Below are 72,089 nucleotides of genomic sequence, written 5' to 3' on the forward strand. Positions count from 1 at the left end.
ATACAATAAACAAATGTTTGTGATTTTTTTTATGCATTTGAAATTTAAAATGGGTCGGTGCTGACCCTAACACGAGAGGAAGGTTAAGTAATTGTAAATGTGCTTTTGGCATAATTTTTCCTAAAGTTACAGTTTGATTTCTAACAACACAGGAAACAGAGACGTGCAAGAAGGTACAGTATACAAGGAATTTTTGAAGGGCACAAGTGTACACGGCTTTTCATTTTTAAAAAGTTTACAAACTTCCACCTTTTGGACTATATTATGTGGTGATATTGCAGTATGCAAGCACCACAGATATGTATAAAAGACAAGATCATAAATTCTTAACAATCAAAGATATGTTTGTGAGTAAAAAAGTTTTACTTGTGCTTTCGTTTAAGACTGGTCTGGGTTTCTGCTTCGGACTGAAGGTCAGATGTATCACAGTGTTCACGTAGAGATCTCTGAAGACTGCGTTCTGTAGTGATGTGTGGATCGATCCTGAAATATCGATTCCTCCGATACCAATCATTTATGTTCTAGAATCGATTCTCACATTAAAATATCGATATTTTAGTAATTTAGGGTAAATTTGTAGTTTATCATTAACAGGAACACAGTGGAAAGAAACTATAACATTCGGATTGTCTACATTCGAAGGAACTACTTCCTCTTCCGCCTTTCATAGTCATGTGCGAAATACGGCTGTATAAATGTCTCGCAGCCCCTTGGCGTGCGCACTCACAACAATGGCTGAGCGTAATTGTGCGGACGTATTTTACCTCCACAAACAGCTGAGACGTGGTTTGCGATACATGTGGCAAAAAAGTGAGGTGTTGCTGCAACATCACTAACCTTGTCAAACACCTCAGAGTAAATCATATCACAGAATATGACGAGGGTATGTTGAGGCGAACTAAAGAGGAGGAGCGGGACAGGTGCTGCTAGGGCGAGACAGACGTCTCTCACTGAGTCCTTTAGTGCTGCAGGCAGGCAACGTGTTCAAATAGCGCAACTTCAGATTTTTTATTTCTGTATGATGAACTCTGCATTATTAAGTGATAAGAACAAGTAATGTGATGTCCTGTAATCATTATGACGCTATAATTTGAGATACAACAAATAAAATAAGTTTTTGTACAAAGTATCGGTATCGGATCAGTATCGTCGATACCACCCTGAATATTACTTGGTATCGGATCGGAAAGGAAATCAGTGGTATCACACATCACTAGCGTTCTGCTTCGTGAAATGTGCCTGGAAATTCCTCTTCTTATTATTATTATTCAAGAAGAGCTGAAAGCAAGTTTGTTAAGGAAATTTATGATAAAACGCACTTGGTGGGAGTCTAGATCAGGGGTCCCCGATCCCAGTCCACAAGGGCTGGTGTCCCTGCAGGTTTTAGATCTCACCCTGGGTCAACACACCTGAATCACACAATTAGTTCATTCCCAGGCCTCTGGAGAACTTCAAGACATGTTGAGGAGGTAATGTATCCATTTAAATCAGCTGTGATGGATCAAGGACACATCCAAAACCTGCAGGGACACCGGCCCTCGTGGACTGGGATTGGGGACCCCTGGTCTAGATGAACTATTGTCAAATCGAATAGGTGCATGGAGCCATTGTAGTTTGGCTCCAAGAACACAGTTTAAAGATTTATTGTATCATAACCATTCAAATCTTGGGAGACTCATCAGATTTTCGGCTGCAGTGTTGGTTTGACTGTGTTTCTTGGTTCCCTGAACTACAAAGAAGTTTCTTTTCTTGTAGAACTGGTGATTCTAAAAGATGTTGATGATTCCTTTCAGTTCATTGAGGTGATTTTTAAAACAGTCTCTTGTTAGATCATATGTATTAATCCGGTGTCTGCAGAGACAGCTGTCAGGAGCATGGTTGTTGTTTCTTTAATATTCTAGGGATGCACAGCATGCATTTGTGTCACACAGTACTTACTTATTTTGCACCTGCTTGTGCAGAATACTTAGAGAAAACATTCTGTACAAACAACTTGAACAGCATCATCATCATATTTCCTACACCACGGACTCTGCAAATGTCTGCGTTGCTCAACCAGTCCCTGAGTGTGACTCCACAGGGCATATGTGTAAATGTGTGATGATAATAAATCCCGATGAACACAATGCGTTTTCTTGTCTTTCTGAACTAAAAGTGAGAAATCCTTTTGCTGCTCTGCCATGCAAAAAATTGTGAGTGGTCAATGTGAAAGCATGCAAAGAACACAACCTTCAACCGACCTTTCTGTGTGTCCATAGCATGTGTCCATTTGTTTTGGCAGCTGGTATTTGTGTGGAATGCAGCATATAGCAATGAAAACAATGTCATTACTAGTTAGTAAGATCTACCATACACCGACTCCACACACACACACACACACGTTTCCCCTCTCTTAGTCTGTAAAGACATGTTTATGTGAAACATTATATAAAGTTAGCCAGTAGCTGTACACATGAGTCAATCTCTACATTCATACAACACAGAATTCTTTCACATTTGAAATGTACACTTATATATATATATGTTACAAGTATTCAGATCTTCTTTAATTGGCTTGTTTCTCCCATGCACATAGAAGGTGGGCCTCAATATCCCTCTCAACATTTCTGTGCTTTATCTTTTAGATTTTTTTGGGAGAGTGGAATGCCAAGTTATTTGGTAGGGCTAGCAGGCTTGGTTAGCAAACTGCATTCATATACTGTATGGATCCTTCGTAACAGACTAATAAATTACTGAAAAAACCAAGTACACACTTCTTAAATGGGGTGTACAACACAGCAGACCATATTGCTTGTCATGAATTTCCTTTAAAATGTTTCTAAAATGCAGCAACACACAGTCAGAGTTAAGAGTTTCTATCTACTCATCATGGGTGAATGTCATTGAGCTTTTTATGATTTCTTTGAACTGTTCTGTTTACATGATGGAATGATGGTACAACAAACATTTTTATCTTAATTAGCTGCAGAAGTTTAATACCATTTTATGCCACTGGAAAGTGTCTCTCTCACTGGCAGAGCAATTCTTGTTATCATAGGATTCATTTAGATGAGATTCTGCAACCAGTGGCAATTCCATATCTCCACAATCTGCAACCAAACTCTGTCCTCCAAGATGACAATGCTAGCCCCCGCAGAGCTAGCATAATGAAAAACTACCTCCAGCATTTGGGAGTAGAAAGGATGGAATGATCTGCCTACAGTGCTGACCTCAATCCCATTCACCTCCTGTGAGATCGGCTTGGGCGTTACCAACACAACCACAATGGCAGACTTGTGACAAATGCTGGTTGAAGGGATGCCCTCCAACAGCCATGTGTGACCAATCTAGTGACCACTATAAGGACCCCCATGGGTGGCTGTAGCTTAGGAGGTAGAGCAGGTCTTCTGCTAAATATATATGTATATTTTTGCTAATAAATATACATATATTTATATATATGATATATTTCACCTGCTAATTGGAAAGTATGAAGGTACGAAGGTGTCTATGTTAGAAATCACTTACATATCTTTACATTGATTGCCAAGAAGCACTGTAAGAACAAAGAAATAGTTGAACAAACACAAATGTCCTTAATTTCTGTGCGAAGTACAGAGAAGTACAAAGCCCACAAATCATCTTGACCATCATAAGTTGGTGGAAATTTCCACCATACTATTCATCCATTCATGAATTAATCCATCCATCCATTCAGTGTGGTCTGTGAAAGCTCACAGCCTTCATGGAGTCGGTGTCTTCAGCAGCTTCTGAAACTGGTTAAAGTTTTGTCAGACAGCGACAGAGAGCATGATTCTGTGATTTTTATTTAGAAATCTCAGTTGCAAGAATAAAACAATAGTGGTGTGAGCAGCTTCTTAACTGAAACTGTAAAGAACAATGTCCAGTATACATCTGTCCCAAGCCTTATAAATCATGTCTGTAAAAATGTCTAAATGCTTTGTCCCCTCCAACTTCTGGGAAATCGATCTCACCATTTTCACTGATGGTTGAAAAATTTGCAAATACTAAATACAGTTTTAATAAGAGGCTACAAGATTCCACATTAAGCGTTCATTTGCAATGGTTTGTATTACACCAGTTTATCTGATCCACAATATGGGCCTGTACATTTTTTATATTGTTTACAGTACAATGCATTATATTATCTTTGTCAGTGAGAGATAAATCTGCTGTGCCAGTGTGCCCACACCCAGCCTTTTTGCATGGAGACACACTCATGAATGAAGCTTAGTCATGGTGACAAGTATGTTCAAAAGTTATGTGACTGCCGACTCACTGATCCTGAGGGATGACTTACAATGTTAGAGCTGTTTCATTTGGCTATTTTGTACATATGTTGCTACAGAGAGGTGACAAATGAAAGAAAAATAGGATTAGATATGTTCTATGTGCTGCTAGAAGAGTTTGCATTTGTTTCGATTTTTTGAGAGTTTGAGAGTTTTTCCTCAGTTAATGTTTTGATGAAGTTGCTTTTTGCTGGCTTGAAATCTTTGCTCTGAGAAGATGTAATGTTCAACAAACATGAAATGTTTGATAAGAGGATAAAGAGCATTTTTGTGCTTTTGTACAGCAGACCCAAACCGTGTCAGCTCAAGAGGCCCACTAGGTTGTCGCCTCTTTTTCTTAACTTTGTCTACTTCTGTGAATTCATCAGTAATATCTGGTCTCAGAATGTTTTTTTTATTTTTTTGCCAAAATGTGTCATAGAAAAACAACCCCAAAACGCCCGAGTATAATCATTTGAAAAAGGCTTCTCTTGGTGCTTTGTGACATACTGCTGACAAAGGCTTTCAGGCAAAACCACAGGAGACACACCCCTGCCCCAAAAAACAAAATCCTACATTGTGTCATCTAATGATGACACTTCCTCAAATGACAGCCAGTAAATAGCTAAACGTGGGCTTTCCAGTGATGGCAAGGTCAGTATGGTTGACAGGCGCTGCTATTAACCATACAGACGACTCGAAATAAAGGCTGTGACAATATAATGAATGACAATAAGTGAAGGACATTGTTCCATCTTTTTCTTGAGGTTCTCTGGCGACTTAGTGGCAGGTTAAATTTTGGTAGACTGTCATGTTTGGACTTGTCCACAGCTGACTGAACCTTTTCTTTCTGGCATCAGTTTGAGAACCGCTGAACTAACAGAACAAATCCTCTGCACTGTAAAAAATATCCCCAACAAAAGCTTTGTTTCTTTCTGTTTACATGAAAGCTAAAGCTGGGAAAGTGGCACTGGCAGTAGTGCAGAAGTAGATGTTATGTTTTACATCATTTAAATCTCACTTAACTACAGGTCAATGTACTAATGCTAAAATAATTTTAAAAAAGTACAAAGTATGCTTAGCGTATTAGTTAACATTGTGTTCATGAATAATACATTTCAAACAGCAGACAGTTGAAAAGGATGGAGATGCAGCTGTGTTATGTCTTAAATTAGATCTCTCATTAATGACTAATAATATGTTTTGGAATGTTCAATCAATAAATTGTTCATTATAATTACAGTTACAGTTATAGTTGCAATTATAATTAGATTACAACTTGGTTTATGACAATAAATCGGTGAAATGACAGATTTAAGGAGCAGCCAGTGTGTCCATCTGCATCCCCGACTCCTATACGGGAAGTGTGGATTCGGCTCTCTGATAAGAACTTCCTAACCTCTGATCCTATCAGTCTTATCCAGGAGGCAATGCAGGGCTGGGTGAGGGGACTCTCCCACTACTCGTCCAGGTGTCTCCCCTGCTCACTCTGATCAGATAAGCAAACACCTGAGTCGCCTTGCAGGTCAAATCCTATTAGTCCCACGTGTTAACGGTAGCTCCTCCAATGATTGTGATACTTCTAATGCCTGGGCTTAACTCTAGTGGCCTGCAAAATAGGCCCCAAGGGAAGGTCATAATTACAGCGCTAGAGTAACCTGTAAGAGCTATTTGCTCTCACAGGTTAGAGAAAGGATGAGCACAACCAGACCTTTGGATGCATTTATGCTGTGTTCCAAGTTGATGATAATCACCCAGTGGAAGTATGATGTATCCTGAATGAACCATCTAACACAGCTAAACTGGAAAGTCAAAAATATACAACCAGTTTGCAGGTTCACAGGTTCTGGTGTCACTTTCAGCTGTGGATGTCTTAGATCCTTATCTTGCAGAAGAACCCTTTTTGTCCCCTCTCTTATTGGACGTCACTTTATTAAGGTCTACTCACCTAATGTCCATCCAGTCTCTGTCTATCAGACTGACATGATTTAACACAAAGTTTAAACTTTAAAATCACTTTATTTTCTTTGTCAATCTTAACACAGACATTGGGTCATTCATATATATAATTCACTTCATGTTTCATTCAGTTTATTTAACTGTACTTTGACACATTCATTGTAACATAATCCCTTTTTTTAACAGATGAATTATTTCTTTTACTTTTTAAAACTCTGTTTTTGTCAATCACAGTTTATTTAATGCAATTTATTTTTATTAAATCACACGGTTTACAAGTCAGACATTCAGAGACTGGTGTGTGTCTTTCAGCGTCATCCTGCACCGCAGACACACACCAATGTCAGACTCTGTACAGGCTCTCAGTGACTCCTCTTATCAGAATCCCTTCAAAATTTTTATTATCTTATTTATTGGATGTGGTAAAATTCCCATTCATTAAAAAACACTGTGTGATTTTCTGATCAACGTTAAGCATAATTTAGTAAAATTCACATATGAATTTCTTTCATGTAAAATCATGTATGATGGTCGTCTGGGTTCTTATCTTCTCACATTCCTACTGTCACTACTAATCTACCAAGGCCGAAGCCCGATCATGTACGCGCACAAAATTCAGACACGCAAGCAGTCATTGTTACTACTTGAACACATTTCTCTTTTATGTATTGATCAAACTTATATTTTGATTTATCTTTGAAACTGTGTTTTAGTTCTCTGATCATCTTTCATCACCTGCAGCTTTTACCCCTCTCAGCTCCTGACCTCGCAGCACCTGATAGGCGATAACTTTATGAAACCAGATATCAGAAAGAAGAACCATGCAGACAATACAATTTTCAAGCTTGGCAGAGAAAACAACATTTTGGTTCTGACCATTTTCTTGGAAACAGAGAAGCAGGATTGTTTCACAAGGCAGCAGAAGGAGAAGAGAAAGACGCAGAAAGCCTTTTTATTCCTGTGCCTTTGTTTTCTTACCAGATAATTTGATTAGCAGTGAAAACAATGATAGGCATGTTCAGTAGCTAACTTTGATTTTACAAAAAACAGAGCAGTGTTTCACCAGCCCTTACAGGGTTTCTAATACTTCCTTATTTTCTGTTCCCTTGAGTACCATGGTCACCTCGAAGTAAAGCAGTTTGTATAGCTCTTTGAAGTTGCTGCTGTCCCAGGAAAGCTGGTTTTACCTGCTCGCCTCGATTGAAATCATCCCAGGGCAGGTTACACACCTGTGTCGTCATGTTAATAAAAAGAGGAGGAAGTTGAATTACAAGAGGAAATTAGACAAAAGAGAAATTGGATAAGGAGTGGAGATAAGGAAACGGGTGAGTCTGTGTTGAAAAACAGGTCGCTGTGTCATGATTACCCAACAGAGCAACATCTCACTGACGTGAGCCAGGATTTACACAAGAGGGGCTGCAGGAAGGCAAACTCAGGGTGAGACAGCAGTGCAGAGAAGAAAGAAAGGAGAGAAAAGTTTGGTGATGTCAAAGGGTAGACAGCCGGGCAGGAAAGTGAGACGTAAGTGAGAGAGGGAGGGCAGAGTGGAGGTTGGTGGGTGGGAGGAGAGAGAGATAGAGAGAGCGGCCTGCCTGGCCTTTAGTCTTAACTCAGAGTTTTGTAACTTTCAGTCACAAAGACTGAGAGACCTAACCTCAGCCACACGGGGTGTCTGCAGTCACAGACAGAGCATTCATAAAGAGAAGAAGCGTGGTAGGCACTGTGTACAGAGATGACTGGAAGCTCTGCATCTGCTCACAGAGAAACTGCAGCAAATGGACACAAAGTTTCCTCAAACGGGACAGAACTCAAGCGTGAGGACAGGAAGGTAGAACTGGGGAAGAAGGTGACCCTGCTCCGAGGCATCTCCATCATCATCGGGACCATCATCGGAGCCGGGATCTTCATCTCACCAAAGGGAATCCTGAAGCACTCCGGCAGTGTGGGAGTGTCCCTGCTGGTGTGGATTGCCTGTGGCGTGCTGTCCCTCTTTGGTGAGTTGGAATATGAGCAGAGGAGTTCTGCTCTTGTAATATACTGGTGGAGGTTCAGAAAACTGTTTGTGGCTGTAGAGATTTAACAACAGACATAAAAAGAAGTCAGAAAAGTAACAAACAGAAGTCCATCATTTGTTTTCTGTATAAAGTAAGATTAAAAAAGAAGAGATGTAACCATCACTGCCAAAAACACTGTCAGTATTGAAACCGTCGAGTAAGCTTCTTCTGTGCTAAAGCTGCTATTTTACAGTTCACTAATGCAAATATCAGAAGTGTAGTGATGATTTTAATATAAAGGCTCATCTCACAGCCACAGAAATCTGCTTCAAACCATGAGCTGAATTTTTCAGAGTAACGTTTTATGGCAGCCATCAGGGCTGAACTCACTCACTTGGGTCTCAGTCAAACTTCAGTCTGCTTCACACCATCGCTGTAAACATGGCTACACATACACAGTGACCTGATAACTCACTGTTGGAGACTGTAAAAGTCACACAGCATCAACACTTATAAAACTTTTTCCTGCATGATTGCTGTGATGCTGCGATTCATTCTGAATATTCTCACACTTTGTGTCTCGCTCCAACAAATATGGACCTAACTATGTGTATTTGTAGCTTTGTGTTCAGCACCACAGTGGATTTCAAATCAAACAGTCAGGATGTGATTGAAATACAGAGTTTCAGTTTAATTGAAGGGTTTAACAAAAACATTGCACTGACTGTTTAGAAGTTACAGACATATTTATGCACAGTTTCTAGAAATGTAAATGGACAAACTCATTTTACACATGAACATAACTCATTTCCTGTCAATGATTATCTCAAGTATTGAAATCCAAGGACCTTTACAGCAGCACTTCTGCCTGTTATCTGCATGTTCAGCCATTCATGTCCATGCCAAAATGTGGTGTCTGTCATGTTACACAGAGGATGTGCTATGCCTACAGGCTGTTTAATCAGGTCAGCAGTCTAATCCTGAATTCAGTTCTGACTGGTCAGTCTTATTGGGAACAAAAAGACAAAAAAAAAAAAAAAACACTGGAGAAGAGCAGAATCTGTTGTTGAATATCCACAGCAGTGCAAGTCCAACAAAGGAGAGCTGAAGCTCCACTGCAGTCTTTACCTAACGCACATGCAGGCCAGAGGTCAACAGAGATGGACATGGGCGAACACAGACAAAACCTCTGCCCGGGGGCTCTCCTGGCTCCACCTTCAACAGTTGGGCAATCCTTCACTTCCTGGTTTTAATTGTGTTCAGCTTTAATTCTGTGCACTAATGATTTCTCAATTCATTTTCAAATCTTTGAAAGAAAATGACAGATGTGCTCGTGGGTTTGTTACCTTGTGCAATATGTGAATATACATAATTGCTTGGTTTCTTTGAGAAAGATAACACTTGAATTATGTAATTTTTCAGACTCTCAGTGAACTTAAAAACCACCAGAACTTACGAGATGTATCAATTCTGATTTGATCATTAACCACAGGACATATTAGCCAATCATCCTGACATGTAATCAGTGTTGGGAAGGTTACTTTAAAAATGTATTCCATTACAGATCACAGAATACATGCCCCAAAATGTATTCTGTAACGTATTCCGTTACGTTACTCAATGAGAGTAACGTATTCTGAATACTTTGGATTACTTAACATATTATCATGCATTTTACAACTACATGAATGTACTATTGCTGTGATTTATTACTGTTACTGAAGGTCCGCGGCTCCGAACCGTAGTAAAGGGACCTCTGGCTAATACGGGTTCCGTGTCGGGCTCGTAGCCGAAAACTAGCTTTACTTTGTTGTGTGGGTCAACTCTGCTTGCGAGAGACAGAGAGAGGTGTTGAAAGGCTGCTCCAACAGAACTTATTGTTTCAGAGGAAAACACAAACAAAGCGTACAGTCGAGTTTTAATAGCTTACTTACAACTGGGCTCGTCAGGCACTCTTCTTGGCTGCAGTGGTTATTATTATATTTACATGCTTCCAGCTCCCGTTTCTGCTCGATGACAGCTCGTACTTTTCCTTTTTCTCCCTCCCTCGCTCACAGACACATAATGTGTATGGCAGTCCATTCTCCCTGCAACACGGACTACACTGCCCATGAAGCTACATTCCGCATTCTGCCTATTAGCTAAGCACAACAACAACAAAAAGGTGCTCTCTCACCCAGGAAACATGCAGAGCGAGAGCATCACCCTGTAACCATGGCAACCATAACGCTGCCACCTGGAACAACAGAACGTAGCTGTCAAACAAAACCCAAACAGTCCTGACCCGCCACAATATGAAACAGGGAAGTACCGCCGTGTAATCCATTTATTTCAACAAAGTAACTGTATTCTAAATACCACCTTTTTAAACGGTAACTGTAACGGAATACAGTTACTCATATTTTGTATTTTAAATACGTAATGGCGGGACATGTATTCCGTTACTCCCCAACACTGCATGTAATAATGAACACCACAACTATTGCATGACCTTCTTTGAGCGAGTAGGAAGTAAAAACGTCTTTTTAACATGAAGAAAGCTCCGGCAGAACTGGAGGGGGCGGGGGTTGGGGGGGTATATATATATATTATATATATTTTTTAAGTGATTAAAATCGTGTCCAGAGTTTTTGTCAACACTGTCAGATTTTTTTAAAAGTACAAAAAAATCAGGAATTATTGTGGGCAGCTTACATTCTGAGGACCCCTTTACCACTTCCTGTTTGATACACATGCCATGAGGTCACTGCTGTGATAATTTGTTTGTTTTTATTTCATTTATTGCACACCTTTCTGATAAAACTCTGTGTCACAACCATAGTGTGTCAACACCAAAGTCGATATAATCCAAGATTTAATTATTTTTTGTTGTAAAAAGAGCTTCATTTAAGTAGATTGTAGAGGCCATAAGCAACTGATGAAAAACAAGATGGCTTCTGTCAGATAAACATGTGTTATGAGAGAAAGTCAGGTATTTTGTCAACACCATCAGATGTCAACACCATCAACACCATTTTGTCTGACGGTGTTGACCCTTTTTCTAATGGTGTTGACAAATGCCACAAAAGTGTGCTGTTCACCATTTATATTAAGTTATGTTTTACTAATATTTCAGATATATTACTTCCTGTGTATTTTACTGATATTTCTGCATTTCAGACGTGTCGAATATTATCAAATTTGCCTTATCTTGAATCTCATTGTTTATGTATACATTATTAATCCTGTAGGAAAATGCTTAGTCCTCTGCATTTAACCCATTCACTCAGTGATGCAGTGAGCAGGATAGGATAGGATCGGATCCAGGATAGCCTCTGTTCGTTGGATTTGAACGCCCAACCTTTCGATCATGTGGCATCTACTGAGCTAGCTGTGCCCCAAGAGCTGTTCTTTAAGTGATGATGTATGAATCCTGCTTCCGTGCCCAAACTGTTTATTAAGCCTGTTGTGCTGTTAAAATGGTTTAATGCTTTTTATCTTGTTCTATTTAATCTGGACAAGCCCCTAAAAACAGCCAGTGATCACTGTCAGCCTAACCATCAGGAACCCTCACGTTAACTTTTATCAAGTGGAAAAAAGTTAGCGTTCATCCTCCAGCTTCACTGTGTTTATGTTATGCTAACATAGCTGTGTCGCTAGCGATCACGTAGCACATCACTATTTACCAGCTAGCCCAACTTCAGTAACCTGACAAAAGTCACTGCTGTTTAGTTTTCTGTCTTCATTTATGTTGGAAGTGATAGAAGAGCTGGTGTATCATGTTCAGGTGGAAACAAGCAATCTAACTTCTAACTCTGTTAAATTTCATATATTCTGTCTTCATGGATGCCTGGATGTTACACCTGGTAGAGCCACACTGATCATTTTATTAAAGATGAAAGAATTTAGACAGTTTGTAACTCTCAGTGATGTCGCAGAGTTTCTTTGACTTTGGGATCTGCAGCGGAGTTTGGACCTGGAAATGGCTAATGACATCAAACTTAATGGCCGGATAGCATTTCTATTGCTTAATGCATAATTGTGTTGTGAATAAAAGCATAAGGTTCAGAAAAATTATAGTAATTACAAAATGGTACATTTCAGGCTAAAATAGCAAAGGGGAAGCTGTCAGTAGAGGAACGAAAGAGAAGGAACAGGGATGATCAAAAAAGAAGGAGAGAAAAAATTAACTGCCAGCCTGAGTGGAAGAAAAAGTTTCTCATAAAGGGAAAGATGGAGAAATAGAGTGAAAGAGGGAAAAATAAAGAACACCAGTGATCTGAAAGGAAGAGAAAAAAGTCAGAAGAGAAGGTTTTGGAAACAAGCACAGGGGGGCCACCGTAAATATACTTTTATTTATTCACTCCACATAGCAATGTTTGGTTTCTTCCTGAATACTGTCATTGTTTATATTTACTGCAGGAAGAAACGGTAAAAACAGTGTTTTATAAGGAAAATGCTCAAAAACGCTCTCCGTCTGTGAGCAAAAACAACACCAAAAAAAACCCAGCCTTTCCTATTGGTCGAAAAATGTACCATGTCGACCAATCAAAAAATGATATGGCAACATGGCATTTAGTTGTTTAGGAAGGGGGAAGTATTAGGAGTGACGGCGTGTTTGAGATGTGAGAGATTTGAGACGTTTAGCACAAATCTTGTGTAGTTAGTGTGTAGTTAGTGTGTAGTGTAGTCAATAGTTTTGTTGTGTGTGTCAGAACAATGAGGCGACTGCTGAATGTTACAGGTGTTACAGCAGTGATACATCTGCTGCTGTCAGGCCTGCAGGTATCAGGCTGTTGTTCTCCTTCATCTCATAGTGGACACAAATTATTTTTTGGAGTGGCACAAATAATTTGTGTGGCATCAGATTTGATGCAGAACAGCTGATTGTTCTGTAAATAGTTTGAAATGTTTATTTAAAAAAACGCCTTGGCTGCATTTTTAGGTAAACAGCTGCAAAAACGTTGTTGTTTGCATAACTCAGTTACTTTTTTGAAGAACTATATAATTAATTGCCCAACATTGGTCTTTATATACTGTATTTTGCAGACAGAGAGTTACAGACTCTCTCCCAGACCACAGACCACAGACTCATAATACAAGTCAGAGCTTTGTAGAAAAAAAAAGAAAGTTGTGTTTTCAAAATTGGAGTTCAAGTTATTTTTACTTCCAATAGTGTTAACATGCTACACAGGTCATGAACAAGATTTTTTTACATTTTCATTGTAAGTGGGCTAAAGCAGTTAGTTAAAAGTAGTCTAACATAAATGTAAATGCTGTAATCTGATTACTTTAATAAACATGTAACTTGGATGGATTCGATGCTGGCATGACCACAGCGCACACGTCTGCTGTTGCTCACAGTGGTCCAAGGGACGCTCAGGGAGTTTGTGTTCGCTCAGACACATGAAAAATAAGAGGGAACATTGGCTGTAACTAAGTTTAAGAATATAATCCACCCACTGTTATCATCGTCAATATCCTGTACCAACATAGAGCAGAGCAGCTATCTGAACACTACTCCAACAGAGGTCGATTATCTTGTTAATAATTTCACCTCCTCACTACATACGACTCTGGATACTGTAGCTCCAGTGAAAACTAAGGTCTCTAATCAGAAGTACCTGACTCCGTGGTATAATTCTCAAACACGTACCCTAAAGCAGATGACTCGTAATCTGGAGAGGAAATGGCGTGTCACAAATTTAGTGGATCATCATTTAGCCTGGAGAAATCATTTGTTGCTTTATAAGAAAGCCCTCCGCAAAGCCAGAACATCTTACTATTCGTCACTGATTGAAGAAAATAAGAACAACCCCAGGTTTCTCTTCAGCACTGTAGCCAGGCTGACAAACAGTCAGAGCTCTGTTGAGCCAACCATCCCTTTAACGTTAACTAGTAATGACTTCATGAACTTCTTCACAAATAAAATTTTTATCATTAGAGAAAAAATTACCAATAATCATCCCACAGATGTAATATTATCTACAGCTACTCTTAGTACCATTGATGTTAAGTTTGACTCTTTTTCTCCAATTGATCTTTCTGAGTTATCTTCAATAATTACTTCCTCCAAACCATCAACGTGTCTTTTAGACCCCATTCCTACAAAACTGCTCAAAGAAGTCCTGCCATTAATTAATTCTTCGATCTTAAATATGATCAACCTATCTCTAATAATCGGCTATGTACCACAGGCCTTCAAGCTGGGTGTAGTTAAACCTTTACTCAAAAAGCCATCTCTAGACCCAGCAGTCTTAGCTAATTATAGGCCAATCTTCAACCTTCCTTTCATATCAAACATCCTTGAAAGAGTAGTTGTCAAACAGCTAACAGATCATCTGCAGAGGAATGGCTTATTTGAAGAGTTTCAGTCAGGGGCGATTCTAGGATCAGAGCTTTGGGGGTGCTGAGCACCCAGAGAGCTGCCCATCCAGGCAAGGTAAACTTTACTCATCACAATAAGACTTCTTCCCCGTCTCTGTCAGTCCCTGCATCCATAAATGCCTCCAGTTGTCCCGAGTTCTGTCTGACTGCCTCCTTGGTGCATTTAAACCCCTGTTCCTCCCTGTCCTCATCATCTGTTGTCTTCATCTCCATTATCAGTCATCATAATTTTACCATCTCTGTGCAAGTCTGCAAATTTCTTTATTAAATCATAAGTTTCTTAAATTCATCAAGTCTCTCTGTGCCTGGGTCCTCGTCACAAAACATGACATCACTGTTTTGTACATTTTAACACAATTTAATCCCCACATTTTTGAAAGAATAGCAAAACACTTTTTTGAAAAGTCTGTAACAAAACCATCAAATCTGATCAAGGTTATTAAAATGCTGCCGAAGAAGAATGGATTGGAATTTAAAAAAAAAATACATATCCTAACCTTAATTACTGGGGAAAAATGATAAATGATGCTCATAGTGAGTAAAAAGTAAACTGTGTGCATTTTTTGGACAGAGATTCACTTCTAAAGTGTATGTATAATACAATACAGATACATAAAAAATACACTCCAAAAATAGAAGAGTCCTTGAAATATACAAAATATTATTAGAAAATGGAGACACTTGGCCTTTGGTACAATATATACAATGTATGAAAAGATCTTTACTGCAGATACTACTATGGCTCTGCAGATTTTTTCTTTTCTTTTAACCTATGTCGCCTCACCTTGAGGTTGGTAAATCTGTCTATCACATTTTGGTGGTCAAGTCTCTCACGCATCTCTTTCTCAACTGGCATCACAGCCAGGTGCTGGAGTCTGCTTTGACCCATGGTCCTTCTCAGCCAGGTATGGAGCTGACTCAAGACACTAAAAGACCTTTCACAGCTACAGCTGCTAACTGGGTTTGTTAGGGCAACCTGAATAACAGTTTTCAGTTTGGGGAAGATCTGATTATCCAGAAGATTGTACAATGTTAACATATCTGGGATGGCACCAGCCTCACTCTTGAGCTTTATAAAGTCTTTGGCAACCGTGACTTCCTCTGACTGAAGCTCAATATGGTAATGCAGTGCCAGGGCTGACAACCCAGTTTGTTTTGCAGATTCTGTATAGCAGCTTTAATATAGGGAGAACACAACTTCCAGATTGTATGAGTTGTTTGTATTAGTTGTTTGTCTTTCTTTTTCTTTGCCAGTTAAACAGTTACTGTTTTGCCTTTTAGTACTCCCTGTCTGTTTTCTTACCTGGTACTTCCTGATCTTGTACTTTGTCCTCATGTTCCCCTCTTTCCTCTCTCCCTCTTTGGACTGACAATCTGTACACACACACACACACACACACACACACACAACAGGAGTTATAAGGTTAATGGGCATCCAGTCAGTTAGTTAGTTAGTACCTTGGGTTCAATATCGGCACATGCACATATGGCAAAATAACCAGTTTCTCTTATTACATTTCAAACAGGACAGTGGTAACAACAGCAGGCTATGGACAATGTTAAGTTTTAGATTTTAAATAGGCTGTATACATTTCAATGAGATCAACAGGGCAGTCAAATATCGCTAATTTTACTACAGAGCAAACATCGTCAGAAAACACGTTTTCAACTAGGGCTGCCACAAACGATTATTTTGATAGTCGATTAGTCACCGATTATTTTTGCAATTAGTCGACTAATCAGATCATCATCCATTGGATGTACAGCGTACAGCTTATTGCACCAGCATGCATCTGCTCTCATATAACTATCACTAGCTTACAGCTCTAAGTGTTTAAGGTATGTGCTAACTAAAAATAAAGACAAGATGATAGTTTATTAAATTTGAATGAAATTTGCAGATTGTTTCGGTGAAGTTTAATAAACTCATTGTTATCTAAAATATAACGGGACACCGGATTCTCGAGCATCTCACACTTCTGATAATCAGCTGTCTGCTTGACGTTTATTCAGCTGTGTAAAAACTATAACTTTAATCTCAGCCTAACCGATTTACTCAGGAACAAATAAAATACTAAAAAAAGCCAAACAATAACATTTTTAAGTTATCTAAGTGACTTATATATGTTTAACCTGAGTAGCGAAAGACCGCAGTGGGTTTGAAAGCAACGGTGCTAAAACAAGTAGGAGAGAGCCGAGCTGGAACAAACCATTTTGGGAGGGGGGAGGGGTTATCTATACTTTTGTTGTTAAAATGTTCCATCTCAATTAAGTACTGTATCCTTTTTATACTTTTAGTAGTGTGTCCTACAAACAGCAAATATTTTCAAAAAAAGTAAGACATCTTTGGGGGTGCTTTGATTCATTTTGGGGGTGCTGAAGCACCTCCAAAACTGGGCTAAAATCGCCCCTGGTTTCAGTCAGGTTTCAGAGTTCATCACAGCACAGAAACAGCTTTAGTGAAGGTTACAAGTGATCTTCTTATGGCCTCTGACAGTGGACTCATCTCTGTGCTTGTCCTGCTAGACCTCAGTGCAGCGTTTGATACCGTCGACCATAATATCCTATTAGAGCGATTAGAACATGCTGTAGGTATTACAGGTACTGTGCTGCAGTGGTTTGTATCATATCTATCTAATAGACTCCAGTTTGTGCATGTAAATGGAGAGTCCTCTTCACACACTGAGGTTAATTATGGAGTTCCACAGGGTTCAGTGCTAGGACCAATTCTGTTTACATTATACATGCTTCCCCTAGGCAGCATCATTAGAAGACATAGCATACATTTACACTGCTATGCAGATGACACCCAGCTCTATCTGTCCATGAAGCCAGATAACACACACCAATTAGTTAAACTGCAGGAATGTGTTAAAGACATAAAGACCTGGATGGCCACTAACTTTCTGCTTCTTAATTCAGATCAAACTGAGGTTATTGTACTCGGCCCTGAAAAGCTTAGAAATATGGTATCTAACCAGATTCTTACTCTGGATGGCATTACCTTGGCCTCCAGTAACACTGTGAGGAACCTTGGAGTCATTTTTGACTCTTTTTAGAGAACTGGCTCTCACATATGCTTTCAATTGTGTAATTTAAGTGATCTAGTAGCTCTGTTTTGGAAGTTCAGTTAACGCTAGAAATGTGTTTTGGAGTTCGTACGTGTTTTGTCTCTAGGGGCCACCGCATATATTTATATATAAACATATATAAATAAAACCACTTTTTTTTTACATTAGTAATTCCTTTTTTGCACAATTTTATATTGTTGTCAATAATAAATTAATTAAAGCAACAAAACAACCTGAAGAGCCGGTTCGGAGCCAAAAGAGCCGGCTCTCTAAAAAGAGCCGGAAATCCCATCACTAGTGCTCAGTCGTCTAGTGCCCGAGCTCAGATCATACCAAAATTAGGGGGAATCTACGACGGTACGCTCTGTGCTTCATGTGTTGTTTTATACAGTTGTCAGGCAGGCATCTAACTAACAAATTACACTCCAAAAGAGTGTAAAAAATGAAAAAATGATCCGGGCTTAAGCCCGGTAAGCCACCACCCCCGCTCCGCTGATGGTTGATGTCACGGTCTGCGGAGACAGGCCGTGCGGTGGTGTGTGTGATGGACCCAGGTGCGTACACAAGTGAGTAGACGGGAGTGAACTTAACAGAAAGCGAGCCTTTATTATGGCTGAAGACAAAGTGTACAAACAAAGCAGGGATAGCGTGACTAAACTAGACTATAACTAAACTGGGAAAACTAATACTGTGACAAACTAAGAAGACTCAGAGACTATGATGATCACTGCAAAGACTGACCGTGAAAACATGGAGGTGAGAACACAGACGACGCGACACTGAACACAGCAAGACTGAGGACTAAATACACACATGAGGTGATCAGGGGAAGTGGAGACACATGAGGACACAGCTGACTAGAATGAAACATAATTACAGCACAGGGGAGAGTAAACCTAAATGCAGTGAACAAAGAACACCAGGTCTGAATTGCAGTCTGAGGTGCAACCCGATGGTGTCAGATGGACCGAAACATAACTTTCCAGAGGTGTTGTATGGATTTTTATTTCAGGCAAGCATGGGTCAGTCACGTCAGTGGTATCAATTCCTTTATTCTCCAGGAATTGCCTGCATGCTCCCGCCACATGAGGCCGGGTACTGTCATGCACCAGAAGGAACCCAGGACCCACTGCACCTGATACCTAATGGCTGTTGCCAAGCCTGTACTGAGATGGATAAATGTGATGCTTTTTTCCACTCAAAAATGTTGCTACAGAACTGAGGCAGCTTGCGCAATAATACATTGCTCTAATCATGGACACAAAGGGGAAAGAGTACACCTCTGAGACAGTTTAACAGTCCTGGGACTGGTATGTATCTAGCCTCTTGTTTCTGAGCAGGGATTAATATGTCACCTCTGTCACTGCAGGAGCCCTGTCCTATGCTGAACTGGGAACATGCATTAAGAAGTCTGGTGGGCATTACACATACATAATGGAAGCGTTTGGACCTCAGATGGCTTTTATAAGATTATGGGCTGATCTCATTGCTATAAGGTAATGCTTTTTGCCTTAAATTAAGTCTGAATCTTTAGCTCTACAAATCATTGTTTTTTGTCACAAAGTATAATATAAAGGATGTTGCTTGTGGTGGCAAGAGTCACTGGTTCCAGCAGTAAGCAGCTATTTTCTGTAACAGTGTAAAGCCTTAATACAATCCTAACTCGGCAGCAAACAGAGAGACAGATGCAGTCAGTGACAGGTCAGTAGTTGGTGGAGACCAAAAACAAAGCTAAACAAGAGCAAATATTGGACTTAAGTGAGTATTAACATGATTCAAAAAGGAAGCTGATGTTACTCATCAACCCTGATGGGACCTTTGCCATAACATCTTTATAAGTGTTATCTTTCAGTTTGATTTACAGATCTGTTGCTCATTAGTGACCACATAGTATAAATAAAACTAAACTGAATTGAAAGTTTAGACTCGGGGTGTCACATGTAACCACGTGTTGACAATAAATCTGATTATATAAATTGTCTAATTGTATGTGTTTGTACAGTTACAGGGACTTATTCAACACAAAATACAACAAGTTGTATGGAGGTGATGAAAAAGTTTAAGAAGAAAAGACAAGAAGCTATAGATGAATTTAAATGACAGTGTTATTTCTATTATATTAAATATATTATTGCATTTGGGTGCTCTAGTTTAGATTATACAACATCAACACAAAAATAATTTCTCTCAATCTCAGGCTTTTACATCATCACCATCACACAAGTCATCGCTGCTGTAATTGGTGGAGGAGCAGAAAACAACTCGTACACCTCTAGTCACCCAATGTGTTGCAAATATTGTGTAGTCTCTATTTTACAAAAAAAATGGTGTATACATAATCTCTCAGACTGTGTTTGGTGGGGAGCAAAGGCTGAATGGCTGCATGTGACACTAAGTTTACTTTGTACCACAGAGTTGAAAAAATGCTCTATGGAAGTGGATGTGTACACAGACAAGGTGAAGCAGTACAAACCAGTCTACTGGCTATTTGGAGCTGCACAATCTTATGCTACCCTCAGGCTACAAGGACTGAATGGAAACCATGGGAAATGAACAGAGAGGGAGGCAGAGAATGAAAACAAGAATGAGGGGGACAAAGAGCGATTTCCCCGGCTGCAGTGACTGCTGTGGGAAATGAAGAGAGAAATACAGATGAGCCAGAAGCTGAGCCTTTGGGACTAGCCAGTATTGTTTCATTCATATTGAAACCAAGCCCACTGCTGTGCACACATGAGGATGTGATTATGGAAATGTTATGTCTAGGAAGTTGCCCATCTGATATTACAAACAAACTCCCATCGTTATACCTGCTACAGCGGGACTTACAGCGGGATGTGAAAGCCGGCTTGGAAATCACCACGATCATATTTATTGGAGAAAGCTTTTAAATAGACCAGAGTCTGTGAAATGTGCTGTATAAGTAAACGTTGTTGTTTTTTTTTTACTTATTTATGATCTAACACATGTACCATCACCAAGTAATTTTTTTCTAAGAAGTCATGTCACATATTTCATAAATTTCTATGAGGTCATGTTGGATCTTTCAGCATCAGCTGTATTATGCTGGGTTAAAAACCCATCAAACTGAGATCCTTTGATTTCATTTTTGTGACTTTTGTGTTTCACTTGCTTTTAAAAATGTATATCGCAAAAACAAATATAACAATATAACAAATATGCTGCCATCTAACAGATGCTTGTTTTCCCATATCCACTACTGCATTTCTTTGTTTCATGTCCAGCTGCAATGAATCAAAGTCATGTATTTGCTTTGTATTAGCTTTGACTTTGGTCACCACCTTCAGTGCTAGCTCTAGAACCATGTCTTTTTTGCTGTAATGACTTGATGAGACACCAAAGGTGAAGATGCAGACAATGAAACAAAGCTGTAGTTGAAGGTGACTAAAATACTCTACAAGGCTGGAAACATAAGTGATAATCTTTTATGGACGTATGAATGTTACCTAAGGTTATATAAATTAATGTTAATGTAAAAACTGACATATTTGGTTGCATCTTGCAGGCCTGCAGCCATGGCAGTCATTTCTCTGGCCTTTGGTCAGTACATCCTGGAACCTCTGTTCATGCCATGTGGTATCCCCCCCCTGGCTGTCAAACTGGCCACAGCCATTGGCCTAAGTATATACCTTTGCTACTGTAATAAGGAGTGTTATAATATGCCCAGATGTTATCTTAGTGAATTGTTGTAAATAGCTCGGGTAAATAGCAGAAGACAGAAGTGTGCATGAGAAGGAAGAGGGGTTTGACAAAAAGACCCAGGACTATCCTCAGCTTATCAACCTTCTAAACACAATCATAGGGCACAACATACTAATACAATCTCCAGTATAGCAAATTCACATGAATGAGCATTTCAGAGCATTTTAAACTGGGCCACTGATTATACACACTGATAGTTGCTCAGTTTCTCATATTCCGCCAAACTTTCCCACGTTCAGCACTGTAAATAACTGAGTTTGAATTCTGTCAAAAGTAGGACATTTTGTTTATATCATAAATGTTTGAACATAAAGTATAATTTGTTTTGTCAACACAACAAATTATTGATGGAATAAATAATCACATCATGGTTTCCCAACTAAAGGATTAGCTGAGTGAATTAGTTGATCCTTCTCATTTATCTGAGGGAACATCAGGGCTTTGTCAGTCTAGCCGAGAGATGTAATGTCTCTAGCATGTCTTGGGTCTATCTTGAGGCCAGTCAGGGAGGGTGCTAGGCAGATGGTCGAGCCACCTTAACTGGTTCCTGTCATTGCAGAGGGGTATTGGCTCTATTTCTGATGAAGCCAGCAGAACTACTTTAGCCACTAAAAGCAGAGATGAGGCCACCAAAGTTGAAGCCTTCCATAATTTGGCTCCAACTAGAATTTCTGTCCATAGAAATTCTGAACATAATCGGTGACACAGAAATGCCTTAGTGCCGTCCAGCACCCAGTGCAAATTAGTCCAACTTATTTCCAACAAAGCGACCTTCCGAGCTCTCGCTGTAGTTGCACAATGGCTTGGAACAGTGGGTCAGGTACCCCATACTCCTGTAGCACCTGCCACAGGATACCTTGACGGATGCAGTCAGATACCTTCTCCAAACGAACAAAACATTTGTAGAATGGTTAGAAAAAATGCTGACGCACATTAAATATCCTCGAAAGGGGATATTTCTTAAAGATGGTAATTGTAACCACAGTTTGCCAATACAGAGACTCCACCTCAGTTCTCCACTCAATGCAAGAGAGTCCAAAAACATAGAGGAACTCAGTGTGAATCTCATCCAATGCAGAGCTTCTGCCACCAAGTAGTAATTTAACTACCTCAGGGACCCTGGTCCTCCAACTCTGCTTTCTCTTCTGAAGGCCTGTCAGTGGGATACAAGGCTGAGGGGCCCAAGTAACCCAGTACAGGGTGAGCTGGAGTGAAGTGGAAGACTGAAAAGACACCACTTGATATATTTGTATATTATATAATTATTATAATATAATATAATATAAACACGTTTTGACAAAAACAAATGCCCCCCACGCCCAAATGTAGCTAAAGGCATCTGTGTATCAAAAAGCTTACAAAATTTTTCCTTCAATTCTGAACTGGTTTCTTGTAAGGCACAGGTTGTGACTGACGTTAGCACAGAAAACAACATTCAGGGACATCTGATCTTTAGTCACTACATAGAAAGTAATCCCACTTACTAAATGTGATAATGTGATATGACTAGCTTAGACTTTTCTGTTGATGGAGAGCCTTCAATATGGTCACAAACACTGTATGACTGCTTGACATGGTTCCCTCTCTCTGCAGCATCTGTTATATACCTGAACAGTATGAGCGTAACGTGGACAGCCAGGATTCAGATCTTCCTCACTGTCAGCAAGCTGCTGGCCATTGCCATCATAATAGTGCCAGGCATGTACCAGCTCTTTAAAGGTATCATCAGTAACACCTCTCTAGCACTGCACACGTACCACCACCAAAACTCTGAGTGTTCTGGGTTGCACACAGTGTTCAGCTGCACGTGGTTCAACATGAATCCTGCGTGTCATACACACCTGCTCACAGCATGCTACAGGTCGAGCATTTATTGGTGTCCGCACAGCAGGATTTTAGAGGTGGAGTTTCTGTCTTCCTCTCAACTGCAGACTTTGCTGTACTTTAAAATGTTATTAATCTAAAATGTTTCTCTGAAGCAATACTGTATGTGTCAGTAAGCGCTCTTTGCATTCATTCCTTAAAACAGTAAAGTTATATAGTACATATTATGTATATAATGTTCTTCCAAGCCCTGGACTACACACGATCTGTTGTATTTATTCAATTTATCTTAGTTTTATTGATATGTCTCCAAATAATAACATAAGTCACCTTAAATATAAAAAAGATAACAACTGAATATATTATGAAGAGAAATCCAAAACTGTCCCTTGAGCAAGCACAGAAGCACAACAAGTGTTGCACACAAAGATGTTAGCAGCAGAGGATCTGTGCTGCCTCCATCCATCTTTTTCACTCTGTCTGTAATGTAAGCCCAGATTGCAACTCATATATGCATATTTAATAAATTAAATAAATCTTCTTCATGAATTTGACCTTTAAATTAATTATACTTTTAATAACTTGATTATACTTTTGGGCTGTTTAACTCAGCATTTTCCTAATGTGAACAAATTATTAATTCAAAGAAATTTCTTAATTAACTTCAGAAAACGAATTTCAGAAAACGAATTACTGATTGACACGCAAAAGGTAATTACTGAGTCATTTGTGCACAGAGATAATGAAGCACCGTACTCCTGAAGCCTCTGCAGAAGGCAACCTCCAGCTTTCACATTGTAAAAAATAAATCTACATTTGCACAGCTGATGTTGAATTATTGCAATTAATGTAATAACTCAACCATGGAGTTCATGTAGAGAGGCCAGTGTCTCCAGTAGCCCTCAGGTATACAGAGAGCTTTGTGATCATTTCTGTGATTGCAATTGTTAAAGATATTAAACTGATTTAAGAATTCAACATAGAAAATACAGAAATAACCCATCAATGCACCTAAATGTACAGTATTGGGTTTTGAGCAAGCCCTCATTTCTTAATATTTTGCCAGGAAAATTTGAAATAGTGCTTTGTAATGGTGTTTTTATGCTTGAAGGACTCATAGGTCAGTGTTAAACAAAATATAAGGAAATGAGGGGTGGTTCAAGGATCTTGCACAATATTTTTTTTCCCCAAAAGTTGATTCTGTTCATCTGGACGTAGCGTTTTGTGGGAGAAACATTTCGTCACTCATCCAGGTGACTTCTTCAGTCTCAGCTGACTGCAGCTTTCCCCAATCTTATAAACATTATGCAAATGTACTGTTTATAAGATTGGGGAAAGCTGCAGTCAGCTGAGACTGAAGAAGTCACCTGGATGAGTGACGCTACGTCCAGATGACCAGAATCAACTTTTGGAAATTTACTTTCCTGGATGATTGAGAATGCATCAAGACATCTTGCACAATACGGCAAGTGTGGCAGTTGATGTGTGTGCATGATTGCAGGAGAGACCAGACACTTTGAGAATGCCTTTGACCTGAGTAATGTGCAGCTCTCTGGTATGCCACTGGCTTTCTACTCTGGGATGTACGCGTATGCTGGATGGTAAGTGTGCGCACGGTACACACATATACACACACGTCTGGTTTGCTATCCTCCTGGTGACATCCCATTGACATAATGCTTTCCTGAGCCCTTTACCCTAACTCTAACCATCAAAAATGAATGCCTAACCCTAACCAAAACTACTTTAAAGAAGATTATTTTTTCAGGGAGCCCCTCATCCTTCCCTCGGTCTGGGAACCTGAGTGGTATACATTGTATGATACCATCCAGGACTTGATGCGCTATCAGAGAATTACAAAATAACAGACAGATAGTAATCAAGCCGGCAGACAAAGGGTCCAAAATAGTTCTAATGGACAAGCAGCAGTATAGGCTGGAAGCAAATAGACAATTGGAAGATGAAAAATACTATAAAAATATTCCTAGCTCTATCCAACCTGTGGTACAGCTTCAAATAAGACAAATCGTCAGACAGCTTTTCCATAAAAAGTATATCTCAGCTAAACAGCGGGACTATTTATTAGGATCCGACGATCCAAGGTCGAGACAATTCTATCTGTTGCCTAAGATACACAAGCGACCTGATACATGGACGAGACCAATAGTTTCGGATTGCAATAATCACAATACATTGATCTCTCTCCAACAGGCATCCAAGTTATTTAAAAGATACATACCACTTCTTGCAGGTAATCCATCGTTTTTATTTACAATTGACATACACAGTCTTTAAACAAGCATCAACACACAGATGGGACTGGCGGGGTGGAAAACTTCTTCCTGCGTTATCCGGACACCAAGCGCCCGGATAACGCAGAAATTCTCCATCTGTTGGAACTCTACCTTACCAACAATGACTTTGAATCTCGGGCTCTCCGAGGTATGGGGGCCTATCTCCCCTCACCACACTCCCTGCCGGTGGCTGATGCCCTCAGACATTGGTGTGTTGGTGGTTCTTGGTGTCTGGGACTGGGCGCTCATGTATGTACCGACTCACTCCTGGTGGCCGATTGGCAGGGCCTGGCACCTGTGGCCCGGCTGGTGCCAGGCCACAGGTGCTGGGGGGTGGGGTACCCTCAGGCCTCTGGCCTCTGGGCCTGGTCCTCTCTGGCACAGCTGGCTGCTGGCAGAGCCCGCGGGCACGTCACTGCAACCCCCTCTGGCCTCTGCTCCGTGGCTGCTGGGTGACCTCTCGTTTGGGGCTCTCCTCAGCTCTTCCCAGGAGGATGGCACAGTTGCCCCTGTGGTGGTCCTCCTCGGGTCCTCGTACTCTGGGGCCTCTGGATATCTGAGGCCTGGATCTCCTCCATACCTGCTTCATGCCCTGGGGGACGGGGCTATGGCTCCCCACACTCCCTAGCAGATCGTTACATGGAGAAACCTTTTGAATACAAGCATGCTGATCCACACAGGTGTGCACACAGGTGTTCACAGACACAAACTACACCTTTCTTGGCTGCTGCCTCAAAGCACATTGTGCGCTGTCAATCTTGCGTGCTGCACAATAACATGTAATATTTAGTATCTACTGTTATCTACTGTTAGCTAGTTTATTGTGATGGTGTTGTGTTTATTATGTTGCTCTTTTTTGTTTGTTTTCTCTTCTGTTTTTTCTTATCTCCATACAGGTGATCCAGGTGTTTTGTTTGTTTTTCTTTTTTTTCTTCCCCCCTTTCTTCCCCCCTTTCTCACCGTCTCTTCTCCCCTCTCTTTGAATTTGACAATCAATGCTACTTACAGCTGGAAGGCACGGCCATGGGACAGAGATACGCACCATCATAGGAAAATATTTACATGAGCGAGTGGGAAAGGGGGGCATTGGCCAAGTGTGCACTACAACCCATGTTTTATCTCCACTTCTTAGAAGATATTATAGGCGCGTGGGCACGTGGAGAAGAGAGTTTTAAACAGTTCGTGCAGATTTTAAATACACATCACCAGTCGAATAAACTGAAATATGAGACCAGCAACTCTGAAGAACACCATGGTATCTAAAAAACGAATTTCAAAGTAGTAGAAGTTCAGAAAAAGATGTGGACCAAGGTTTATTTTAAATCTATGGACATGCATGCGCTTATCATCTGCCCCACATGTTTCACGCCATAGTTACAGATTTGACGTTTCCATTGTATATGCTGCAGGGAAATAGACAGGGGTATGTATACCTGTTGGTATATAATATATTTTGAATAGTTTGTTCTTTTTGGACCACTCTCCTCTGGTTGCTCTAATGAGTAAGGGCCTCACAGCCCATTAGTATTTGGACACGTTAGTCAGATGGTGAATGTCTGCAGTGAAATTCCAGGACGACCTATGGGGCGACGGAGAAGAGTAGCAGAACAGCTAAGCAGGAGAATCAAGGGAGGCCGAGGATGTTCCAGGACCGTGCACTAAAGTTTCAGTGGAAAGCAAACTGAGTTAAACTGTCTCCATACCTAACCATAACCCAATTGTAACCCTGACACTAAAACCACATTTTGAGTGTGAAAAATGCCTTCAACCCTGTGGGGACTGGGATTTTAGGGTCTGTTGGTCCCCATCAGTGTAGCAAGTTTCAGATTTTTGTCCCCACCAAGATAGGTCGATCTTGGTGGGGAAAGAGATCGTGTGTCCCCCCCCCACACACACACACACACACACACACACACACTGTTGCTGGTCATTAATAAGTGGAGGTAATAAACTAACTCTTTCCTTACTCAGGTTCTATCTGAACTTTGTGACAGAGGAGGTGGACAACCCTGCAAGGTAAGTTTAATCCATGTGCTTACTCTTCTGGTCGTGTAAAGTTATTTATAAATAATAGAATTTAAAATCTAAGGAATCATATTTCTTCATCTGTTCGACAAAAGTGGCTGATTTCACTGTGATCAGTGTTTCTAATAAACAGCATGGGATCACGTGACTACATTGAAGTGAAATGACTGTGTCTACTGTACCTGAGCCTTATACAGCATCTTGGTGTGTTACCAGTTACTATGGTTACTCATGTTAGAACAGGAAGGGTCCATCAACAAACTGACTGAACCCACTGTGTGACGTTACATGCTCTGCCACTTCATGGCTGAGTTACTGTTGTTCCACTTTGTCACTCTGTATTTTTGTAGACTGTTTACAACATAAGTGCTTTGAGGCAACCTTTGTTGTGATTTCATTCCTACAATATTCAGTATATACTTAACTGAATTGAGCTGATTTGAATTGAATTGAAGTGAATTCATCCTGTTGGCATATCTGGCACATGTGAACATTATTAGATGCCGTTTCCTCTGCATTCACTGTTTTTAACAAAAAAATGCAGAGTACTCTGATTGTTTTGTGCTGCCTACCGCAGAATGAGCACAAAAAGCAAAACTTTGGAGCTGTTGTAGCTAACAGAATTGACCAGCCTGACAGTAGGTGGTACATTCTGTTTACGTCTCTTAGAAAGCTGTGTAGGTGGAGCATGTATGGAAGTAAAACAGACATAGATATACAAGGGAAAGAAGGACGAGTAAGTCTTACAAGTGCCTAACAGTGTGCTTCCTCCGGCCCTCAGGACTGTTCCACTCGCCATCTGTATCTCCATGGCAATTGTGACTTCTTGCTATGTGCTCACCAATGTGGCATACTACACTGTAATGTCAGCTGAGGAGCTCCTGGCCTCATCAGCTGTTGCTGTGGTAAGTACTTAGAAAAACAGTGTAAGTACTGAACCTTTAAAAGTAACTGTCACTTATCAGTCTGCTTTAAATATTGTATTAGGATTAAAATAAAAAAGCAAAAACCAACAACAGTAAAACAGTAACACAACGTTATAAATGTACGTTTCCCCCCATGAGTCCTCAATCAAGGCCATACACACTCAAAGTTGGACCCCTCACCCATGTCTCTTATTCACAAAATATCTGTATCAGCTCAGTGTATAATTATAGTGTAACTAAATACATCTGTAGTGAAAATGATTCTACCTTAAAGCACTAGTTAGAGTTTTTTAATGATATGTGTTTGGGAAAGAATCAATAGATTTTGTGACAGTGCATTTATTATAGCACAGTCATTCATTTATAGACCCATATTATTGTTTCTGTCCTGAGCTCTGCATGTACCGTAACATGCCTGTGCACAGATAGGGATGTTATGGGTAAGAAGGATTGACATAGAGCAGACAATGCAAACATCCCCTCATCTAAAAAATATATATTCTGTAGAGCTTTGTAAAGCATCCCAATTGGCTAATAATCTGACTGGCTAATCAGTAATAAATAAGCAATGCTATTAACTTTGTTGACAATTTGGTCATAAAGCAAAATATTCAGCAGAAAAAAATAACTTGGAGAAATATGTAAACGAGAGACAAGAGACATCTATGCCTGAACAAAATGTAACAATTTACACATAAAAACGTAGATCAAAAGCTCACGATTCACTAGAATCATCAAAGAACTACATTTTGTGGCATTACTTTGGGTAAACACAAATAACTAGCAGTCACAAAAATTCAGAGCTGTTTGAACAAGTGTTGTAAAACGGCAATCAGCATCAAGGTGGTAGAAATAGGGTGTGTTCCCAAGTCAGAATTTCCAAGTTCCCAGTTGAAATGTGAATCTGGAATAACTCATCACCTTCCCACTCGTAAAGTCAGAGTAGCCACAATCCACGATGGCAGAACTGAACGTAAACAGCGGCAAAACTGCAACTGTAACTCATTAAATAAGCCATTTCCAGACTGCAAGGTATCTGCAAAGCAGGAAGACGCCATCAGGGTAATTCCCTGCTGGGCAAGTATTGTATGAACTAGAAACTTTTGGGGGCTATTTTGTGTCTGAATCCTCACCACTATTGGGAACGCTATGTAGCTCTATTTCTGAGCATTCAGTTGGCCACACAGTGGAAGATCCCATGACTGCAGCTTTGTGTTTGTTGTCATAAGGACAGTGGATTTGGAAGCTAAGTTGTTCTAATAAATTAATCTGTTATGGTAACCCTATCTCTCTAAAAATCAGAAAAACTACTTTGAAGGCTTTTTGCAGTTACTGTTAAACTTATCAGGAAATGTGAAGCCAACCTATATGGGCTATAACAAAAACTTGTCACAGACAGGCAGTGTGCAGGAACAGGGAAAGTTCAACAAAGCAACGAGAAAAGCAAAACTTTGTTATGTTATATGTGATATCAGTAGCTTATATTAAGCTGAAATTATGGCAGTGGCTCCTTATTTGATAGTGAAATATATCTCACAGTGTTTTTCACTGTAAGGGCTGACCTTGGCTCTCTGCAGTAAAACGTTGTGCATGCTACTTGAAAGCATTTAGTTGAGGTCTCACCTTCATGGTGTTTACTTCTGGCTTGAGCAGTGCGGTTGCCTTCCTGCACTTAGCATGTCATTATCAGCAAAGTGTCTCTGACAGCTTGGCTTCCCAGCAGCTGTTAATGTGATTGTTCCATCCCAGCCCTGTTAATGTTAATCACATCACAGACATTCCCCAATAATAACCACTGTTGCTTATTAGACTGGGGATAGCGATCAGAGATCGCTGGTCTTTTGTAATGCAGTTAGTTTTATTGCCCTGTGCACCGTGAGTGATAAAAGCACCTTAAGACAGGTGTTAAGAGCATTTATCTGTTCTTAGAAGGCTGTGATAGGATAAAAGCATTAAACTATGTTCTTCCTCTCTCATAGACAGCGGGCAGAAGTTTACATCTCAAACTTGATTACAGAGTTTAACTGGTGTCTAGAACTTATCTCGAAGAAGCTTGGCTCGAGGCACGATTAGTCATTTTAGGCTTTTTGAATTAGAGGTGTGTTCACATAATGGAAGAGTGATGAATGGAATAGGCTGAAGTTATATCTAAAGATCCTTTTTATTTAGCATTTACCTCAATAGACTACCACTAAAGATTGTGGTGTAGAGAACAAAGAAACTTCGACATTTTCAAACGTACACCAAGGGCTCCTAAAACTTTGGACAAAGGTATAAGTGCAGCAAATGTTTAGAAATGAAACTGTACTAATGTGGACCTTTTGTCCTTCAAAAACGTGTACTACATGTATTTAAACAGAACCTTTAAAAATAAATGTTCCTCTTTCATTTAGTTCCTCTGACTAAAGATAATCCCTCTGCTTTTTAAACAAAGGTCTTGCACACCAAACAACTAATAGTGTCTGTTAGTTCTTCAAAGCTCTGGTCATGCTACTGTATGAATCCTGTATGAAGGGTGCAGCTTATCTCTGAAGGGTGGAGTGCTGCTCCTGCTTGGTCAGTGTTTAGTTGATTGGCTGCAAGTGTAACCTTACATCCAATGGTGTTTCCAGTTACAGTCTGCCTGACTATGCTTCGGATGCAACGGTCCATCTTCCATGAAGTGTTTTAAAGAAAGGCCGTCGTTCAGCTCTGATGTTTTCACATTGTTTCGTTGGCCTGTTTCCTTCTACCACAGTGCTGCTTCGTCACCAACATTGTACTGAAAATATTAGAAAACTTTAGTCAACACTTCCTGCAAGTTGATTTATTCGAGCCAGCCTCAAATACACCGGTCACCTGAACACTGCTTTCCATCTGACATTTAATACAAACAAATGACCAACAAACGCTCATCTGTCTCCCTTTATGTCCTCTTTGTGAAATCCACAGACATTTGCAGAGAGGCTTCTGGGGAACTTCTCTATCGCCGTCCCAGTATTTGTAGCCTTGTCCTGCTACGGCTCCATGAACGGCGGCCTCTTTGCCCTGTCAAGGTAAGGTCCCTGTCACTGCTAACGCACCTAGAGTATGTATGCCTATGTGCTCACGACAGAATCCTGTAGCAGTTAAACAAAAGTCACCAGGTGTTTCTAATTTTGCAATAATTTGCGGTATTAAGTATACTTAAGTATACTTATACTCTGTGTGTGTGTGTGTCATGTGTAGGGTGTCAAATACATCAGTTTTTTCAAAGTTGCTGGTGGTGCACACAAGGTGTCCTTAAGCATCTGTGCTACGGTGCAACAAAAGTGACAATGATTTAATGAATTTAAACTTTTCCTAAACCTAATCAAGGAATTTTCAGAGTGTCACATTAACCAGCAAGTAAAATCTGAACTACTCAGAGAGGGAAACAAAGGACACCTGTATCTTTTTCTCTTTTTTTGTAAACTAGCATTTATTGTAAAATATGCAGGCACAGTTAGTCAAGCAGGTTGTTTTTTCAAATCTTTGAACCTACACACTTGAGGCATTGTTAATGGGAATGAGAAAACTGCCCATGGGAATATGTTTCATGTTGAAAAAGAGCTGATTTTAATCATAAAATGTGACTGTGTTGATTATCAAGTGAATGTCATGGTCTCTCTCCTCATTTTGTCATAATGTGTGTGTTCACCAGAATGTTCTACGTAGCTTCGCGTGAAGGCCAGCTCCCTGAGGTTTTGTCTATGATCCATGTCCGCAGACACACTCCACTTGCAGCTGTCCTCATAATGGTCAGTTTACTAACATAAGCATTTCATTTCAGACAATATTCTAAAGGTCACAAAAACTAATCTTTGAAACGGACGACAACATGAGCTGATAGATGTCATGAGTCCTGAAAACAATTCTGTCTGAGCTTTCTGCACTTTTTTGGACAAAAATTGAAGGAAGGTTAGAGATTCAATTCAATTCAGTTTCATTGATATAGAACAACAACCTAACAACAGTTGCCTCAAGGTGTTTTATATTATAAGGTAAGACCCTACACAACTACAGAGAAAATCCTGATACTCAAACAACCCCTTATGAACAACAGTGGGAAGGGAAAACTCCCTTTTACCAGGAAGAAACCTCCAACAGAATCATGGTCAGGGAGGGGCGGGGCCATCTGCAACAACTGGTTGGGGTGAGAGAAGGAAGACAGGATAAAGACATGCTGTGGAAGAGAGACAGAGGTTAATAACAGATATGATTCAGTGCAGAGAGGTCTGTTAACACATAGTGAGTGAAGAAGAAACACCCAGTGCATCATGGGAATCCCCCGGCAGCCTACACCTATTGCAGCATAACTAAGGGAGGATTCAGGGTCACCTGGTCCAGCCCTAACTATATGCTTTAGCAAAAAGGAAAGTTTGAAGCCTAATCTTGAAAGTAGAGATAGTGTCTGTCTCCTGAATCCAAACTGGAAGCTGGTTCCACAGAAGAGAGGCCTGAAAACTGAAGGCTCTGCCTCCCATTCTACTTTTAAATACTCTAGGAACAACAAGTAGGCCTGCAGAGCGAGAGCAAAGTGCTCTAATAGGGTGATATGGTACTACAAGGTCATTAAGATAAGATGGGCCCTGATTATTTAAGACCTTGTATGTGAGGAGCAGGATTTTGAATTCTGGATTTAACAGGAAGCCAAAACAGGAGAAATCTGCTCTCTCTTTCTAGTCCCTGTCAGGACTCTTGCTGCAGCATTTTGGATTAGCTGAAGGCTTTTCAGGGAGTTTTTAGGACTTCCTGATAATAATGAATTACAGTCGTCCAGCCTGGAAGTAATAAATGCATGAACTAGTTTTTCAGCGTCACTCTGAGACAGGATATTTCTAACTTTAGAGATGTTGCACAAATGGAAGAAAGCAGTTCTGCTTATTTGTTACCCACCACAAGTAAATTAGCAACCAGCAGCGTCTTTAAGATAAGGATAAAATGTTAAGATGGGGCCTGATTTATTTTCTAGAATTTGATTCTCAAAATATCAATATTTTAGTAATTTGGGGTAAATTTGTAGTTTATCGTGGAGCAGGAACATAGTGGAAAGTAACTAAACTACAAAAGTTTTAGAACACCCCAATTTTTCCAGTTTTTGTCAAGTCTGACTGAACGGATTCAGGGAAAAAGTTTAATGAAGGTTTATTTACAAACATCAAGTGAGCAAGATACAAATCAGAATCAGAATACTTCATTGATCCCTGGGGGAAATTATTTTTTGTTACAGTGCTCCATTATAAACAAACTTTAACAAAGACAGATAATACACTAACTAAGAATAGCACAATATAAACAGGCATATATATGCATAAAAGTCACTTATTAATAAATAGCTGAAAAAGAACATGTGCAAAAAGGGTGTAGCTGTTGCAGTAACCAGTGTGTTAGATGGAGGAGTTGTACAAGGAGCCACAGGCAGGAATGATTTCCTGTGTCGTTCAGTGGTGCTTTTCGGTAATCTCAGTCTCTCACTGAACGTGCTCCTGTGACTGACCAGCATGTCAGGGAGTGGGTGGGAGGTGTTATCCAACATTGTTGTCCTTATCTTGGACAACATCCGCCTCTCCGACACCACCTTGAGGGAGTCCAGCTCCATCCCCACAACATTACTGGCCTTACGGATCAGTTTATCGAGTCTGTTGGCATCTGCGACCCTCAGCCTGCTCCCCCAGCATGCAACAGCATAGAGGATCGCATTGGCCACAACAGACTCGTAGAAAATCCTCAGCATTTTCTGGCAGATGTTGAAGGACCTCATCCACCTCAAAAAATAGAGACGACTCCGGCCCTTTCTGTAAAGTGCTGTGGTGTTTTTAGCCCAGTCCAGTTTATTGTCAATGTGAACTCCAAGGTATTTATAGTCCTCCACAATGTCCACACTGACCCGCTGGATTGAAACAGGGGTCAAGTGTTTCCTGGTCTTCCTGAAGTCCACGATCAGTTCCTTGGTCTTTGCCATGTTGAGCTGCAGATGATTCTGCTCACACCACGTGACAAAGGAGTCAACCACAACCTGGTACTCTGTCTCATCATCCCTGCTGATGCATCCAACCACCGCAGAGTCATCAGGAAACTTCTGAAGATGGAGGTCTCTGTGCAGTGGCTGAAGTCTGTGGTGTAGAGGGTGAAGAGGAAGGGGGGAGGACAGTCCCCTGTGGTGCTGATTACCTTGTCAGACACACACTGTGGGAGACGCACATATTGTGGTCTCCCTGTCAGGTAATCAACAATCCAGGACACGTGGCGTCTTTGGAATAGGGACGAGGCATGATGTCTTCCACATCACTGGTACCCTCTGCAGACTCAGCATGAACAGTTTATGAAAGACTCCACACAGCTGGGGACACAGGTCTTGAGGACAGGGGACTCACTCCGTCTGGTCCAGACTTGCCTGAGTGAAGTCTCCTCATTTGCATCTCAACCTGGTATTGAGTGAAGGTGATGGGTGGGGGTGTCAGGAATCTCCCAGGAGGCAACAGCGCCATGTGAAGAGAGAGGCTGGCACAGTGGTGTGGATCTGCATTCCAGGCACACTACAGGTGAGGTTGTGTGTGTGTGTGTGTGTGTGTGGGGGGGGGGGGGGGGGGGGGGGTGAGCAGACACTGTGGTGTCTTCTCGTTAGCTCCATTCTCACCTCCCTTAGCCCCCCTGCTGTTGGTTGGCCTGAATCCAGTGATGGTCTTCGTGCCCCTCCACACCTCTCTCATGCTGTTCTGCTGGAGTTTCCACTCCAGCTTCCTCCTGTAATTGTCCTTCGCCTCTCTGATCTTGTCCTTTAGTAACACCTGGACCTTCCTCACCTCCTCTTTATTGCCCCCTCTGAAAGCCCTCTTCTTGTTGTTGAGGAGGGCTTTGATGTCCTTAGTCACCCACGGCTTGTTATTTGGGTAACAATGAACAGTCTGAGCTGGAACAATGGAGTCGGTGCAGAAAGTTATGTAGTCTGTGATACACTCAGTAAGCCCATTGATGTCCTCGGCATGAGGCTCAGAGAGTGTTTCCCAGTTGGTCACCTCGAAACAGCCCTGTAGTTCCGCTAAGGCCTCCTCTGACCACCTCCTAACGCTCCTCGTGGTCACAGGTTCCCTCCTCACAATTGGCACATAGCGGGGGGTGAGGTGAATCAGGTTATGATCTGACCTACCAAGTGGGGGGAGGGAGGAGGAGCTGCATGCATCCTTGACATTAGCATACAGTAGGTCTAAAAATTTTTCTCCCCTGGTGGGACAGTCCACATATTGTCTGAATGTTGGTTTTGTATTGTCCAGTGATACATGGTTGAAGTCACCTGAGATCACAATAAAGGCACTCGGGTGCTGAGTCTGTAACCGGGCTATGGCAGAGTGGGTAGTGTCACATGCAGCTGTGGGGTTAGCAGAGGGAGGAACATAAAAAGCCACCAAGATGACGTGAGAGAATTCTCTGGGTAAATAATACGGCCTGAGTCCAACAGCACACAGTTCAATGTCCGGGCAACAAATCCTTTCTTTGACTGTTATGTTGGCAGGGTTACACCACCGGTTGTTAACTAAAACAGCGCTAAACTAAAACAGCAAGCCCACCTCCTTTCCACTTACAGTTAGTGATGCTGTCCCTGTCCGGCCGAACAGTGTGGAAGCCTTTCATCATCATCATCATCATTGTTTATTTATATAGCACTTTAAAAACACACAAGGCTGACCAAAGTGCTGAACAATAGAAACATAATAGATACCATAAGAATAATAAATACGATAAAATAATAAACATAACAACAACGCCAACAACGCCTTCCACGGAAGCATTCTCGTCGGGATGTCCTGGTGCATCCATGATTCAGTGAAACACATCAGGCTACACTCTCGGTATTCCCTCTGACTCCGTACCAGTGCTGAGAGCTCATCGATTTTATTCGATAACGATCGCACATTTCCCATTACGATAGACGGCAGACACGGTTTATACCTCCTCCTCACTTCGAGCCTCCGCTGTCTCACCGTCTCCTTCTTTCTTCTCTTCTGTCCTTGACCTCTGCATCCCCGATGTGTTTTTCTCCAAATTTCAGCTGGTACTTCTGCGGGTCTGGTCAGCGAGCCGGCCGGCATCAGGGCGATCAGCTGATCTCTGGAGTAAACAGTCCGTGCATGTAGGAGATGTGCTGCGGTCCCGTTCCTTGATAAAAGTAATATTTCCACGGCCACCAGAAGAACAAAAACTCTCTTAATCCACATGATTGAGTAAAAGATAATAAACGGATGAAAATACAAGTCAGAAAAAAAAGAATACGTAAGAAAACAGAGCTAAACTAAGAGAAAAAGCAGGAGTGACTGCAACAGGCTGCACGCTGGTTGGCGCATGCGCACTAAACACTAAAATGCGGGGGAATCAGGGGTTCCAGGGCTCCATGGGCAGGAGGGGAGAGGGACACCACACTCAACCGTTGACCCACACACCTCGCTCCACTTTGGCCACACAACAAGCTTCGCTCTAGCAAACACTACACGCTCCTCTTCTGACACACCACGTCACTCTGCCAAACACTCACGCTCAGGAATCCAGGGCAGGGAAACAAGGATGGGTCCAGGGAATATATATATATATATACACAATAAACAGATGATGAGATCAAAATCAGGAAATCACAAACAAACACGAGAGAAGGTCAAAGCTGGGACTACACTAATGTGAGTTGTACAGCGTTCCAGTGACCAGAAGCACTGAGCCACTGCCTTAAATAGTGGCCATGAGTAGCAGAATAATGAGCCGCAGGTGAGTAACTGCTTGCAGGTGTGTGGCTTCTTCCCATATCTGTAGCAGTTCCCATGAATGTGGACCTTGTAGCTGCTTTGCTTTCACTCTTCTGTCCAGTTCAAACCAGCTCGATGGTTTCAGTCTGCAGACTGTGCTGGACCTCCATGTTTCCAAGCTCACCATCTTGTTCTTTGTTCCTGAGGTGGTTCTGCCACAGCTTGGACTGTCTGGGGTCTTTATCCTGCTGTAGGATGAAGCCCTGACCAACTAGGTCCATACCAGAGGTGGCATGATACCACTTTTTTATGTCCGATACCGATATCATAAATTTAGATATACCGATATGAATCCGATATAGTCTATTTTATAATCAATAACTGTGTTTTAATATCTTCCTGCACTTTGTAAAAGTTCATAGTCAAATTTTAATTAAATTTTAATTCAAACAAAATGCTAAAGCTATTCTATTATACTTGTATTTAAAAAATACGCTCCACCCAAAATATTTCACATTTCAGCAATACTGATCCTTTTATTTAAACTTTTAGCAGAACTGCAGATTTCAAAAAGTTTTTGGTTCTGAAAAAAGTGCAATATCAGCACAAAATAATGTTAATATTCAACAACTTAAAACCCCCCCCAAAAAAACAGGTTGTATAATGGACCCTTTTATAAATAAAGCTGAACATAAATAGACATCCAGAGTGGAAAGCAGTGCAAATAAATGCAAACACGGCTTTGTGACACTCATCTTTTATCGAGATAGATGTCAGTGTAAGCTGTTTCTATCACATTTAACCTCAGACTGAATTTTGTCTAATTTCTATACAAAACACAAGTATAAGTGTTTTTCATTGTTTTGTTTTGTTTTTGAACCATGAAACTTGACCAGCAACACAGTTTTTTCTTTCAAAGTAAAACTTAAATCTATCCATTGTACGGTTAGACTTAGCAATGACAGTGCACAGACATCCGAGCTCCATATATCAGTTGTTAAGCTTATTGTAGGAATGCTTCACCAACATTCAGAGATGAATTTACAGACTTGCTTTACTTCTCTGGGATAGCTTTCTAGGCTCCAAATGCTCAACCAGACCGCCGACAGGTCTCGCACGCCACAGCTGCTCTATCACATGACGCATACTGCTTCGACGTGCTGAGGTTATGAGCTGGGTTACACTATGTTGCAAGTTTTGTGAGGTGCTTTTGTAATATTTAATGGATCGGATTACATTTTTTATTTCTCTACGATATCCGATCCAGTAATTTAGGTCAGTATCAGACCGATACAGATAGGTAATATCAGATCGGTCCATCTCTAGTCCATACCAGAGGGTATTGCATGGCAATCCAGAATGCTGCGACAGCCATTTTGTTTCAAGGCTCCTATCACTGACCCTGGATCCAGTAAAACAGCCTGTGAAGAAGGAACCAAAGATTTCAAGTTTTGAGTCCATAAAACCTACTGTAAATCTACACTGTAAATACACAGTCTTGACTGATGGAAATACAACTGTCTTGTATGTGTGTGTGTATTTGGATGTGTATGTGAATGTACAGTACCCTATGACCATGCTCCAGCTGTTAGTTGGAGACATCTACAGTCTGTTGAACTTCATGAGCTTCCTGCGATGGCTGTTCATCGGTGTGGTGGTGCTGGGTTTGATCTACCTCCGATACACAAAGCCGGACCTCCCCCGCCCTTTTAAAGTCAGTATTTCCACACCACTATGCAGCTATATCTGAACTTAGACATTGCAGTATTAACAGTTATATATGCAATTAACCTTTCATGCATCCAGATACAGTGCCGTGGAAGTATTTGCCTCGTTTCTGATTTCTTAGTGTTTTCTACATTTGTCACACTTATGTTTCAGATCATCAAACAAATTGCATTTTATATTTTAAAAGTAATTGTCCCCTAAACCTAATCACTGGTTGTGACACCCTTCACAGCAACAACTACCACCAAGTGTTTGTGTTGTCATGCTAAAGCTTCACAGTTTTCTCAGTCCTGACTTTGACCAGGCTTCTCCAAAGCCTTCATTTATTAATTTATTTTTGAGCCATTCGGGGGTGGACTTGCTGGTGTGTTTTGGATCATTGACCCACTGCATCATTCAAGTGTGACTGCTGAACATTCTCCTTCAGGATTTTCTGGTAGACACCAGAATTCACCGTTTGATCAATCATGGCAAGTTGTTCAGCTCTTAAAGCTGCCCCAGACCACCACACTACCGCTATCATGTTTGACTGTTAGTATGATGCTCTTTGTATGCAATGGTGTGACACCAGATGTAGCCAGGACTCAAACCTTCCAAAAAGGTTCAGCTTTCGTCTTGTCAGGCAACAGAATCTTTTCCCCAAAGTCTTGGGAAAAGACTCCCGTCAAGTTTGAGATGAGCTTTTGTGTTTTGTTTGGTCAGCAGTTTGGAACTCTCCCATGGATAGCATTTTGCTTGGTCTCTTTCTTATTTTTGATTCATGAATTGAGGCCTACAGTCCTTTAGATGTTGGGGTGATGCTGGATGAGTCTTCAATGCACTCTTTGGTAGACCAGCTACTCCTGGAAGGTTCACCACTGATCCAGGTTTTCTTCATTTGTCCATAATGGCTCTCTCTGGGGTTCACTGTTTTCTCAAAGCCTAAGAAATAACTTTAGCCTCTTTTCCACTAGTACCTACTTGACTTGACTCTACTGCGTTTCATTCATTTTCCATCACAACTGAGTACCACCTAATGTGCATGGATTCACTATAGCAACTGTGTTTTCATTTGTATGAAACATAAACCACCACAACAATAGAGGATGTCAAGGCGATTGCATATCTGCTGCTCGATCTGTGGCTTTTCGTCAGACTCGGGGACCACTTCCTAGTTTCAAAAGTTTTTGTGAAGGAGTTGCTCTCATGACTCATTGAGTGATGCCATAGATTGGCCAACAGCTGTCATGAAGTCTGCTGAAGTCACAGTTTCGGATTGACTCAGCTTTCTTGGAACAAGCAGGTACTAAGAAAGTACCCAATGGAAACCTTTAAATGTTGAATCAAGCTGAGCCGAGCTGAGTTGGTACTAGTGGAAAACCATTTCCCAGACTGATAAGTGTCACTGAGTTTGTTCCTTAGCTCTGATGTGTTGGCTTTCACATCTGTTAGCCTACTTTACTTTGCCAGACAGGTTCTAATTATGGGATTTCTTGATTCAGCGGGTGTGACAATAATCAGGACTGGGTCTAGCAATGAAAATTCACTCACATTTAATTGTGGTTAATTACAGTTAATTGATGATTTACCAAAGAGTGCAATGACTTTTTCACAAAGGGTCAAATAGGCTTTGCCCTGAATAAATAAAATCATCGTTTAAGAGCTGCATTTTGTAGTTACTCAGAATATCTTAGTCTAATATTAAAGTTTGTGCCATGATTTAAAACATGAAATTGTGACATAAATACTAAGGAACTGTGAAGGGGACAAATACTTTTTTCACAGCACTGTAGCTCTTACATTTTCCTCTGAAAGTTTAAACACAAAACATTCAATCAGTTCTGCAAAATCCTGACTTTTCACCATCTTTGTGTGTACAGTATATAATTTCACTGTTGATTTGTCCGCAGGTTCCACTGTTTTTTCCAGTGGTGTTCTGCATCACATGTTTCTTCATGGTCTTCCTGTCTCTGTACTCGGACCCTGTTAACACAGGAATTGGATTTGCCATTTCCCTCACTGGCATCCCTGCATACTACATCTTTATTTACTTCAACCACAGACCGAAGTGGCTTCAGAGGACTTTAGGTAACACATCATTAACAGTTACTCATGGGTCACTTGATTTAGCTGCAAACATGAAATTAATAAAGCACTATTTGTCAATTATTTATTTAATAATGGAAGTGATCTGTAGTGTAGTAGTTAATTCACCTGAGATGGAAAAGATCCCCAGTTTGGTGGGGAGGAAGCACAAATTCCTAGGAGTGTTATCATCCACTGTAAAAATCTGTCAGATAAAACATGTGCATTCATCCTCAGTGCCACCCCCCTGTGAAAAATATCAACCACCCAAAATAAGTTTTTCTTTTTCCTCATTTAATACTGAAGTAATTGCAAACACTGCAAACCACAACACAATTAAATATAAATTAAAATATAAGAACAAAAAGAAGATGCACATTCTCTGTCATATGGGCCTGCATGAATAAACTTTCTGAATCCTTTATCATCTGCAACTGAAAATAGTTGTGGATGATTACTATACCTTTCTAATGTGACTTTGTTGTCCCTGGCTCTCTTTCTCTCCCTCCCGCTCTGTTCCTGTGCTACTGAGTGTAACTACCGCCCCTCCCCCCTCATCCCAGCGTAAAGCACAAGGCTTGCATGCGGAGTGAAGCGGAAAAAAGTGCGAGAGAGAGGGTGAGAGAAAGAAAAAAAAAAAACACGGCTCGCGATAAGGAGCCGGCTCGCGTTGTTCACGTCAAAGATCTGGCTCTAAGAGCCATTTCGTTCGCGACCGACACATCACTAATGTCCTCTGGTGGTCTTTGTTGGTTGGTTGAGTTTTATCAAGTCCATTGATCTACTGAAAAAGTTGGTTATTAAAAAGGACGACCGGTTATTTACAAGAAGTGTTATTGAACTGGATTCAGTGTTACTCTCCTGGTGTGATGCTTCTGTCTTGAGCTGAAACTTGTTCTTCAACAGGAAGAGACCTCCAGCACTACAGAAATAAAAACTGTAAGGAAGCGCAAAACTCAAGGTCAAGGAAGAAACAGAGGATAGAGTACAAATAAATATGCACAATGTGTGTTACCAAGTTTCGCATCTGTAAGAAAAACAAACATACATATCAGAATCAGAATACTTTATTAATCCCTAAGGAAATGATGTGGGTTACAGTGTCTCCAGTACAGTAACAGAAACAGACTAGACTATTTAACAATACAATATGTTACAGATTTAAGAAAAAGCACAATATATACAAATCACTCAATAATTATATAATAATAAATATCAAGGATTGACAGAGGCGATTATAAATAAATATCAATAATATTGACAGCAACATTACTGAGTTGCAAAGAGCATGTGCAAAAGGATGTAACTATGGCAGTGTTTACAAGTGTGTTAGATGGAGGAGTTGTACAGGGAGCCACAGGCAGGAATGATTTGTGTTGTTCAGCTGTGCTTTTTGGTAATCTCAGTCTCTCACTGAGCGTGCTCCTGTGGCTAGTCAGCACGTCATGGAGTGGGTGGGAGGTGTTGTCCAACATTGTCTTTAACTTGGACAACATACGCCTCTCTGACACCACCTTAACAGAGTCCAGCTCCATCCCCACAAAATTACTGGCCTTGCAGATCAGTTTATTGAGTCTGTTGGCATCTGTGACCCTCAACCTGCTGCCCCAGCATGCAACAGCATAGAGGACAGCACTGGTAACAGCAGACTCATAAAAAATCATGATCATTGACAGATGTTGAAGGACCTCATCCGCCTCACAAAATAGAGATGACTCTGGTCTTTCCTGCAGAGTGCAGTGGTGTTTTTAATCCAGTCCAGTTTATTGTCTATGTGTACTCCAAGGTATTTATAGTCCTCCACAATGTCCATGTTGACCCCCTGGTTGAAACAGGGGTTAAGGTTTTCCTGGTCCTCATAAAATCCACAATCAATTCCTTGGTCTTTGCCACGTTGAGCTGCAGATGATTCTGCTTGCACCACGTGACAAAGGGGTCGCCCACAGCCCGGTACTCTGTCTCATCACCCCTGCTGCAGAGTCATCAGAAAACTTCTGAAGTTGTCAGGTCTCTGTGCAGTGGCTGAAGTCTGTGGTGTAGAGGGTGAAGAGGAAGGGGGAGAGGACAGTCCCTTGTGGTGCCCCTGTGTTGCTGATTACCTTGTCAGACACACAATGTGGAAGATGCACATATTGTGGTCTTACTGTTTGATAATAAACAATCCAGGACAACAGAGAAGCATCCACCTGCATCACTGTTTGCTTATCACCCAGGAGGGTCAGTCTGATGGTGTTGAAAGCACTGGAAAAGTCAAAAAACAAGAACCTCACAGTGCTCGTTGGCTGGTCCAGACGGGTGTAGACACGATCGAGCAGGTAGATGATGTCATCCTCAGTTCCGAGGCGGGGCTGGTAAGCAAACTGAAGGGGATCCAGATGTGGTCTGACTATGGGTTGAAGCTAGTCCAGGATGAGCCTTTCCAGGGTCTTCATGACCATACAAAACATATAAAACCTGGAACACAATAATTGGAAAATGCACAGGTACATTAATCAGCAAGCTTCTTGTGGTGTGTGTGTGAGTGTGAGACAGAAAAAGAGAAAGAGTGTCAAGTGTGAGTATGTACGTGTGTGTCTTTGTCATGAAATGTAGTTAAAAATGAGGGGGGGGGGGGCCACAATAACACCCCCCAGGAACCAGAGGCGAGATGGATCTGGGAGAACCGTCCCATCCACAGCCCCCAGGATTATTAAAGACCCAAGACTATGCCTGTGCACCCATCCCAGCAAGAGCAGGAAGGCCCTAAATGTGGTGCCCATGGCCAAGGGGTGAGAGTCGAGGAGAGAACCAGAGGAGACAGGTAGCTGACCCCTCTAGAGACAGGCTACCCCAGTGCAAGCCAAGATCAGGGTTCTACGGCTCCAGGTGCCCAAGAACTGACTGGTACCCAGCAGAGTCCGAAGAAGAGATCTAAGACCACCAAGGGAGTGGGTCAACAACCACACGAGAACCAACAAGTACTACATCCCAGTAGGGAGGTAGCTGTCCCAGGTGGGGAGCGGTGGGGAGGGTGAACCCGCCATCATTTGACTGGACTCTCATACCATGAGAAGCAAAGTTCTCTAGAAGAAAGTTGCAATACTTGGCCTGAATGCCAAACATCATGTCTGAAGGAAACCAGGAACTGTTCATGACCTGGGCAGTACTGTCCCTGAAGTTAAACATGGTGGTGGCAGCATCATGTTGTGGGAAAGTTTTTCAGCAACAGGAACTGGGAGGCTTGTAAGGGTTGAGGGAAAGATTAATACAATGTGCAAACACATCCTTGATGATAACCTGCTAAAGAAAGCTCTTGACAATGAACTGGCGGCGCGGCAGTAGCACGCAGCTGCCACTCCAGATTAAATGGTGCCGGCTTTTGTTTGTTTCTTATTGCCTTTCATTGTGACTTCTGACCCACATGGACACCAGAACGAGCAATTTCACGCACGGAAGCGGAAGCGCAGCAAACATGCTAAAAGCAAATGCAAGCTGGCTGGCCCTCCCATCAATCCTCAAACATTTCCTCACTGGACAATAAACTTGACTGTATCCGACTTCAGTGGACTACACAATTTAGGGACTGCTGCGTCTTTGTTTTCACAGAAACATTGCTCACTAACAGTGTTGGCTTGTGTCTCTACATCAACATGCAAGAACTCTGTGCTAGTTTCTAATTACTGCTCGCTGGTAGAGTTTGTGACTGTCAGATGCACACCTTTTTACATACCTCACTACTGTGCTCATTACAGCAGTGCACATTCCAGCCAGTGCTAATACTAAAGAGGTGCTCTGCAAGCTGTACAGGGCGAATTCAAATCCCGATGGACTGTTTGTTATCGCCGGAGATTTCAAACACACAAGTCTCAGTGCGCCTGAAATCAACATGTGGACTGGATCTTAATTACACAATCATTCCCAGCATGCACCAAGTGAAGCCCCGCCCCCACCTGAGATATTCAGAAGAGGGGGCTATCCAAATTCAAAGGCTGCATCCTCCTGAGGCCGCATTTGTAGGCCGATTACATCACAGCGTTGTGACGAAGTTTGTCCAAATTCGTAGACTCCTCCGAATGAAGCCAACAAATGCGTCCTCCTTTTCCCCAAATTTCAAGGATGGGTCGGGTGTGTCCTTCGTGGCCCACCATATCCCAGAATTCATAGCGCAGCCCAGCCAAACTCCAGTTTCCAACAATGGCGGCAGCTACTTAGTTTTAGTATTACTCTTATTACTCTTTCTGGGTCACAAAATAAAGTTTTAACATATTTTCAAGCGAGAATGTGGGTGTGTAAACTTCAAATATCTGCTCGATCTATCAAGATATTCCATATTTGCAAAAGTGCTCCGACGTTTTCTGAGACGTCTGTTACCCACCAGCTCGATAGCAAGCCGGGGCGATAACAGCGTAGTCCCTGCACACCATTTTCAAACCCCCCGCGGTCTTTCACAACTCAGGTTAAACATTATATATAAGTCACTTAGATAACTTAAAAATGTTATTGTTTGGCTTTTTTCAGTGTTTTAATTTTTCGCGAGTAAATTGGTTTGGCTGAGATTAAAGATTTAGTTTTCACACAGCTGAATAAACGTCAAACAGAAAACTGATTAAACAGAAGTGTGAGATGATCGAGAATGTATGCCAGTGTCCTGTTATATTTTAGATAGAAAGGAGCAGACGGCCGAGTTTATTAAACTCCACCGAGACAGCTGGTGACGCAAAACTGAAGGCTAGACCGTCCAATTTCACAGCCTCGCAATTCCAGCCAACCCGGCCTTTGGAGGACTCGGCCCACGTAGACCGCAAAGGCCGGGTCCTCAGGAGTATGCAGCCTACGAATTTGCAAACCCCTGACGCGTCTGTTAAGATAATCCCATCAGACAGACCGCTCGTCAGATACTGCAAAGCGGTTCAGAGACAGGAGTGCTCTCTGCTCTTCAGGACTCTTTTGATTACAAAAATTCACCTTCCAACAGGACAATGACCTTAAGAACACGCCTAAGAAAACAAAGCAGTGGCTTTGGGACCACCCTGTGAGTGTTTTTGAGTGGCCCAGCCAGACCTGAACTGAACATCTCAGGAGAGATCTGTCAATGGATGAAGCTAAACATCTAAACTCTGTAGTAGGAGGACTTTTTGACATTTTCTGTCTTTTTTCTTATGTTGCAAATCATATTTAACATCATTAATCAAGTTTGGGCCTACTGCAGCATATTTTCAAATGGGTTATATACTAGACATAAAAAAATAGACTACGAAGAAATTATTTCATATTTTTCTGTGTTCCATCCTCAGTTTTTTGACATAGTGGTATTTGCTGTGATACTTACACCTCACAAGTCTCACAAGTGTTAGCTTTATCTTGGGTGGTGGTTTACAGAAGCCCCTGGGAGTTAAAAGGTATTTCAAGGGGCTGAACTTCAGCTCACCCCCCCCAAACAGTTGTCCATCCAGTTGCCAGATGGAGAACTGTAATTTATCACTCCAGAGAACACATCTTCATTGCTTTAGAGAGCTAATTGTATCTGCTTTGTATAATGTGCTGATTTCCAATTGTTGCACTGTTATCAATGATTTTTGTGAAACAATCACCTTTCATTTGTGTTTTAACTGCAATCTTGTTAGGCTGTTATCTTGATGGAGCTTTACACGATTTTGTTTGTGTCATCAGATTCCTTCAACCGAACCTTGCAGATCATCCTGGAGGTTGTTCCAGCTGACCAATGACAGCACACAAGAATTACAGCACCAGCACAATCAGATAAATGCAGATGTTTTTAAACTGAAATTCAAAGTTATTTTATTTTTACTTACTTGTCACTGATCTTTGGGAACATTGTGATTATTTATGTAAAAGGAGAAGAAATGTTGCCTTTTGCTTTGTACAACCTATACATTATACATAAATGATACTATTGTGTGTTTAATGTGTTTCAAAGCATTTAACGATTTGCCTAATTAGTGATTGAATGCTCATATTATCAACATTTCAGTAAATAGGAACATTTGAAGACACAGAACACATTGAACATGTAAGCCCCACCCACCTGCCCAACCAGACATGTTGTTTACAAGGACAGCCAATCAGAAGGTGAAGAAAGAGAGTAAGGAGATGTCTTGTTTCAGCAAAGAATAATGCATTGTGGCCCAATTTATAATAAAAAAGAATTGTTTTAAACTGGGAATCATGCATAGCTACTTTAGTCTAAGAGTAACATATTTGCTTCTGTGACTGCTTAGAGTTTAAAGGGGATTTACAGTATTATGCTTATTTCTTGCTCTCTAAGCTTATTTAGGTACCATGGGACAATAGTCTGTAATGAGTGATTTTATTATAGATGTGTTATAGTTATTTAAGATAAGAGTTTTTAATCAGTAGGTTTTTTTCATTGTTTGACCTTTTACATATAACGCAGTTGTTTGGTCATCAGTATTGTTACCTCTTAGAAAAATATTAATGTAACACAACAGACTGAATGATTTTTTTTAAATATATGCTTTCAGCTCATGAAGCAGAAAAATCATCTCCCCAACTTTTTGATGTGGATGCTGACAGCATGTTCACTGCTAATAAGTCTGGCCCTGTTGCACCATAATAAAATGAATTAAATTCAATTCAATTCAATTTTATTTATATAGCGCCAAATCACAACAAATGTCGTCTCAAGGCGCTTCATAGATACAGAGAAAAGCCCAACAATCATATGACCCCCTATGAGCAAGCACTTTGGCGACAGTGGGAAGGAAAAACTCCCTTTTAACAGGAAGAAACCTCCGGCAGAACCAGGCTCAGGGAGGGGCGGCCATCTGCTGCGACCGGTTGGGGTGAGAGAAGGAAGACAGGATAAAAGACATGCTGTGGAAGAGAGACAGAGATTAATAACAGATATGATTCAATACAGAGAGGTCTATTAACACATAGTGAGTGAGAAAGGTGACTGGAAAGGAAAAACTCAATGCATCATGGGAATCCCCCGGCAGCCTACATCTATTGCAGCATAACTAAGGGAGGATTCAGGGTCACCTGGTCCAGCCCTAACTATATGCTTTAGCAAAAAGGAAAGTTTTAAGCCTAATCTTAAAAGTAGAGATAGTGTCTGTCTCCCGAATCCAAACTGTAAGCTGGTTCCACAGAAGAGGGGCCTGAAAACTGAAGGCTCTGCCTCCCATTCTACTTTTAAATACTCTAGGAACAACAAGTAGGCCTGCAGAGTGGGAGCGAAGTGCTCTAATAGGGTAATATGGTACTACAAGGTCATTAAGATAAGATGGGGCCTGATTATTTAAGACCTTGTATGTGAGGAGCAGGATTTTGAATTCAATTCTGGATTTAACAGGAAGCCAATGAAGGGAAGCCAAAACAGGAGAAATCTGCTCTCTCTTTCTAGTCCCTGTCAGTACTCTTGCTGCAGCATTTTGGATTAACTGAAGGCTTTTCAGTGAGTTTTTTGGACATCCTGATAATAATGAATTGCAGTAGTCCAGCCTGGAAGTAATAAATGCATGAACTAGTTTTTCAGCGTCACTCTGAGACAGGATATTTCTAATTTTAGAGATGTTGCGCAAATGGAAGAACGCAGTCTTACATATTTGTTTAATATGTGCGTTGAAGGACATATCCTGGTCAAAAATGACTCCAAGGTTCCTCACAGTGTTACTGGAGGCCAAGGTAATGCCATCCAGAGTAAGAATCTGGTTAGATACCATATTTCTAAGCTTTTCAGCGCTGAGTACAATAACCTCAGTTTTATCTGAGTTAAGAAGCAGAAAGTTAGTGGCCATCCAAGTCTTTATGTCTTTAAGACATTCCTGCAGTTTAACTAATTGGTGTGTGTTATCTGGCTTCATGGACAGATAGAGCTGGGTGTCATCTGCATAGCAGTGAAAATGTATGCTATGTCTTCTAATGATGCTGCCTAGGGGAAGCATGTATAATGTTAACAGAATTGGTCCTAGCACTGAACCCTGTGGAACTCCATAATTAACCTCAGTGTGTGAAGAGGACTCTCCATTTACATGCACAAATTGGAGTCTATTAGATAGATATGATACAAACCACTGCAGTGCAATACCTGTAATACCTACAGCATGTTCTAATCGCTCTAACAGGATATTATGGTCAACAGTATCGAATGCTGCACTAAGGTCAAGAAGGACAAGCACAGAGATGAGTCCACTGTCAGAGGCCATAAGAAGATCATTTGTAACCTTCACTAAAGCTGTTTCTGTGCTGTGATGAACTCTGAAACCTGACTGAAACTCTTCAAATAAACCATTCCTCTGCAGATGATCTGTTAGCTGTTTGACAACTACTCTTTCAAGGATTTTTGATATGAAAGGAAGGTTGGAGATTGGCCTATAATTAGCTAAGACTGCTGGGTCTAGAGATGGCTTTTTGAGTAAGGGTTTAACTGCAGCCACCTTGAAGGCCTGTGGTACATAGCCGATTATTAGAGATAGGTTGATCATATATAAGATCGAAGAATTAATCAATGGCAGGACTTCTTTGAGCAGTTTTGTAGGAATGGGGTCTAAAAGACACGTTGATGGTTTGGAGGAAGTAATTATTGAAGTTAACTCAGAAAGATCGATTGGAGAAAAAGAGTCTAACTTAACATCAATGGAACTCAGAGTAGCTGTAGATAATATTACATCTGTGGGATGATTATTGGTCATTTTTTCTCTAATGATAAAAATTTTATTTGTGAAGAAGTTCATGAAGTCATCACTAGTTAACGTTAAAGGGATGGTTGGCTCAAAAGAGCTCTGACTTTTTGTCAGCCTGGCTACAGTGCTGAAGAGAAACCTGGGGTTGTTCTTATTTTCTTCAATCAGTGATGAGTAGTAAGCTGTTCTGGCTTTGCGGAGGGCTTTCTTATAAAGCAACAAACTATTTCTCCAGGCTAAATGATGATCCACTAAATTTGTGACACGCCATTTCCTCTCCAGATTACGAGTCATCTGCTTTAGGGTACGTGTTTGAGAATTATACCACGGTGTCAGGTACTTCTGATTAGAGACCTTAGTTTTCACTGGAGCTACAGTATCCAGAGTCGTACGTAGTGAGGAGGTGAAATTATTAACAAGATAATCGACCTCTGTTGGGGTAGCGTTCAGATAGCTGCTCTGCTCTGTGTTGGTACAGGGCATTGACGATGATAACAGTGGCTGGATTATATTCTTAAACTTAGTTACAGCGCTTTCAGAAAGACATCTACTTTGATAAAGTCCACTCTCCACTGCTGCGTAATCAATTATTGTAAATGTAAATGTTATCAAGAAATGATCAGACAGGAGAGGGTTTTCAGGAAACACTGTTAAATGTTCAGTTTCTATGCCATATGTTAAAACAAGATCTAGAGTGTGATTAAAGTGGTGGGTGGGTTCTTTTACATTTTGAGAGAAACCAATTGAGTCTAACAACAGATTAAATGCCATGTTGAGGCTGTCATTTTTAGCATCAACATGGATGTTAAAATCACCCACAATAATTATTTTATCTGAGCTCAGAACTAAAATAGATATAAAGTCTGAGAAATCAGACAGAAACTCTGTGTAAGGCCCAGGTGGACGATAGATGATAACAAGTAAGACTGGTTTCTGAGTTTCACAGCTGGGGTGGACAATGTTAAGCATCAGGCTTTCAAATGAATTAAAAGTCTGTCTTGGTCTTTCATTAATTAATAGACTGGTGTGAAAAATTGCTGCGACACCGCCCCCTCGACCTGTGCTTTGAGATTTCTGGTAGTTAGAATGACTCGGGGGTGTTGATTCATTTAAACTAACATAATCATCCTGCTGCAACCAGGTTTCTGTAAGGCAGAGTAAATCAATTTGTTGATCAATTATTAAGTCATGTACTAACAGAGACTTGGAGGAGAGAGACCTAATATTTAATAATCCACATTTCACTGTTTTACTCTTTGGTTCAGATGTGGATACTGTATTGTTCTTTCTTTGTAAATGTTTAAGTTGTTTGTTGCTGGTTTTTAGTTTGTTTTTTGTCTTTCTGGAAGCAGACACAGTCTCTATGGAGATGGGTTTTTGGGGGGGTAGCAGGAGGAGAGAAGCTGCAGAGAGGCGTGTAAGACTGCAACTCTGCTTCCTGGTCCCAACTCTGGATAGTCATGTTTTGAGGGGTTTAATAAATTTGTCGATATTTCTAGAAATGAGAGCTGCTCCATCCAAAGTGGGATGGATGCCATCTCTCCTAACAAGACCAGGTTTCCTCCAGAAGGTTTGCCAATTATCTATGAAGCCCACATCATTTCTGGGACACCACTCAGACAGCCAGCAATTTAAGGAGAACATGCGGCTAAACATGTCACTCCTGGTCTGATTGGGGAGGGGACCAGAGAAAACTACAGAGTCCGACATTGTTTTGGCAAAGTTACACACCGATTCAATATTGATTTTAGTGACCTCCGATTGGCGTAACCGGGTGTCATTACTGCCGACGTGAATTATGATTTTACTGAATTTACGTTTACCCTTAGCCAGCAGTTTTAAATTTCCTTCAATGTCGCCTGCTCTGGCCCCTGGAAGACAATTGACTATGGTTGCCGGTGTCTCTAGCTTCACATGTCTGAGAACAGAATCACCAATTACCAGAGTTTGACCCCCAGCGGGTGTGTCACCGAGTGGGGAAAAACGGTTAGACACATGAACGGGTTGGTGGTGTACCTGGGGCTTCTGTTTAGGACTATGCTTCCTCCTCACCGTTACCCAGCCGCCCTCTTTCCCCAGCTGCTTGGGATCTGCCGGGGAACAGCTAGCGGGGCCTACGCTATCTTCGGCTGCACCAGCTACAGGGGCCTGGCTAGCTAAGGGTGAGAGAAGGGTGCAGAGCCGAGTCTCCAGATCAGTAATCCTGGCCTCCAGAGCTGCAAATATGCTACATTTGTTACAGATATCATTACTGCTAAAGGAGGCCGAGGAGTAACTAAACATCTGACACAATGAGCAAGAAAGTGCAGAAGGGACAGGTGAAGTAGCCATGGTGCTAACGGGTCGGCTACGAGCTAAGCTAGCGAAACAGTACAGAGACAGTGAGTGAATACTTTGGCTATAAATTAGGTAGTGAGTACACAGAAAGTGTGCTTCGGATGAAGCACGTGAAGATTATACTGTGAAAAAAAAAGAGTGTATTTAAAAGTTGTTAATTAAACTGCTAAGCAAATAAGCTACTCAGAAACACCACTGTGTTTGAGCAGGAACAGGAAGCGATACTATACCACAGAGCGAGCGAACACCAAGTGGCGCTATGAATGCACAGTTCTCATTCTTCTAACCACCTGACATGGACCCCTCAGCTTGTTACACCAATGGCAGACTCTCAACTCCAGCTGAAGCTCAGAAACTAACTTATTACAGCTCAATTTAAATCATTCACCTACAAATTCAGACCATGGACTAATGGGGAGGATAAAATTGATTATCTCCCTACAGTGCAGGGCTTTGTAGGAAACCTGGGGTCTCTGTATTTATTGGCTGTTACTTTGACACAAACCACCAAACCAAAATGTTATTGGGAACCTTTGACTCCATCGTTTCATTACTTCTCTGACTTTATGTATATCTCTGCTCCCCCGGTACTCCATTCACATTTCACATTTCCCATTCAGACTGCATCAGCACTTCCCTCTGCCTGCATCAGGAATGAAGGGGCTTGGCTCTGTGTGTCCTGGTGTTATAATCTTATTTCAAGAGGTGACTGTGTGTGTCTGTGTGTGTGTGTGTGTGTGTGTGTAGACTGCAGATGTGGCTGCTATGAGCCCCCTGGGTGGGATTTGCAGGTAATCTGTCTGTGTAACTGCTACCCCGTGGCACCCTGCATCCCCTTTCAGCTCTGTGTCCTGTAAATGGAGGGCTTTTACTGCTGATGAGAGGAGGGCAGCATAGAGACAAAATGCCCGGGAGCTTTCACTTTAGCTGGTTCACAAAGTTTCCTTTTATCCAGATTGATAGTAGAGGGCTCTCAAAACAGTCTCTGATGGTGTCTGAGGAATTGGAACAAGTTTTGGATCCGATGTGTTTGAAGACTTGCATGTTATTCTTCTGATGCTCGGTGTAGATTAGCATTCTTTCCTAATCTAGCAAATACAAAGCACAATAAAGCAAACTGCCCATTTAAAAAAAATAGACTTGTATCAAGCAAATATACAATCTTACATCTAATGGAGCTGACACAATTAATCGTATAATGATTTACAATTGTGATGTATTGCAATGCGGACATAAAGCATTTTTAATCCATTCAGAAGAAACAAATTGATTATTAAATACAGTCCTGATCAAAAGTTTAAGACCACTTGAAAAATGGCAAAAAATCATCTTTTGCATGGTTGGATTTTAACAAGGTTCCAACAACATGCAACAAGCAGAAATAGGAGGTACACACAATATTTAACTTATATTTAACAAACTTAAACTGGGACAGGCTGATCAAGAGTTTAGGACCACATGCCTTTAAAAGGCCAAATCTGTGCAAATATGTGTGTATTCATTGTCATTTTCTGTCAGGTAGTCACACTGTCATGACGTTCTGATGGCAAAAGCAAAAAAACGTTCCTTTTAAACGTGGTCAAACTGCATAAGCACGGTCTCTGACAGCGTGCCATCACTGCCGAGGTGGGACGCAGTAAGACAGGCATTTAGAATTTCTTAAATGATCCTGGGGGTTATGGAACAAAAAAGTCAAGTGGAAGACCCAAAAAAATCCTCAACCCAAATTAAGGCCATTGGTGGAGCCGACTGCAGCAAACGGCATCTGAGACTGAAGGGCTTCAAAAACAAATTCTCTGATGAGAAAAAAATGGAACCTGGTACTGATGGTTTCCAAAGTTACTGGCATGACAAGCAGATCCCACCTGAGATGTTGTCTACGCCACAGTGGAGGGGGCGCCATAGTGGTCTGGGGTGCTTTTTCCTTCAGTGGAATAATGGAGCTTCAGGAGGTGCAGGGCGTCAAACCGCTGCTGGTGATGTCCAGATGATGCAGAGAGCATCCCTCATGAATGAGGGCCCTCGTCTGTGTGGTAGCGACTGGGTTTTTCAACAGGACAACCCTACAGTACACAACGCCCACAGGACAGGGACTTCTTCTAGGAGAATAACATCACCTGCGTCTTCCCCTGATCTAAATACAGCTGAGAATGGACAACAGTTCCAGACAGTAGACACCCTACGTGTGGACGTCTTCACCACTTGGAGAAATGTTCCCACTCACCTCATGGAAACGCTTGCACGAAGTGATCAACAATAACAGCAAACCTATTCATTACTGAGTTCAAGTTTGGAACTTTGATTTCTGTTTTTTGGAAGTGTAGCCCTAAACGTTTGATCAGCTGTAAAACAGCCTGTTTCAGTTTAAGCTTTCTTTTTAATAAATTACTCAAAAAGTGTTTTGCCTCACTCCTATTTCTTCTTGCTACATGTTGAAGCTCTACTTGAAACCTTGTTAAGATCCAACCATGCAAAATATGATTTTTTTTGCCATTTTTCAAATGGTCTTAAACTTTTGATCAGGACTGTACAACCTAAAAATAACAGCAATTTGTTTCCTTTAGCCACCTCCTCCAGTAACCTCCTTTATTTGTTGATGAAAACAAACAAACTGAAATGAAGTTATTGTGATGCATTGGGATATTGAATTGTATCGCTGACATGAAAATTGCAATTGAACTGAAATGCAAGTAGGGCTGGGTAACAACACATGATACCTTTTTAGTATTGCCTGAAAACATTCAGTAGGTATCGATACAGAAAAAAATACGAATTTTTGACGCAAAATTTCTGTTCTTTTCTAATTAAATTTTTGTTATTGAGCCTCACAGGACTTTTTTTTCTGCTGCTGCGCATCACATGCCAGCAGTGGCTTCACACATGCACGATTCATTTGCAGTCTGGATGCAGTGGGGTAAAAATTATCTGTTCCATCTTCCACTCTGTCAACAATTATGAGAGGCAACAGCCTTAAAAAGTTCCAGTTTTGTATTAACTGTCCTGAGAGTTTGTTTGAGGACTGATTTCACTTTGAAGAAGTATCAGAGTCAGAGTATTTAAACTCTTTAATGCTCTGATTCAGAATGGAGTAGGTGAACCATTCTTTTTTTTTCATAAAAAATTAAGAAACAGCACAACATCATATGACAAAACGCCATAAAAATGTTGTGACCTAAACAAAATGGCAAACCTGGCTGACAGGTGTGAAAATATTTTAAACGGTTGAAAACGGACTCAAACCTTACTCCTCCTATATCTGGTGTATCTTCAGTCTTGAGGAGAGTTGTACATCTCTATGTGCATTCTGCTCCACACTGATTTGGATCACCACTCTGAAAAACAGATTGTGTCATTAAACAGTATCTACAGAAATGTTGTGTACAACTAAAGCAGAAGCCACCAGTGCAACGTGAGCCCAAGCCTCGCCTCTGTCAGTGCGCCCCAGGGTGGCTGTGGCTACAATGTAGCTGCCATCACCAGCGTGTGAATGGGTGGATGACTGAATGTGTAAAGCGCTTTGGGGTCCTTAGGGACGAGTAAAGCGCTATACAAATACAGGCCATTTACCTTTTTATCTCCAGCATGCAAAACAAGGTTCCTTTAACTACAGTTTTATCTATTTATTGCTATAACCTAAAGGATTAAAAAGTTAAAAACATACTGAAGCAGAGCATGATCCCCTCTCTTCAGAAACTGGGTCACAGGACAGTATTCCAACATGATAACAACCCCAAACACACCTCCAAAAAGACTAGTGCCTGGATAAATAAACTGATGGTAAAGGTACTTGGCTGGCCAAGCATGTCTCCAGATATTTGTCCCTCAAGTGTTTCCCACTTCTTTGTACGTTCCCTCATGTCCTTTCTAATGGTTTTGGCAGTCTCCCTCCAGGAATTTGTTGACATCTGTAAGTCATCATATTGTGAGAAAGATTATTATTATTTAGCAGAAAAAGTATCCAGAAATGCATTTAAGGAACCTGAACTGAACAGAGCAGCTGAACAGTTTTGTAAAGCACCCTCTCCTACCCGTTTATCTTGTCTCATCTTTTTCATCCTCCTTGCTTTGCTTTCTCAGCTCCTCCCACCTATTGCACATCATTATGCACATCCACCCCTTCAAGTGGATGACCTTTAATTGCATTGTCCAACACACACACACTCACACACACACTCACACACACACACACACACACACACACACACACACATACACACACACACAGCAAAAAACAAAACAAAAACACATAGCTGCAGTTGTCTGGACAGACACATGGGGGTGCTGCAGTGCTTCATAACTATTAAACAATGTCAGTGACAGTTTGAAGCACAAGTCACCTGGAAACAGTGAGGCACACCCAAAAAACATTCAAATGATGACTTTGCACACACTGGAAGGAGATGTAAATGATATGAGAAGGAGGAAGAAGACTTGGGTGCAGCAAAAGGAGCAGAAATTATGGAGAGAAAATAAGAATCTTGACCTTTGCACACCTAAGCCTCACTATTAAACCTTCACTGGAATAAAAGCGTACGTTTCCTCAGACTCAGTGCACTATAGCACTTTAGGAATATGTTTCAGACAGTTTGATTGTCTGATTGAGTAAAGCTGCCTGCAGTGCAAAAGCCATTTTATAGACGCAGTGTGCAGGCTTTTCAACTTCAGTGATACCAATACTTTCTGCAAGCCAAGGTTACTAAATGTTTGAGAAAGTGAATCTTTAAAAAGACAGAAAGCTTTTCCTCTGTTTTGTCATTTTAACAGCATTCACTGATTCACATTAATCTTTTTTAATGATATGTTTGTTTTTTGTTTTTATTGATTATATTTCTATAATAAATACATATTTATATTATATTTATTATATTTTATTATTTCATTTGCTGCCTTGTTAGAGACACACAGTGTCTATCTGCTCTAAATGCTGTTGGTTAGTTTCATTTGTAACAAAGCATCACAGGAATGGTTCACAACCCTCTGACATGTGGCACAGAAACTGAACAAGTTAACAGTGTTTCCTAAATTTCATGTTTTGTCTGACCAATTCTTTGATAGCATCTAATTTTAGAATAATGGATTACAGAGCATTGGACAATAAATTTCATTACAGTCGATAAGCTTCTGGAAGTGCTGTGAGTGAGTTTAAGGATTGGATAAACCTTACAGTGAGGGCAGGTGAGACCGATCCATGATGCCCTGAGCATTTCTCATTCACTCACTTATTTTCATTCTGTTTTTGCACAACTTTGCATTTAATTATTATTTAATATTAATCTCTGTCTCTCTCCCCTCACCACCAAAGAACTGCGACAGATGGCCCCGCCCCTCCCTGAGCCTGGTTCTGCCAGAGGTTTCATCCTGTTAAAATGGAGTTTTTCCTCCCACAGTTGCCAAGTGCTTGCTTAGAGGGGGTCATCTGATTTTTGGGGTTTCGTTCTAATATTGAAGGGTCTTTACCACATGATATAAAATGTCTGTTGTTGTGAATTGGTACTACCGAAATATAACTGAATTGTATTTTACATTTAAAATCTCAATCTGAATCTTAATGTAAATCCTTGCTCAGTTTACAAAGTAGATGTTCAAATGGAAGATGTGGCAGATTTAAAAACTCTCTACAGCAGATTAACAGAGGTTTTGTCCTTAAGAAACAGGGAAACATCCTGTTTCGTAAGGACACAGGACACAGAAAAAGTAAAGCCCTGACACAGAACCTGTGAGACGTCCTTCAGTTAATCCAGCTACTGTTCACCAAAGCTGCATCAGAGTGGTCTCAGTGGAAGGCCGGCTGTCAACAAGCCAATTTCTAAGGGAGAAAAAGCTGTAGGATGTCAAATTATTCAAAATTATTTCCCATTTTTATAGTAAAGTATGAAGAAATAAGGGTGGCTCAAGCATTTACACAATATTTAATAGGAATATAGTTTATTTTTATTTAAATATTAAATCCAGGAGATAAAATCTAAACAGTGGTGTTCTGGACATTTTCTGTTCCCAGCCCCAAAAGAAGATGTAATGGATCAAAACTGCTTTTCAACATTATAGAAGTATTTACACACGAGTCAGCCAGGTCAGCCTGTGTGTGCTTGCTGGTAGCTGTTTTTACCTCCTAGCACTTACTCTTAAACACACAAAGGACAAAACTTCTTTGGTAGAGACTGAGGTCAAAGGTTGCAGTCAAAGGTTAGTAAGGCAAATATATTTATATATTTTATATATTTATATACGTTTTCATGAGCGTGTTTATGTTTATCAGTTCTCTATACTGTCTCTGACATGTCTAAGTACTCTGGGTTTCCTCAGGCAAATGGTGACTAATTGGTCATGTAAGCATATGTGTGTGTGTGTGTGTGTGTGGTGGAGCATAAAGTTGTAAGGTCATCACCATTACCAGAACGCATCAGACACTCCCTCCCTCAGGTAACAAGTGTGTACCCGTGGGGTTACTCACGGCCCAAGTGGAAATGACAAGACAGTGAGTGTGTGAGTTTATGTGTGTGTGCGTGAATCTGTGCGTGTGTTATCTTCTTCTAAAAAGTGCTGTTTGTTTTTGCATGTAAATGTAAAGCAGAGGAGGCTGAGTGGCCCCAGGCAGCTGTCAGAGATGCTGACTGACAGACATACATGTAAACACACACTGACACAAAACCGACAGTATGTGTGTGTGACTCAGGTCTACAGAGCAATACTTGACATAGCAGTTAGGTACCAAGGATGGCTGAACATACAAAGCTACTAAATCAAACTGACCAGTCAAACTGGAGATGCTGCTCATTATTACTGCTCAGTGAACACACACACACACACACACGCACACGCACACGCACACACACACACACACACACACTGCTGTGTGTCTGGATCTTAGTGAGACTGAGGAAACCTTTGAAGTATTCTTCCCATTCATGAACAACCGTATGCTTCTGTATATGCACTCACGACACACTCATGTACTAGAGTTGCCCTAATTCTTTGTAGAATCAACAAGGTGCTGCAAACATTTTGTTCTAAATTGATATTGTTGCATCAGGAAGTTGCTGCACATTTGTCAGCTGCTCATCCATGTTGTGAATCTCACGTTTCACCGCATCCATATGGCGCTCCGCTGGATTGAGACCTGGTGACTGGGGAGGTACGGTGAGCACATTTTCCTGTTCCACAAACCAATTTGAGATGATTGATGTAGTAAGACTCTATTGAACCCAGTTCTTTTTATTCTTCTACTGGAAAGAGAAGACGCAGACTCAGAGTGGTCAAAGTATTTATAATCATTTTATTCAATCATCTTCCAGAAGAGAGATGTGCACAGCGCTAAGCCACTTGCAGATCTGAAGCATTAGAAGACTATAACCTATATGATAATCAGGTCCCTCCTGTGTTATTTTGGTACTCACGTCATACACAGTTTCGATCAAAACAACTTCTGCGCTACACTCTGCCCTTACTTGATGTGTGTGTGTGTGTGTGTGTGTGTGTGTGTGTGTTGCTGGTGGAGTGATTACGTGTGTTACCCTCTGCCCTGGTTTGCTTTTTCTCTCTGCATCTGTTTCCTGTTCTTAATATAGGGGATGGGGGCTATCTGGCCCTGCAGGTAAAGAGGGTCTGCCGGCCGTGTACATCAGCCAAAACCAGAACGAGACACCCGCTACAGCACAGTGAAGAAAGGGTTTTTGACAATCTGGTGGGTGGTCAGCTCCCTTTGTTATTACCTCCCAGGTCACCCTTACACCCCCTTTTCTCCAGTTATTACTTCCCCAGCCTATGATCTGAACAGACCAAATAAATTGGTATCAAAAGGAGCTGTACATAATGTTAAGTCTGTGGATGGTTATGATTTTTTTTCTTAAAATGTCATTCGTGAAGAAATTTGAAGTTGTTAATGTTGAACAATACTTGGCTCAACAGAGCTCTGACTACAGTGCTGAAGGGAAACCAAAGGTTGTTCTTTTCGTCAGTCAGTGATGAATAGTAAGACATTCAAGCTTTACCGATGGTTTTTGTTTTGTTTTTTTCTTTTTTTCTTTTTTGCCTGTCCCGTTTGGTTCTTTTGCCATCAGAATTATTGTCCAAAGGCAAAGAAAGATGCCCAACGGATTTACTTTACAAAATGGACCATCCCAGCCTTGCCGTAATGGTCTATTTGATTTACCTTTGCTTTTATTGTTTATTTTATTTTCATTTGCTGAACACGGGACAGACATGACTGGGGAAAAGAAAAGTGAGAAAGAAAGAGAGAAAGAAAAAGAGTGAGGAAGGGGGACAGTGATAAAGGGCAAAAACCAACAAAACAAACAGACAAAAATACATTTACCAATTGTTTTTAATAGAGCAACAAACTATTTTTCAAGGATAAATGAGGATCTTGTAAATTTGTGAGAAATCATTTCCTCTCCAGTCAACAAGTTATCTGCTTCACGGTGCACATTTGCCAGTTAGACCAGGGGGTCAAGTACTTCTGATCTGAGGCTTTAGTTTTTTATAGGAGACATAGTAACCAGAGGCCACACATACTGAAGCTGTAATACTAAGAAGATAATGGACCTCTGAGGAAGTAGTGTTCAGGTAGCTGCTCTGTCCTGTTTTAGCACACAGCATTGAAGAAGATAATGGTGCAGGAATTTTATCCTTAAACCTTGTTACAGCCCTTTCAGAAATACATCTGCTTGTATTGCTGTATAATCCATTATTGTAAATTCAAATGTTAATCCTGATGTATCAGGATGTGATTTGACAAGAGGGTTTTCAGGGAACACTGTTAAATGTTCAGTTTCTATGCTGTATGTCAGAACAAGATCAAGAGTGTGATTAAAGTGGTGTGTGGGTTTGTTTACATTTTCAGAGAAACTAATTGAGTCTAATAATGTATATATTTTTTCTTTACATCACGTTGCTAGCTGGGTGCATAACTTACCAAGGGAACGCCTCACACCTGGATGAACTATGAGAAGAAGGCAAGGAAGCAAAAGTAGTGTGTTGCTTTTGGAATGCTCTGCTGGGAAACCTTGGCTCCTCCCATACACATGGAGTCTGATCCATCCAGCCCTTACCTCGCCATTTACTAGACTTAAAGAATCTGCTGCCAACATCTTGGTTCCAGATACCACCGCACACCATTGGGGATCTAATGGAGTCAATGTCTCAATGGGTCTGGCTGCTGCATTCGTAAAGCCACTAGCATCATGGCTGACCTGCATCACCCCTCCCACCAACTGTTTACTCCCCTTCCATCCAGAAGATGACTCTGGAGCATCAGGAGCAGGTTGGCGAGATTGTGCAATAGTTTTGTTGTTGTTGTTGTTGTTGTTTTTTCCCCCCCAACCAGTCCGGCTCCTCAACACCACCACACTGGACCCCCTTTCTCCACACACTTGTACTGCATAACACTCTTCTCGCACTTCCAGTACTTGCATTATTTTGTTTTGCTCTGTTCTACTCTGCGTACTATTGCATTTATTTATTCTCATTCTTTTCGATTTCTTATTCTATTTCTATTTAAGTACAATACTGTTGTACTCATTCTTAGTTTCTTATTTCTGTGTAGCTGCATATTTGAATTTTTATTTTTACAGATTGCACCCTCGATCCAGGAGGATGATATCTCGTCCCACTGTGTACTTGAGTGTATATTGTTGGGTTTACAGTAAAACTCGACAACTAGACAAAAGGACCAACACAAGATTAGGTAGTTACAATGTTATGCTTGATGAGTGTATTTGCTTTGGTGTATGTTATCATCACTGCCAGCCAGGGAATCATGTGATATTTATTTTGAGTAACTGCTCGAACTCCTTGTTGCCTGGCAAAAGTGATAGTATTTTTTTAATTATTATTTGATTTATTTATTTTTTACTAAGCAGGCTCTCTGACCAGCCTCTCTATTGGCTGCACATATCCCACAATAAGACACACTGTTGCCGTAGTGTTCCTTTGATACAGACAAGATGGGGTGAAAGTGACTAAGAGGAATAGGGCCAGGTACAAAGATGGAGAAGCACCATCACCCATATGAAAGCGCATATATAATGCTCTCTTTATGATTATAAAATGATACAAGACAGGTAAAGGAAAAGTAGAAACACATTAGTAAACAGAAAAAAACAGTGACAGGTGACCAATATTGGGTTGTTACATTATTGTAATCACATTACACATCACATTACATACCTCACAGAACGTCCACAGTATGTGAGGACACAGGGCTGTGTCTCTGACACGCTGGTCTGCAGTACGGGGGCCCCACAGGGAACTGTGCTGGCACCGTTCCTCTTCACCCTCTACACTGCAGACTTCTCCATCAACTCCCCACGCTGCCACCTACAGAAGTTCTCTGACGACTCTGCCATAGTAGCCTCATCACAGGTGAGGACGACTCAGAGTACAGACAGTGGACTCTGGACTTTGTTGACTGGTGTCAGCAGAACCACCTGCTGACCAACGCCGGGAAAACCAAGGAGCTGGAAAACCAAGGAGCTGGTGGTGGACTTCCGGAGATGCAGACCCACCACACTGACACCGGTGAACATCCAGGGAGTGGACATTGAGATAGTGGACTCTTATAGGTACCTGGGTGTTCACCTGAATAATAAACTGGAGCCACAACACTGATGCTCTTTACAGGAAGGGTCAGAGCAGACTCTACCTGCTGAGGCGGCTGAGGTCATTTGGAGTCCAGAGAGCGCTTTTAAAGACCTTCTATGACTCTGTGGTGGCATCTGTCATTTTTTAGTGTTGTATGTTGGAGCAGCAGTTTATCGGCAGCTGAGAGGAAGAGGTTGGATAAACTCATCAGGAAGGCCAGCTCTGTTCTGGGATGCACCCTGGACCCAGTGCAGGTGGTGGGAGACAGAAGGACTTTGGCCAAAATAACATCTCTGATGGACAGAGTCTCCCACCCCATGCATGTAGATGTTGCTGCAGAGCTGCTTCAGTGACAGACTGCTGCATCCTCGATGCATGAAGGAGCGTTTCTGCAGGTCCTTCCTCCCTGCAGCTGTCAGACTGTACAATCTGAACTGCTCCCAACAAACATAGATGTTTACATCAATGCTGTGACTGCAATACGTTAATCAACCGATTCGCACTACAACCTGGTTTGCCTCTTACCTGTGATTATTTTTATTTAATTTAATAACTGTTCAGTACTCTCTGTTTATAGTAACCATTGTCCTTAATGTAAATATGTAAGAAAAATTGTGTATGTTTCTGCTCTGTGTCCTGTGTTCTGTTTGTTTGTATATTTGTCTTTTTGGCTGCTGTTACAACCAAATTTCCCCTTGTGGGACAATTAAAGGATTATTCTATTCTCTATTCTATTTTTCATTAAAAGACATTATAGTTATAATTATGTTACCCAAAGGGTTCAATAGAGAATTAAATTAAATGTCAGAGTTTAAAATTGTAATGCATTTTCATCAAAATGACTGAAGGTGAGCAAGGGTCAAAGGTCTAAACGTTTTCTGACTCAACAATGTTTACTGTCAGCTTATTTTTCCTCTTCAGAATTTGAGTACAGGGCAATCAGCCAGTCTATTAATAAAAATATATTAATGAAATCTGTCTTCTCTTGAAAAGGCCTACTTGTTGTTCCTAGAGTATTTAAAAGTAGAATGGGAGGCAGAGCCTTCAGTTTTCAGGCCCCTCTTCTGTGGAACCAGCTTCCAGTTTGGATTCAGGAGACAGACACTTGCTGTGTCCGAATTCGGGGGAAGGATGCTCATAAGGACACTGCCTACCTACGTCACAAGGTAGTGTCCTTAGACGGACAGGTAGTCAGGAAGTAAGCAGACCCCTTTTTTCTCCATAGAAACTTTATTGAACAAACAATGAGTATACAACATAACAGATGGGCTGTGGACTTCTAGCCTTCAACTCCACCCTAACTTGTGCGTTTTTCCGGTCGCTAGCTCCACAGCGTGAAAACTTTAAAGTGGACCCAGAAATGTCGTTTTTTTGTACATTTGTGATTCTCGAGGAGCTAGAAAAACCTTATTGTCGTCGGCGGCACGTTTTGTACCTTAGGCTCATCAGAGACAATCATATCCAGGTAAAATAATTTCACGCATTTAGGAAGCATTTAGGAATTACTTAGCTAATTACACGGATAATTGAATCATTGCCGGTGTTGTGCCAAAAAGTGTTCGCCTGCCAAAAACTGATTTCCAATGTTTCCGTGTGTAATATCTTTATGTATGTTGGTAAATAGACTTCGGTGAACAGGGTTTACTAAGGGGTTATATAATTTAAAAATCACCTGTTTTTGAAATGTCTCTATAACTCTGTGTTATTGTACCTACAATATAACCAATCTGATCCTTTTTGTCCACTTAAACTATGTTTACAGAACTGTTGATACATTTGACATATGTTTCACATATTATAGACCAACAAGTTATTCATAGCAGTTTAAATACGAGCAATCAGTTTTTGGCTGACGATCATTTTTTGGCACAACACCAGTCATTCATACACATGTACTGTATCATATAAAATATATAAACCAGCGGTCTTTTAAACTTATAGAATCTAATCTTTTGCTTTCTTTTACATAGCACTTTATCAAACTGTTGTCTGCTACAGAGTTACAAGTATTATACTACAGGGTGGGCCATTTATATGAATACACAGTAACAACATGGGAATGGTTGGTGATATTAAAGTCCTGTTTGTGGCACATTAGTATATGTGAGGGGGCAAACTCCTCAAGATGGGCGATGACCATGGTGGCCATTTAGAAGTCGGCCATCTTGGATACAACTTTTGTTTTTGCAATAGGAAGAGGGCCATGTGACAGATCAAACTTATTGGTAAAAAGGAATATATATGAAGACAGCTTTACAGAGATCATGTTTGTTACATCTAACATTTCTATTGTGCTGTCTTTGTTTTGCAATTTTTGCACATTGCTCTTCATGTTGTCCTGTGTTGATTGTCTGTCATATGTAGCACTATGGTCACAGAGGGACCTCGTTTCACTGTGTACTGTACCACTGCACATGGTTGGATTGACAATAAAGCCACTTGACCTGACTAACAGTGGTCCTGTTTCTGGACAAGAAGAAAGAGAGAAATAAAACAGCAAAGATAATGTTTAACATCTAAAAACCAAAGTGGAGAAACTCATCAAATCATCTTCTCATAAAAGTACATTTTTATCACCATGGCAACTGCAGGTGGAAATGAGGGTCCATCATTTGAGTAAGTGGGGCAGAGTAAGGCCCACACAGTGTTAGATTGAGCCGTGGTTTTCTCAGCCGGTGTCACTTTGACTGTGTGGCTGCTGCTGGCACAAACACTGCTAATAAATAATGCACATATACACACCATTGGCCAATCCACTGCTGTCAAAATATCAAACAAGTGGGATGGAGTTTCAATGTGATCCACGGATTTCAATACTTGCTCAGTGACTCTTGTTGCCTCTCTCCCCTGAATGCTGCTTGGCAAAAGCTCGCACTTGTCTCAGTTTAATTGGTTCAAAAATCAAAGCAGAGAATGAAGCGAGCTGAAGGCTGAAAAAAGAAGCTTGGAGGAAAGCTCTGCCTCTGATCCTGAGCTTGTAATTATTTCAGACTTTTTGGCGGATAAATCGGAGGCTCTTTCAGTGATGTTTTTCGGGGGAAATCAGCGAGGGCGGCTTATACGATTCTTTGGCATCTTTCACTTCCCTTTCCTTTGTTAATTCATTCGAGGTCCTCAGGCTGAATCTCTTTGTTTTAGGATCTGAATGCTTCTCTGCCCACTGTTCATTAGGTCTGCCAGCACACAGTGGCATTAATCTGCTCCCTGTGAATAATGATGGCCTCCATAATGTTCTCACTGTACATTACAGCCATCTGTTATTCTAACAAATGACTTGGAGCACACAGCATGGGTCATGACTTACAGTAGTGATCACACAAACAACACACATCACTAACTCAGACAGCACAACTCCAACATGATAATGATGAGTGTTGTTTGGACACCAGTTCCCAGAAGGCAATGGGAGAGTTGATGAGGCTGAACTACAAAAAGATAATAGATCAGATAATACAACTGCAGAGTCACACTCTGTGTTATCAGAAAGAGTGTGTGCCTACCGCAGGCTAAGAGGAGACGTCCTGCTGTCCGCACAGCATCAGAACATCATCCCATCACACAGTAATGCTCAGTTTTTGTTTCCTTTTTTCTTCTTAATGAAGTGTAAGATGGATGAGTGAAAAATCTCAAGAGCAATGTATGATGATGATTTACAAGTCAAACCGTGGCTGGATGTAGCTGAAAGTGTCAGAGCAGCAGAAGTACGTCTGTTAGTAGTAGTAGCTAGTACAGTGGTTCCCAAACTTTTTTTTGCAAGGTCCCCCTTTGTTTTACAAGAAAAATGTCTGTCTGTCCCCCTCCCCGCGGGCGCACATGCACGCACACGCACGCGCACATCCTCCAACCACACACACCCATATTTTGCTCCATTGCGGTTTATTTCACACCTCAAACATTTAGTAAACAATTAAGCAAATACAAGTAATCTGCAATAAATTACAGGTAGTAAGAAATTACACTACTAACTCTTTTATGCTACGTTCACACCTACACGGGTATTTGTGAAAACGCAGCTGTTTCGTCCACACGTAAGCGGCGTTTCGAATCACTGAAAACTGAGATTTTTTACGTTTACGTGTGGACGAGGAATACAGAGTTTGTCACACAACGTCAAAGGTATGTGCCTTTTTCACGTCACGCTGTGCGCCATGTTATTGTTTACATGAGATGAATTGCAGAATGGCAGATAGAGACAAAATACTGTTAATCTGACTGTCTGCAGGTTTTACACGCAGTTAGTGTCCCTCCATTTACAAAGGCAGAGGCATCACGATGTGATTATTTTACATGTAGTTCCTGTGTAATAATATTCAACATTGCTGTCAATACATTTTTCAAAAAATGCCTCTCTGTGCAAAATGGGTTTAAAAACATAAACAGCTGTTGGATCCTGTTTGTCGTGATTTGAACCGGGGGAACAAATCATGGCAGGATCAGCCTGATGTTATTTGTATCCCGCTGTAACTTTACTGTATAAAGAGCAAACATCTCCAACATGTCAGGAGTAGTTAGTCATTACAACAAGTGTTTGTCCTAAAAATCAAGAATGTGGGATCCTGTTTGTCCGTGATTTGAACAGCCCAGCGCTGCTCCAGACGCAGGAAAGACCAACCCTGCAGGGAGACCTACCTCAGCACTTGTGCAGGTGAAGCCAAAGGGAAGATTTGCTTCACCATATTTTCTAGTCTTTGGCTCAGAATGAAGTTGGTTTGGAAACATATTCAGCGATGCTTCATCTCCTGCTTTGCGTTTCTGTGGGCGCCCGTGCTAGCAGTGTCCAAGCGTTGTTTTTTGGTTTTTTTTTTCCCCTTTTCATACCACACCCCCCCTGCAATGGCTCTGCGCCCCCCTAGGTGTGTGTTTTGCATGCTGAAGCTTAGCTGCCCACTGAGTCTTTCATGTGTCATTTCTGAATGTTGGATTTGGTTGTTTTGTAACAGCAGGCAACATATTTTTGTCAACTTCTACTGAATGTTGTGAAGTTTACTGTGACGTCCGTAGGACCTCCCTCTATGGGTCTCCTAGGCTACGTTCACACTGCAGGTGAAAGCGCTTCAAATCCGACTTTTTTGACCCTATGCGACCCATATCCGATCATGGTGTGACAGTGTGAACAGCACAAATCCGATATTTTCAAATCCGATCTGGGTCACTTTCATATGTGGTACTGAATCTGATACATATCCAATGTTTTAGAAAGCGATTGCTGTTTGAATGGTCTTGTTGCAATAAATCCGTGTTTTACGTCACTGACACAAGACAGACGCCGATTATCAGCGCCGGAGAAGATAAATGAGAAAGCATGGCAGCGGAAACTGGAGACGGAGCGAGTCAATGGACAGAAACTGAGGTTTTGGACTTGATTAGCATATGGGGAGACACTTCATTCAAGCTAAACGACTCTGTGTCCATATATACCTCTGCACGCAGGTAGCAACCACTGCTCCAAACAAGGCCATTTTTAAAGCATGGGCTCTCTTTTTTCTCAGTGTCCTTCTTTCTCTAATTAACTTGTCAAAATTCTGTCAGTTACGACTGTGCAGAAATTGATAGACTGCTGCAACAACACCTACTAGCTCTGTTGCCGCCATTTTTACTTCCATAAACAGAGCGTGTTGTGTGTGACGTCTTCTATTGCACATGCAGGCCACTTTGAGGGCCGTGAACCGTTCACACTTGAGCACATTTGCTGTCACATTTTATTTGTAGTGTGAACAACCAGACACAAAAAATCGGATTTGATCAAAAAAACGGAATTGGGCATTAAGACCTGCAGTGTGAAGGTAGCCTTATATGTTGACATCTTTCCAATGTCAAACTCATTTTAGATGTTCTTTTTATACTGCTTCTATAGGCAGTATAGAGGGTGGAAGACATGTTTTCTACAGGCTCCCTGCATCTCCGGTTATCATCTGTGGCTGAGGCAGTCAAATGAAGTCACTGGAAAATCTGGAACAGTGTGCCATCCAAATGGGAAAAGATGATAACAGCTACAGTCGCTTGCAAAAGTATTTGGCCCCCTTGAACTTTCCCACATTTTGTCACATTACAGCCACAAACATGAATCAATTTATTGGAAGCTGAATCTCCGCCCCAGTCTCAAGTCTTCTGCAGACTCCAAGAGGTTTTCTTCCAAGATTGCCCTGTATTTGGCTCCATCCATCTTCCCATCAACTCTGACCAGCTTCCCTGTCCCTGCTGAAGAGAAGCACCCCCAGAGCACGATGCTGCCACCACCATATCTGACAGTGGGGATGGTGTGTTCAGAGTGATGTGCAGTGTTAGTTTTCCACACATAGCGTTTTGCATTTTGGTCTCATCTGACCAGAGCAGCTTCTTCCACATGTTTGCTGTGTCCCCCACATGTTTGCTGTGTCCCCCACATGTTTGCTGTGTCCCCCACATGTTTGCTGTGTCCCCCACATGTTTGCTGTGTCCCCCACATGTTTGCTGTGTCCCCCACATGGCTTGTGGCAAACTACAAACGGGACGTCTTATAGTTTTCTGTTAACAATGGCTTTCTTCTTGCCACTCTTCCATAAAGGCCAACTTTGTGCAGTGCACGACTAATAGTTGTCCTATGGACAGATTCCCCCACCTGAGCTGTAGATCTCTGCAGCTCGTCCAGAGTCACCACGGGCCTCTTGGCTGCATTTCTGATCAGCGCTCTCCTTGTTCGGCCTGTGAGTTTAGGTGGACGGCCTTGTCTTGGTAGGTTTACAGTTGTGCCATACTCCTTCCATTTCTGAATGATGGCTTGAACAGTGCTCCTTGGGATGTTCAAGGCTTGGCAAATCTTTTTGTAGCCTAAGCCTGCTTTAAACGTCTCAACAACTTTATCCCTGACCTGTCTGGTGTGTTCTTTGGAATTCATGGTGTTGTTGCTCCCAATATTGTCTTATTGGCGCCTGACCGAGAACGTTCAGCAGAACTGTGGGAATATAAGCATGCCGTCGTCTGTACTGTTGGTCACACCAATGCAGTCTTTGCTCACTTCACTTCTTCAAGCTGAAATCAAGTCTGAAGCATTACACAAGAGAAATTCCATCATACACAAGAGGACATGACAGCCTATGAATTATGAATTCACAACCCACTGTGAAATAAATATTTATTGAAGTATTAAATGATATATGTTACTGGGGTGCTTGCACACACACACACACACACACAGTTATGAGACCTTTTCTATTGGTCCAGTGTCCTCACAGCGTTCTGCTCTTAAACATGGTAGATGCATAAATCAATAGACAGATAACTGCACAATGGGAATGAAGGCAGACACACACACGCACACACAGAGAGAGAGAGAGAGTCCTGCAACTTTACTGGGACAGAGATGGAGTTACATTTAGTCAATGTTGTGGCGTAAATAATAGAGTGCTGTGGGTGTGTTGGTCCATTAAAACTCTTCAGCATCAGAGGGAAACCTTGTATCTTCCTGCTAGATTTCACACTTTCTAACTTGAAGCATAAAGTGTTCTTCCATGAGTTGAGAGCACTTTCTGCTGCTTGAGGCTCCTTGTGAAACTCTTTCAAAATTCATCAGAAAATCACCTTCCGTGCTTTAGCTGGAGGCCAGAGCATGGGCCCACAGATAGAAGGCTTCCACCTGCAAGCAGCGAATGCTTTGCCTGGAGCAGGCAAAGCATTCGCTGTTTGTGTTCATAAAGTTCAAGAAGCTCAGTTTTATATTTTCTTGCTTTTGTTGTTTTTTTCAAAGGTGATATGGAAAATGTTTAGTGATTCTGATTTGGACTCAGCATTAAGATCAGAGCACATTCAGATGCGCTGACGCCTCAGTCCATTTCATCACTGTGTTCTGTGCTCATTCAGTCTTGCACGGTGTGTGATGTAGGAGGCTGATAGCTTGAAGGACAGCTGCTCAGGAAATGCTTTACAAACTTCTGGCAAACTTTTGATGGAGAAGAGCTTCAGATGTAGGTGTTAGGGCCGTTAGTCGAGAGAGAGAAAAGGAATGACAATGTAAAAGATCATTTTATGCTAATGTGTTGGTAATAAATGCTCACAGAGCTAAATGCTGGTACAAAAGAAAACAGACAGTTGGGCCCTGCCAGAGAAATTCTTAATTTAATTATTACATTATTTGAAAGTTTAAAAAAAGCTTTATACGTGCTTGTGTGTTTGAACTTTTTAAAATCATTTTGCAAGAATTTTTTTCCAGTACTACAGCAAAGTTTCTACAACTTCACTGAGGTATGGATGATGATTTGGAAGGCCACAACGCTAACCCCATAGTTGACAGTGCATGTATAAACCAAGCCATGAAGTCCAGGAACTATCTGTAGACCTCTGACACAGGATTGAGGCACAGATCTGGGGAAGAGTACACAAACATTTCTGCAGTATTGAAGCTCTAAATGAGCACAGTGACCTCCGTCACCCATAAATGGAAGCAGTTTGGATCCTCTGGGACTCTTTCTAGAGCTGGCCTGCTGACCAGGGACGGAAAAGCACCATGCGCCCAAGAACACAGCCAAGATAACACAGGAGTGGGGGCCCACGCTGTCTTTGAGTGGGCCAGTCACAACCAAGACCTGATTCAACATTGATCTCAAAATGGCTGTAAGGTTTCTGTAACTATCAATAAAAAGCAGTATATTTTTATATCTTGATTGATTGATTGGTAATTTATGTCAAACATGTAAACAATATACAGGTACATTTAGAAAAGAAAATAAGAGGGAAAAAAAAATACTATACATAAAAATTCAATACATTTCAATATAGCTACCGTTCTGATTAATTTACATGTTGAAAGGGAAGAAGTAAACACTTATTTAATCCCACCCCTTTGCCATAAATTATCAGTTAATATTTAGTCAGCTTCCTTACTGATATAATTTGTAATAAAAATAGTGAACAGATGTCTGATATACTATATACTATAATATCACATCATGGGTTTTTTTTTTTTAAATAGAGACATTCACTTAATTTCAATATTTTCCTTTTCTTTATAGTTCAAGAAGATCATATTTTTATAACTCTTTTTAAACTGTTTTGTGTTTGGATGTTGCTTTAACTCCATATTCAGACTGTTCCACAGTTTCACTCCATGAACAGAAACACAAAAGCCTTTTCTTGTAGTTCCCTGTTTTGAAGTTACAAAAACCCCTTAAATTATAACTTCCTTCTTTCAAAAAAACATACTCTGAATATTTCCTGGCAGTTCTTTATTTTTTGCTTTGAATAGAATTTGTGCTGTTTGGAATTTCACTAGATCGTCAATTTTCAATATTTCAGACTGCAAAAATAGTGAGTTTGTATGTTCCTGTAAGCTGCACTGTGGATGATTCGAATTTCTTTTTTTTTTGAAGAGTAAAAAGTGAATGTAATGTGATTTTATAGTTGTTGCCCCAGACCTCTGCAAAATAGCTTAAGTATGGTGAAACCAGTGAACAGTAGAGAATATGAAGTGATGTTCTGTCGAATACCTGCTTTGCCTGGTTTAGTGTTGCAATGCTTCGTGATACTTTGGCATGAATATATCTTACATGAGCTCTCAGTTAAGTTTTTCATCTGTTATTACCCCCAGAA

At 41.1% G+C, this 72,089-nt stretch overlaps 1 protein-coding gene across 1 annotated transcript; it reads left to right on the plus strand.

Moving 5' to 3' along the window:
• The first annotated feature begins 7,799 nt into the window (after positions 1-7,799).
• slc7a11 (solute carrier family 7 member 11) lies at positions 7,800-47,533 on the plus strand. The gene is made up of 12 exons (XM_087845623.1): positions 7,800-8,221; positions 19,028-19,154; positions 21,182-21,297; positions 22,972-23,097; positions 24,704-24,803; positions 27,468-27,512; positions 28,303-28,426; positions 31,379-31,482; positions 32,109-32,205; positions 38,741-38,890; positions 40,794-40,971; positions 46,618-47,533. Exons 1-12 carry the CDS (start codon positions 7,960-7,962, stop codon positions 46,671-46,673), a joined length of 1,485 nt encoding a protein of 494 aa, XP_087701749.1. The 5' UTR covers positions 7,800-7,959; the 3' UTR covers positions 46,674-47,533.
• Positions 47,534-72,089: the final 24,556 nt, after the last annotated feature.

Source organism: Neolamprologus brichardi, chromosome 2, assembly GCF_056152115.1.
Source record: "Neolamprologus brichardi isolate AB-2024 chromosome 2, ASM5615211v1, whole genome shotgun sequence".
Classification (NCBI taxonomy): Eukaryota; Metazoa; Chordata; class Actinopteri; order Cichliformes; family Cichlidae; genus Neolamprologus; species Neolamprologus brichardi.

What these genes read in the sequence shown, in the direction of transcription:
- slc7a11 (XM_087845623.1), top strand. Translation starts at nt 7,960, where the DNA reads ATGACTGGAAGCTCTGCATCTGCTCACAGAGAAACTGCAGCAAATGGA. An exon ending in TGGCGTGCTGTCCCTCTTTG is followed by an intron (nt 8,222 to 19,027) that starts GTGAGTTGGAAT and finishes CTGTCACTGCAG; the next exon opens with GAGCCCTGTCCTATGCTGAA. An exon ending in CATGTACCAGCTCTTTAAAG is followed by an intron (nt 23,098 to 24,703) that starts GTATCATCAGTA and finishes GCATGATTGCAG; the next exon opens with GAGAGACCAGACACTTTGAG.